Genomic DNA, 72,089 nt, shown 5'->3' with positions numbered 1-72,089 from the left:
GTGTAGGGTTGTGTACATGCCAAGATTGTTCTACATTCTCAGGAAAGATTAACAGCCTCTAAAACCTCAACTTTGGCTAACTTTGAGGCTCTGCCCAAGAAGATGTGAAGGCTAAGGTGTAGTTGAAACTACCTGGCTCAATGTGGGAGGCTTGATTCACATGAACACAGAGCCTCTTGGCAAAGACTAGGAGACTGATTAGTTCCAGGACAAAAAAAGGCCGTTAATAGACACTGCTTCTGAGGAAATCAGATGCTGGAATTACTAGGTAAAAATTTAAGTTAGTTATCTTAACTATGTTCAAAGGACCAAAGGAAGCCATGAAAAGGAAGTGAGGGAACAATGTCTCATCACATAAAGAATATCAATATATGTAGAAACTATGTATAACAACAACCAAATAGGGGCACCTGGGTGGCTCCACTGGTTAAGCAACCAACTCTTGATTTGGGCTCATATTGTGATCTCATGGTTCAGTTAGTGAGTTTGAGCCCCACATTGAGCTCTGCAGTGACAGTGTGGAGCCTGCTTAGAATTCTTTCTGTCTCTCACTCTCTCTCTCTTTCTACCCCTCCACTACTCATGCTCTCCCTCTCTCTCAAAATAAGTTAATAAAATATAGAACCAAGTAGAAATACTGGAGGTAAAAAATTTAATAATTTAAATGAAAATTAACTGGAGAGCCTGAACAACAGATTTGTGCTGGCAAAATAAAGAAATTCAGCAGACTTGAAGATAGGTAAATTGAGATGTTATGGTTCAAGGAAATGTTGGCAAAAAGAATGTATAACAAGTCAACAGTCTCAGGATCCATGGGACATTATAAAGCGTATCAAAAGCCACATAACTGAAGTTCCAGAATGAGAAGAAACAGAGAAAAGAGCAGAAAAAAATATTTGCAGAAATTAAAACCAAACACTTGACAAATTCAACAAAACACACTAATCTAAATAGCCAATAAGGAAAATAAACTCCAATTAGGGTAAATTCAAAAAGACTCACACTAGACACATCATAAGAAAACAGCTTAAAGTCAAAAACAAAGATAATGTCTTAAAAACAGCAAGGGAAAAGCTTTCATCTAGTAGAGGGAATACTCAAAATTGAGCTACTGTCTTCTCATCAGAACCATGGAGGCCAGAAAGCAGTGGGATGATATATTCAAAGTGATGAAAGAAAAAAAAAAAAAAGCAACAAAACAAACAAAAACAAAGTGGTGAAAGGAAAAGACTTTCAACGAAGAATTTTCTCTTTTTTGATGTTTATTTATTTACTTTTGAGAGAGAGAGTATATGCACATGTGCAAGCAGGAGCGGTGGAGGGGCAGAGAAAGAGGGACACGGAGAATCCCAAGCAGGATCTGTGATGTCAGCACAGAGCCCAAAGTGGGGCCTGAACTCACAAACCATGAGATCACGAACCTGAGCCAAAAATCAAGAGTCACTTAAATAGATGAGCCACCCAGATCCCCTCAACTATGAGTTTTCTACTCAGCAAAACTATGCTTCAAAAATGAAGGAGGAATCAAATATTCCCAGATAACCAAAAATTGAGAGTCATTGCCAGACATGCCTTACAAGAAATATAAAAAAACATCCTGTAGGCTGAAAGGGAATGACGTTAGAGAGGAACTTCTACAGGAAGAAATAAAGAGCACTGGTAATTACATAGATAAAAGTAAAATACAGTACAAAAGTAATTTTTGTTTGAAACTTTTTTGTCTCCTATCCTATTTAAAAGATGCCTGGATAAACAATGATTTGTGTTTATGAGCATAAAATGAATTAAGGGATAATTTGTGTGAGAAGATAATACAATGTATGAGTGAAAGATATAGCTATATAAGAGCAAAGTATTGTGTAGTATTTAGGGTGGTATTATTGCGGACTCATTTATTATAAGTTAAAACATTGCCATTCACAGATAGTCCCTAGGAAAATTACTAAGAAGTGATAAGGGAATTTGACAGTAACAGTAGAAAATATTTATTCAACACAAAATAAGATGGTATTGAAAGAATAAAGGAATAGATAGGGCATAAGACTTGTTGGGAAAAAAAATAACCAAAGGAGTGGAAATAAATGAAATCGAGATTAGAAAAACAACAGAAAAAAATCAACAAAAGCAAAAGTTGTTCCTTAATTTTTATTTATTTATTTATTTATTTATTTATTTATTTATTTATTAGCAAGAGCATGAGTGGGGGAGAGTGGCAAAGCGGGAGAGAGAGAAAATCGTAAGCAGGCTCCACACTCAGTGTGGAGCATGACATGGGGTTTGATCCCACAACCCTGGGAGCATGACCTGCACTGAAATCAAGAGTTCGATGCTCAACCAAATGAGCCATCCTGGTGCCCCAAGGGTTGTTTCTTTAAAAAGATCAACAAAATTGACAAATTATTATGTAGACTGAGCAAGGGAGGTTAAAAAAAAAAGATTCAATATACTGGAATTGGGAATGAAAGAGGAAATCACTACCAAACTTATAGAAATAAAAGCTATTTTAAGGGAATACTACAAACAGTTGTATGAAAACAAATTAGATAACAAAAATGAAATGGACACACTTCATAAACTACATACATACATAAACTAATGATACTCAAAGAAATAGAAAATCTGAATAGACTTGTAATAGGCCAAGAGAGTAAACTAGTAATCAAAACAACTTTCCACAAAGAAAACACCAAAACCAGATGACTGTACTGGTGAAATCTAACAAATATATAAGAATTGACTTCAGTACTTCCCAAATGCTGCCAAAAAATAGAAGAAACATTTGCAAACTTATTCTGTAAGTCCTTTTGTCACCTGGCCACAAAAACAGACAATGACATTGCAAAAAAAGAAAACTACAAACTAATTTTACTTATGAGTATAGAAGTAGAAGTTCTCAATAAAAACTAGTAGACTGAATCCAGCAAGATACAGAAAGGAGTATATACCAGAAACAAAGTGGATATATCCAAGGAATGGAAGTCTGTCTCAAAATACAGAAATCAATCACTAGTACACACTTATTAACAGAATAAAGAACAATAACCACATGATCAATAGCTTCCAGAAAAAGTATTTAACAAAAAACACCTTTCTTAATAAAAAGTACAACATAAACTAAAAATACAGAGGAACTTAATCTATAAATGGCATCTGCAAACAACCTACAACTAAATAGTGAAAAACGGAAAGCTTTTCTACTAAGATTAGGAACAAGATAAAGCTGTCCCCTCTTACCACTAATATTAAATATTTTACTGGAAATTCTAGCCAGGGAAATTTAGAAAAAGAAATAAAAGACATCCAGATTAGAAGGGAAGACTCAAACGTATCTCTGTTTACACAGTTCATGATCTTCAATATACAGAAAATCCCAAGGATTTTACAAAAACTATTAGAGCTAATAAAGGTTGCAGGATATGAGATCAATATACAAAAACTATTATAATTGTATACACTAGAAATCAACAAAAATGAAATTATGAAAACTCTTCTCATAATAGCATGAAGTGAAATAAAATGCTTAAGAATAAAGTCAACAAAACAAGTATAGGACATGTACACTGAAAACCACATCACTGAAATAAATTTAAGCCCTAAATGAATGGAAAGACATCCGTTGTGTATTGAAAAACATAGTTTTGTCAAGATAACATATTTCCCAAATTAATCTATAGATTCGACGCAATTATAATAAAAATCCCAGCTGTTTGACAACAGTCTTTTAAACAAATGGTTCTGGAACAACTGGATATCTACATGCAAAAAATGAAGGACCCCTACCTCACAGCATATAAAAAATAAACTCAAAATAGATCAAATATCTAAATGTCAGAGTTGAACTATAAAACTCTTAGAAGAAGCCATAGATTTTGCATTAAGCAATGGTTCATTAAATATGACAACTAAAGCACAACTAACCACGGCAAAAATACATAAATTGTTATAATTATAATATATATTCTTATAATTATATAACAATTTTATAACATAAATTGTATAACAATTATAAAATCGTTATAATAATAAATTATTATTATTATTATTAGTAGTAGTAGTAGTATCATCTTCAGAGAACACTATCAAGAGAGTGCAAAGACAACTCAGAATAGGAGGAAATATTTTCCAACCACATACGGGTGGTATGTGATGCTGAATATTACATGATTATGACTGAGCCAATGGTTCTTAAAATTAGCTTTCATATAGAAGTGCTTTGGATTACAAGCATGTTTCTGAAACGAAGTATGCTCACAAACCAAGATTTTACTGTAAACCAGTTAAAAATGGGCAAAATATTTGAATAGACGTTTCTCAAAAAAATGATATATAAGTGAATAATAAGTATGTGAAAAGATGCTCAACTAGTTTAGCAGATAGAGAAATACATATCAAAACCACAATAAGATAAAAATTCCATGCCCACTAGAGTAGCTATAATAAAAATGACAGACAACAGGTGTTAAGGAGGATGTGAAAAAATTGGAAAAGTCCTACATTGCTGGTGGGATGGTAAGTTAAGCAGTTGCTTTGGAAAACTGTTTAGCATTTTCTCAAAATTGAACACAGTTGCCAAATGACCAAGTATTCCATTCTTAGGTATATACTCAAGAGAATTCACAACGTTTGTCCACACAAGAACTTGTACACAAATGTTTACAGAAGCATTAATTCCTCAAAGCCAAAATGTAGTAACAATTCACGTATCCATCAGGAGGTGAATGGATAAACAATATATGCTACGTTCATACAATGGAATATTATTCAGCTTTAAAATAAAGATGAAATATTGAGTCATGGTACAAAATAGATGAAATTTGAACACACTGTATTAGGAAGCCAGATACAAAAGGCATCATATTACATGAATTTACTGATATGAAATATCCAGAATTGGCAAATCCACAGAAACCATAGTGGGTGCCAAGGGCAGGAGAACTGGAGAATGAGGAGTGTTGCTAACGAGTATGTTATGGAAATTTTCTGGAATTAGAAAGCGATACTGATTGTACAACTTTGTGAATATACTAAAAACCACTTATGTGTAAACTAAAAGGATGAATTTTGTGGTATGTGAAGTATATCTCAGTAAGAAGGGGCAAAAGTGAACTTTGCCTTCTATAATCCTATAATCAGTTACTTGTCTTATAACAACATTTTTGGGGAAAAATGCATATCATACAAGATATATAAATATTGTAATGATAAAATCAGTGATATATGGCCTGTCTGAAGCTGCCAACTACAATTGTGTCTACAACTTGAAAATATAATTATATCTACTATGTTCTTAGTGATATTTTCCATTCATTTTGATTATTCTTTTAAAAATATTTTGTACTCTCTTCAGTTAGATAGACCATTATAATTATTTAAATACTTTTAAAAGTAATTATATGTAGAAACTCCAAGGTGAGATTTAATGAGTTAAAAAATGGTTTAGTTTGGGGCGCCTGGGTGGCGCAGTCGGTTAAGCGTCCCACTTCAGCCAGGTCACGATCTCGTGGTCCGTGAGTTCGAGCCCCGCGTCAGGCTCTGGGCTGATGGCTCGGAGCCTGGAGCCTGTTTCCGATTCTGTGTCTCCCTCTCTCTCTGCCCCTCCCCCGTTCATGCTCTGTCTCTCTCTGTCCCAAAAATAAATAAACATTGAAAAAAAAAATGGTTTAGTTTTTTGATGGAAAGAAACAAGTTTTTTTTTAATAGCAAAAAAATAAGAATTTGAGGACACAAATTGGTTTACTTTATCCCCCTTATTTGTACTTTTCCTTAATTGAAACTTAGATACATAGAACTGAATTCATCACAATTCTTTATTCATAGCACATTATCATCATGTGTCTATCCATAGTCCATTTTCAACATTCAACATTCATAGTGAATGATTTTTCATTCATATACTTTGTAATATATTAAATCACCCTAAACATATCATCCAACTTCAGAACTAGCACACTCTCTTACTTATATCGAATTATGTAAACCTCTCTGTATCATCTCCAAGTCTTCTTGTCAGAAGTAATTACTATTTTTATGTTACCATTTTCTCATTTTTCTCACATATAATTAATGCCTAAATAATATATAGTTAATTTTTACTTGATTTTAATCTATATAAAATGATATAGCATATATATTCTACTAGGAGCTTCTCTTCCAATATTAATATGATGTTAATACGATTAATCATTGTTAAGCATACCTGCTATTTATTTACTTTTACTGCTGTATAATACATTATTGACTCAGTATACTTTATTTTTTATCCATTTTGGTCAATTAGTATTTCAGTTTTTTCCAGCTTTCCTGGTAATGGAATGATCATTTCTGTAAAAATTCTTACCCATGTTTCTTGTTATACATGACCTGAAATTGTTCCTTTATGATTTCCGATGTTATAAAATATTGCCAATTTGTTTTAAAAAGTGGTTGAAAACTCTCACTGGCAATGTTTTAGCAATACAGATTGTGTACAGACCCTCAAATCTTTGATATAGTCAGTTCTCTTGTATTGTGCCATTCAAATGTTTCTAAAGTGGTATCTCATTTATGTTTTAATTTGCTTTTCTTGGCTAATAGTAAGATTGAATATCTCTTAATAACCTCATAAGTCATAAATATTGTATAATACACCCATTCATGATTTATTACCTCTTTTTTCTTTTGGTTCATTGGTCTTTTTACTTAATTAATATGAAGTTTTTAGAATTACATATTTATTCTTGATACAAGTCCTTTGTGACTGTGTGTCACAAATATCTTTTATTTTAAAGCACATCTTTCACTTTTTCTAAATGTCTTTGATGAATTAATTTTAGTTTTAATGCTATATCTACTATTAGCTTCCTTTATGATTACTTTGTACTTATTAAAATGTCTTATCTGTCCCCAAATCACAAAGATATACACTGTATTTTTTTCAAAAAATTTAAAAACTTTCCTTCTCATATCTAAATTCTTAATTCAGTTAGAGTTTATTTTTGTGTATGAGATGAGTAAGGGTGTTTCTTCCAGCCCTATTTATTGAATTATTCTTTTTTTCTCTGATGATTTTTTTCATTTCACTTGTATCATATCTCAAGGTTTTAAGCTGATGTAAGTCTAGGCTCTCATTGGGCTCCACAGATCAGTTTATAGTCATCCCTTCACCAATACCAAGCCATTTTGATTGTAATATTTTATGGTAACTTATAAGGTTACCTTATTCTTTTTTGTTGTTTGTGGATCTTAAAAAAAATTTTAATGTTTATTTTTGAGAGAGAGACAGAATGTGAGTGTGGGAGGGGCAGAGAAAGGGAGACACAGAATCTGAAGCAGGCTCCCGGCTCTGAGCTGTCAGCACAGAGCCCAATGTGGGGCTTGAACCCACAAGCCATGAGATAATGACCTGAGCTGAAGTCAGATGCTTAACCGGCTGGGCCACCATTAGTGGATCTTCTTGACACTATGTTCCTCCATATACAGTTTAGGCTATCCTTTCCTAATTCAGGGAAATTATTATCATTTCTTCAAATAATTCCTCTTCATCTGTTTTTGCCAACTTATTTGATCTTAATTTTGTGTTTCTACTTTTATCTTCCATAGCTCTTAAATTTTACATTTTCTCTTTCTTTATCCTTCTTGTTTCCTCCTGAGAGGGTTTCTTAATATGATTGACTAAACAACTTGATCTTCAGCTGAATTCTATCTACCATTCCCATTTATCATGTCTTTTTTGTGTTTTTACAACTGATACTTCCACCTGGCTCTTTTAAGTCTTTCTCATTCTAACTGAATTTGCTAGTATAACTTACTTTTCTTATATTTTTGTTCTGACTGTTCTAGTATTTCTGTTTCCAATGATATATAATGTCCAGTCTTTCTTCCTTTGAAAGTAACAGTTCTCTTTAAATATTTAGCTTTCTTTATTGTATAAGTCCTTATTTTCCTGAGTCTATCACCTACTCTGTTTTACAGTATGTATTAAGGGGTTTAAGGCTAGCCCCTGGTTCAAGTGAGTTCAAGGAGGCCGTGGAGGATGATCCCTTGGGTGGAGAGCTCTAGGCCCCATGAAATCATTGTTAATTGCACGTATTTACTATAATTTCCACAAGGTTATTTTTAGGACTTCACCTTAAATCCTGAAAAGGAGCAGCATTGGGAAAAGGCAATGTTCTTAGAAAAATCATTTTAAAAAATTATAGAAAATCAATCACATCTCAATTCTGTCCTTCAGCAGTTCATCCAAAGGGGATTTTTGTGGAACTTTGATACCACCCTCTGACCTCAGCAGAAAGGAGCAATTAATGACTGTTCCAAGGTGGTAGTGGTGGGAGGAAAGGTGGAATATGGGTATGAATAACAAACTCCAATGAATTTTCATCTTCATCATTCTCTCACTACCATGGCTGCCCTAAGTCTGTCTAGACTACAACCACCCACAATCCACACAACTTTTTCAAAATCATCTTCTGTCTCATTGGGTCTTCCAGTTCTTGTCTTGCTATTTTACTTTTATTTTATTTTACAATTCTATTCTATCTTATTTTATTTTACTTTATTTACTATTTTATTTTATTTTAAATTAATTTATTTTATTTGTGATCCAGAGAGAGGGACAGAGAGAGAGAGAGAGAGAGAGAGAGAGAGAGAGAGAGAATCTTAAGCAGACTCCATGCTCAGTACAGAGCCCGATGCGGGGCTTGATCCCACACCCCTGGGATCAAGACCTGAGCTGGAATCAAGAGTCAGACACCCAACTGACTGAGCCAGCCAGATGTCCCATTTTTAAATTTAATTTAAATTAATTTTAATTTTGGGGGGATCTCTTAGCTTTTGATGTTGTTGCTATATTGTGGATGCCACTCTCTCCTCTCTCCTTTCAAAAGGCTAATTCCATTATGACATAAGATGCTAATTCCCAAGATATATAATGACAGCTGTCCTTTTTTCCTCTTCACTTCACTTCATGTATATTTGTGAGTTTTCCTTATTTCAGAAAATAATGACATGGGCTAGTATAAGTATTTTTAAGTGCACTGTTTTGACTTTCTCTATCTGCATTAGGGGAAGAAACTGCTTTAATAAAGAACAGTTTAACTTTCTCATCACAAAAACTAAAGAAATGTGACACTCTTTTACTATGACAGTGGTGGAAAATAAATTGACAGGATATGCATAGGGTTTCTATAAAATTCCTCTGTACACTGGAAAGCACTTAAATTTTTCAGCAGCTATCATATCTTAGTTATGAACCAACAATGACTTTTTTTCTCCTGAAGTCCACTAAAGCGAAGTTAACCCATCCATACTTTTACACTTTTCCCTTTGCTCCAGTAGTATTACTAATGGAATTGGGGGGAAAAAACTTTTAATCTGTCATGCTGCCATCACAGTTCAATCCTACTTTGCCTAGTCTAGGTTCAGGGAATTCTCTTGAGGTCTTTTTATCCTTGGTGAATTTTTTACCAAATTACATCCAATCCCAGAGGGGAGGTAGGTGGAAGGATGGGTGAAATAGGTGATGGAGATGGAGTGCACTTGTTGTGATGAGCACCGGGTGTTGTATGAAGTGTTGAATCACCATATTGTACACCTGAAACTAATATTATACTATGTTAACTAACTGGAACGTAAATAAAAACTTTTTAAAAACTAAGAAATAAGCAAAACCAAAAAAATAATAAAGGTATTCACTAAATATATAAAAAATGCAGTTTTAATTATTTTCTGGAAGACAGTGAGGTGCATTTGTAGTGATCCTCTGGGATAAGCTCTTCTGATAGTTTTCTGCCAAGGGCACACAGGTTAGAGATGACTGGCTAGCACATGGTAGATAGTTTGTTCTCATAAACTAAAGGAGCTAATTGGATAATTCTGGGTAGAAACTGACTTCGACTTTATTAGCAACAACGTTTGCAAAAGTGGTAGAGAATTGTTATATAACTGCTTAAACACCAAAAGAGGGAACATTTTCATCAATGATAAGTGAATGTTGTATACATGCTATTAAGTAGTGAAAACAGAAATAAACACCAAATGTTTTATTTTTAAGTCAATAGTCAAATTTGATCAAATTTATATATGTATATATAAATGTATACACACGCAAACACAATACATATATATATATAATACACATGAAAAATTAATCACTATTTGAAATGGTGACAGTAAAGGGGTTTTTGAGATACGATAATGCATGAATATCTGAGGAACATCAATTACCATTCAATACAACTAATACTCATAAATGCACTAATTGACAATAGAAGAATAATAGTTTCAGAACACTACATATTGACTTGACTAAATGTTATTTGACTAAAAATGTCTTTTTTTTTTAATTTTTTTTTCAACGTTTATTTATTTTTGGGACAGAGAGAGACAGAGCATGAATGGGGGAGGCGCAGAGAGAGGGAGACACAGAATCGGAAACAGGCTCCAGGCTCTGAGCCATCAGCCCAGAGCCCGGCGCGGGGCTCGAACTCACGGACCGCGAGATCGTGACCTGGCTGAAGTCGGACACTTAACCGACCGCGCCACCCAGGCGCCCCTAAAAATGTCTGTTTAACATGACACCCTAAACAATACTTTCCTCATATTTAATTATATGTGTATTTCAATACAAAAAATGGTTTTTAGCTCTTAAAAATTGGGGTGCAAAAGTATTTGATTGATAGTTTAAAGTTTAAATCTATTAATTTTTCCTTCCCTTTCCCCCATGCTAGATATCCAAAATCAATACATTAAAGTCTGCCAGCCGTAATAAATGCATGATAGCTAAAACAGATTTTCTGACCACAAGCTATAAATTTTGAAGTGATTCAACCATGTTTATGAGAAAATGTATCTATTTTTAAATCCAGTTCTTTTCTGAGTTATAGTCTCTTTCTGTTGAGTGATATTCCTCATACATTGAGTTCAATCAGTGTATCAGAATTTCACAATATATATCTTAAACTTAATGTTTAGAGACTTTTTTAAGGAAATGTTTTATGAATCTGTAAAATATTTTAATAAAATGTAGCACTTATAGAATAGCAATTATATTTCAGCTTTCATTTATGTTTTGTAGTAAACTACTGTTTATCATCTGCCGACATCTACCTGTTGTCCCTCACCCTTCTTACCATGCCTCTCCTCCCTTGCTTCTTTAGGAAGCAGCTATGAGTTCCTTGTGGAATTACCAATAATTCATACAGTTCAAGTGAGGTTGACCCCTTCTACATCTTTGGGTGTGGACATAGAGCTCAGCAAATTGAGCATTTTGTTTTCCTGGATACAGTGATTTATTCAGGGACAGGCATGTGATACATGCAATGCCAATAAGGATAGGGAAATGCAATCCTGGGACTTATGTTTAAACAGTTGGTCTAAAAAAAATTAACCTCAAGGCTTTTGGGTGGCACAGTCAGTTAAGCGTCCCACTTTGGCTCAGGTCATGATCTCCCGGTTGGTGAGTTCAAGCCAGGCATCAGGCTCTGCACTGATAGTGGGATTATCTTTCCCTCCTCCTCTTTCTCTGCCCCTCCCCAACTTGCATGCACCTGCGTGCTCTCTCTCTCTCAAAATAAACAAGTAAAGAAATAAAACAAAAACAAAATAATTTTTTTTTAATTTAGCCTCTGATAATGGCAGGCTAGATTACTTTACACCTATCAACCACCCAAAAACAACAAAAAATAGCTAGAAGGCTAATATAAAGCACCTCTTTAAAAGGACTGGGGGTGGGGCGCCTGGGTGGCGCAGTCGGTTAAGCGTCCGACTTCAGCCAGGTCACGATCTCGCGGTCCGTGAGTTCGAGCCCCGCGTCGGGCTCTGGGCTGATGGCTCAGAGCCTGGAGCCTGTTTCCGATTCTGTGTCTCCCTCTCTCTCTGCCCCTCCCCCGTTCATGCTCTGTCTCTCTCTGTCCCAAAAATAAATAAACGTTGAAAAAAAAAATAAATAAAAATAAAAGGACTGGGGCATTACCAGTGCAGCAAGTAAACTCCAGAAGGTGAGTCTGATATTTGGCATCACTTTCTTCTCAGGGATTGCCAAGAAGCAGAGAATGGGAATTCAGCTGAGAACCTGAGCCGGAAGATGTGGTTGAGAGGCTGAGATGTAGAATAAAGTTTTAATTAGTTTCCTAAAAGGTCGGGAGGGGGGAGCTCAAAGCAGTTGGGGTACTGATAAATACCCTGGGATTTCATTTGGGAAAATAAAGATCTAAAGCCTATGAGTAAGGTCATACCAGAATAGTTGTGACAGGCCTAAACAAATTTTACATTAACTCAGCTCCTAATGGGTTAAAGGCAGTGGTTCTTAAGCAGGGGTGACACCAGAGTCAGCCCCAGGGGACGTTTGACCATATATGGAAACAGTTTTGATTCTCAGAACTTGGGAAAATGCTACTGGCATCTTTACAAAACAAAGAATTATCCAGTCAAAAGTACAAATAGTTCTGAGGTTTAAAAACCCTGGTTTTAGATGATTTGCACTAGCCAGACAGGGAAAAGGAAACTCTGGATGAATATATCACGTATTCCTTAAAATTACCTCTGTAATTTGTATACTAAATTTCCCTACTCAATTAAAATTCAATCAAAATAATTCATAATAAAAAATAAATAAATAAAAACCAAGAGAAAAAATAGGTAATAAAAACATAAAATAGAGGTTTAAAATTGGAGTATTTAGCCTCTGATTCTAAAAGAATAGTGCATACTTAACAGTTATAATGACAATAAATGTTGACAGAAACCTATAGACTGTAGAAAATAGTCAAATGGAGTCTAAAACTGCAAATCAATACACCTCTTAAACTATGGATTGGCACATAGGAAAAAAAATATTATGAAGGATATAGGGATTCGAACACCATAATACCTAACCTTAGAGCATACTTGGCCTTTATGTATATAACACTGAAGACAACACATTTGTTTCAATTGTTCCTGGTGCATTTATAAAAAGTAACCATATATTCCCTCCACAAAGCAAATAAACTTCAAACAGCTTGTAGGGATAGATCATATACATAGTAGGTTCTCTGATCACGATGGCATTAAGTCAAAATCAATAAGAAAAAGATAACTAGAAAGCAGTAATACATTTGAAAATTAAGAAGTACTCTTGTAACTACCTAATATTACACAAGAAAATGCTTATTAAATGTTTTAGCAAATTCTAGGTATATACTGTTAGACTTTTACATTTGTTATTCTTATCTTCTGGCATACAATCCTGTACTTTGTATCTAAAAATAAAGTAATATATTCTGTAGGTCTATGTAAATGTTGCCTTCCTTAAACTTTTCAACTCTAGTTTCCATTATTTGGATCCATTCTCAGGAGGTGTTCCACTTTGTGTAACATTATGGTTGCCTGGAACCCCACTTTGCATTCTAACTTCAACCCAGGTTGAAGCATTTCTGTTTCTTAACAATTTAGGGGGTGCTGGGTGGCTCAGTTGGTTGACTATCGGACCTTGATTTCAGCTCAGGTCATGATCCCAAGGTTGTGGGATTGAGCCCCATTTGGGGGCTGCTTGAGATTCTCTCTCTCTCTCTCTCTCTCTCTCTCTCTCTCTCTCTCTCCCTCCCTCTGCCCCTCTTCCCTGCTTGCTCTCTGTCTCTCTCAAATAATAAGAAAAAAATTAGTTTGGTTTTCAAATGAACTTTTTTTTTTAATTGAAGGGTAACTCCGTACAGAAAAGTATGCAGCATAAATACATCTCTCTACATATAGATGAATTTCAAATGAGTACAGACCATATAACCACCACCCTGATCAAGAAATAAAACATAGTCAGCATCTAGAAATTCCTTTTGCTCCATTGGGTAAAAGGAGCAATCAAAGTGGAAATTAGAGAACACTGAAAGTACTACCAATTAAACTTGTAGGATGCAGTTAAATGACATGATTAAACGACAAAAAATTGTGGACATGCCCTGAACACTCCTCCAATGAGGGATTATCCGAAATTTTGAGCAGGCTAATTTTATGCTATTTTAGGAAGTTTAAATAGCCAGTTGTACAGAGTGACCTATAAAGAAAGTGAAGTCAATAAATACAAAAATGAGGTTACGGTAGTAACTCAAAAGTGAGGCTTTTATTTAGAGATAATCATAGTGAAAGTTGGAAATGGGGGTGAGGAGAGACAAAGATACAGAGGAATCATTGATTAGCTGATGAGAAGGAGAAGGAAGAGCAAAGGGTAGTATTATGACTTTGTTTCTGAATGCCAGTGACAAGAGAAATAAGGCAGAAAAATGATTTTAGATAGAGGGACATTAATTGTTTTGGTCAACTTCTTGATTATGACATTTTATTTTTGCCACTAAAAATAAAAACAAAATTATGAGCCAGATGTGTCTAGTAATAGATTAGCATTGTATGGCAATCTTAAAAAATGTGTTTTTAAAAAGTGGTTTGGTCTTTCCATAGAGAGAGGGAAATCTGTATGCATGCTGGCAGAGCATGTCTAGACCATCTATCCTCAGTCCAATAGAATGGAAAAAGTACATTTTACACAAATATCAGAAATGATTAACTAAAACTGGAACTGCTTATGACAACTGATGAAAGTAATTCTTAACCTGGATTCATATTCAGATTTACTACATGTATTTCCCTGTGTAATTGTAAAATGGAATACAAACCTGAGAAAAGGTGAGTGGAAATTTGCAGAGAGGCTTTAAAGATATGTGGGCCACAGGAATGTTCAAGAAGAAGGCTTCTAATTTGATCTCCTTTCAGCTTCTATTTGAGGCAAGTGAGTGATGCTGTCATTTCTCCAGATGTTAATATTCAGAAAACTCTGTTACTGTACTGGAAAACGCATCTGAAGATTACATGAGTAGACAGCTTGGGACAGTTCAGTTTTAGACCTGCTACACGAATGCTGTATCTGAGCAGAATCAAGGATCAAGTTTGTCATTTTATTTATTTATTTATTTATTTATTTATTTATTTATTTATTTATTTATTTATTTATTTATTTATTTAAATAGAGAGAATGCATGCACACATAAGCAGGGGAGGGAGAGAAAAAGGGAGAGAAAAATCCCAAGCAGGCTCTGTGGTGTCAATGCAGAGCCCAACACACGGCTTGATCTCAGGAACTGTGAGAAGAACCTGAAAAGAATCAGAGGCTTACCGGACTGAGCCACCCAGACGCTCCAGGTTTTTCCATTTTGGCAAATAACGGTTAATTGCTACATTGATTGAATGTGCTTTGCTTTCTAAGTGTTTATGATCACTTTCTTTTACTACACATGAGACCTTGTTTGACTTTAACATCGATTTCATTATTTGGATACCACCCCTCTTTTTTTCACCAGTTATAAAACATTTCTAATTGTATTTTTAAAATCCTGTAATCTCCTTTTTCAGCATTCATGGGTGTGCAAAGTTCTTATGTGTGTAAAAACGTGGCTTAGGTATATAGGACAGAAGAGTTGGCTGAAGTGTCCAGTCTTGTAACTCTGATACATGTTCCCCAAATAAGAAAATAAGCTTTATATCAATTAAGTTTAGCTAAGCTAGCCAAGAATTTAAACATATTAATAAAAGTTCTTTTAAGTTAGCTGTTAATTTATGATAATTATGTTAATTTATCTCTAAATTGCCTCCAGTACCTAGAAAGAGTAATTATTTCCACAAAATCGTATAAAACAAATCCAAAAATTTGTAATGTTAATGTAACATTTAATGTATACAAAATATTGTATCACATTTATTTAGAGATAATAGGAAAGAGTATTATTCTTGGCCTGAGATATCACAAAGTTCAAATTAGTAAAGTTTTAGATCATGAGTACTTAATACATAATTTTTTAAGATAAAATTTGAATTCTGGGGATTTTTTATTTTAAACAGATACCATCGGATGATTCTATATCCTGGTTTAAAGAGTAACTTAATATATACAGCCATGTAGAAAACACTCTTCAGATCAGTGAGGTCACCATGTATAAAGGTGTGTTGCTACTGCTGAATCAGTCAGAAGCAAGAACTCTATAAAGCAAGTCACTAGGGGATGTGTCATAGTTTTTCCCAGCTGTAAATTTCTCTATGCATGTGTTACAAACATGCCTGACACTAAGTATGACTGTTATAGCTTAGCATTCATTTCCCCTGATATATTGACACTGGAGTGAAACATGGCAGCCTGGGACAAAGAGATTTGGTGTTCTCACGGTGAATCACCCCACACCAGCTACTGATAAGCAGTACCACAAATCATGGAGAGCTGGCAAGGTCCTATGCCCTAATTTGTTTTTAAAATTTTCATTCAGGCAGTGTAACTTCATTACATCCCTGCAAGCAAGACCCCAGGCATTGTGTGAGGGAGATTTACAGCCAAGTAAGACAGCCATTTCAGACTGCAGAGAAATCCCTGCCCCTGCACAGTGTCTGCAACTTTTCCTTAGTTTGGTGAAGTACATTTCTTACGATATTTACTTTTTTTTATGATAGATTTTTTTTTCTTCATTTGACTGGATGAGGGAATTTACTGCTGGATGTAAAGAAACACTCATTATCTCTGGTCACAGTCTTATTGAAAATCGATGTGTAAAAACTCTCTAATATCCTTTATTGGTATTCCTTAATCATAGTTTTCCTTTTCCTGTGAAAAGGTAAAAAGAATTCAGCAGATTGACTCCAGGTGAGGATATACATTCTGACATAGAGCTTGAAGTATGATGGAGAAAGAATGTATCATGTCAAACACCTTCAGCCATACTGTTGACAAACCAAATCTTGTCAAGTACTGGACAGCTTGCTTTCCCACCAAACTGCCTCTCCTGCTTGAGCCACGCATTAAAACCTGGCAGATCAACTTTTAACACTGACAGAAATGTTGTTGCCTACTTACTACTGCTTGGAGAGTGAACAGTCCAACTGACCTATTAAAGAACTTTGACACCCATAAACAATTTATAAAAACTTCGATTTGGCACAATGAAAACAACTCAACTGAAAAGACTTTGAGCAAGAGCATATCAGAGAGATAACCCATTTCCTAGAAAAGGATATATTTCTCAAACAAAAGAGCCGTTTAAAAATAATATATGATTTATTGATTAGAAGTAATCAAAAAGTTCTACCCTTCCTTTTCTGTTGAATTTGTTTAACATAAAGAATATCTGAATTGCTTTTTAAAATATTTCTTTTTTTCTGCCCTACTGATGTAGTTAATGTAACTACACATGGTAGAAATTTTGTAGAATATTGAATCCTCCTTTGACTTCCAGAACAATAATTATATTTTGAACACATAATTAGATTTAATCCAAAGCTGAAAGGGTGGTTTAAAGAGATTAAGCTAAAAACAAGTCTTGCTTAGTTGTAAATCCAAAAATATGTATATAAAAGTTTCTTAATATTCAAATGTATGTTTGAAATCATTCAGAGTTGAATCTTGGATGATACATTTATTTTACTCTCATGTGTTTCTCATTTTCTGCACTGAAACTGGACTTCAGTTTCAGCCTAGAAACGGGCATGTAAATATAATGCAAAAGACTGTCATAACTTCAGTGGATGCGTCATCCATATACTTTTGAAAAGTTTGTCAGTAATGTGACCAAGAAATATTCAGTTCTCAACCTGTAGCTCAGTGATTCTGGGTGGCGTCAGGAGAAATGCTGATGGCAGATATGTAGGCAGCATCTGTCCTTCAGGCCCTTGGCCTACGAAGGACCCAGGAGTGTTGAACTTTGACTGTCTTTAGTATTATTTTTATATCCATGCAATAAATCCAAACTATGTCAGTTTGAGATGTTGTTGGCAACATATTTTTACATTCCCAGGAGTGAGGGGCATTATGTTTTCTCTCATATACAGGAAACCCAGAAATGTTAGACTAGAAACAAAAATAGAATAGAAATTAATATCTTTAACTCTATTTGAGCAAAGCCATTTTTTTACTTTTAATGAAGTAAGGATAATGAATATGCCAGTATTACTTTTGAGTTATTGCACATGTTCATTTTGAAAAGTATGCCTTTGAAGTTTATTCATTAGAAAGGTGAATATTATGTTAAATGCATTTAAATTTATTTATTTTTTGTCAAAATTCACAATAAAACATGTTAATAAATGATACAACCAAATTTCTAGGGACCGTGAATAAAAAGAGATCACATGAAGAAAAACAATACAAATTCCTTTATTTCATAGTAGAATATGTATATGCTCTCTCTCTTTTTGACTTTTTATTTTCAGTGCCCCAAAGACTAGTGCAGGAATCTAAAGTTGTACTGCTCTTCTCCCTCCCAAAAGTAAATCCATTTATTTCTTTATTCAGTAGCATAGAGTATAAGCAAATGCTTCAGAGAAAACACAATCCTTGCAATTGTCTGAATTTTAACTGGCTACTGTGTTTAGATTTTCAATTTTCCTTCCTTTTTCCCTGCCAGTTTTGAAGAGAGTGTTCATATGCCTCACAATATGCTGAGCTCAAGATGATCAGCCAAGTCTTGGCTTCTTTGAGAGCTTAAACCCTTTAAACTCAGTGCTCTTTCCAGCTGGCAGGTCAGCAGCACTGAGCAGACACTGCAGGTTTCTGCTTAGTTAAGTTTCCACAAATGCAGCTCTGCTTATTCTTAGCAAGAAAGGGGAAAGATTATCTGCCCCATGAACAATTCTATCCATCTTCCTTTTCTTAGCTCTCTGTGTCTAATCTGTTTGGCACTGCAGGCTTTTTTTTTCTTCTTTTATTCATAAGTTTTTGATTGACAGATATTATTAGAAACAAACAAACAAACAAACCGTAAGATGTTAATGTCTTTCACTCCTGAAAGCATATATTTACTTCTCATGAAACCTGCAAATGTTTCACTTGTTTTCCCACTTTATATTAATAGACATAGTTGGCAATATAATACTTAGTAGATTTATTCTTCAGATGTTAGTTTTTATGTAGAGATTAAGTTCACAAAAAACAATGTACACTTTCTTTAAATTCATTTCACTCTTCACATCGAAACTCCATTTCAGACATTTCCTCCTTAACGCTTCAACTCTTGTTCAAACACTGACAGCTTTTCTTAGGGTTATTCAAATTGGCCACACAAAGTTGGAATGTCTGTTTTTTCTGCACATTTTCTTCAGGTCATTATTAAAACCTCAAAATAAAAATAAATGGGATTTGGGGTAGCACTTAAATCACTCGTATAGCTTATGAATGAAAATTCAGTATTGGCTGACATCAGCTTAAGCAAGAATCAGGCTACGTTGCTACATGTTCTTGATTTTTGTATGCATCTGCAAATGAAATTACTGGTTTGCATTGGTTTGAGTTTGATTAGTTACTTGAATTTCCTATGGTAGAAATCTGTAAATGGTTGAATTCAAAAAACCATGCAATGATTTCATTTATTATATGATTATTAGACTTAGTTGTGGACAAATAATAATAATAACTATTGATTTTGGCCTTAGGTATAACAAGAAGCCCAAAGCAATATATTTTATTTTAAATTGACTATTGTGAATTCTAAATCCCCCTTCAGCTGTCATTTATTTATTTTTATTTTTAGCTGATATGTTTGGCATTTGTTTTCATGAACTTTATGAGAAAACCAAATCTTTTCCATGACTTCTTACTTATATATATTGTCCATCTATATATAGGTTGACCTACAATTTTTTGTCTTCTTAATTAATTAAGGATTTCTGGCCCAGAGATTTTTAAATGACTTTGGACAAGAAAATGATCCACATCTGTGAAGTCACTCTATAATTCAAGCTTCATTTAGTGTTACGGCAAAATATTAAAGGGGAAGGGGAAGAAACGTGGGAAATTTTTCACTGGAATGGAAAACTAGGTTCACAAGAACATGAGGGTCACAGTCCTTTAAAAACTTCTATGTAAGGCCACATTAAATAATGATAAGAATAGTAGCATTAAATGTTTTTATCTTTTAAATTATACAGAAATTATCAAAATGTATTTTTTTCTAACCTCATTTTTCAATCTTAAAATTGCTGTTTCATATCCATTGTTCCTCCTGTTTCTGCAGTAACCTGAAATCATGTAGAAAAGACTTCATTTTTGACACCTCCAATAGGAAGCCCACACCTGAGAATCTGAAATATAAAACTCAGGTGCTCTAAAATCAGTCTTCAAGTTTTTGTAAAAAGGGGACTTGGAGCAAAAGCTTTAGAGAGAAATATAATTAACCCAGTGTGGTTATCATTCAAGCTCCTGGTAGGAAACACATGGCACGTTCAAAAGGGGTGATTCAAGAGAGATTGATACTAAGATGTTTTGTTTTACTTTGTTTTGTTTTGTTTTGTTTTACAAAGGTATTGGCAGGGTTAAGAAAAACCAACAAGGGATGGTTTTAGCAGAAAGCCGTTACCCCCCTCCCCCATGTTGGTGAGGTTCAAGTGGAAAGCTGATACCAGAACTCTGTCACACCTACAACTATAGGAGAGGTCTGCTGAGCCTTTGAATTAAGGTCTCCACCATGATCAGCTTACAACCAGGCAGTGAAGGATGTAGCTTTATAAACGTCTTGTTTTTCTAATCAACCACTAATAGTTCCATTGACTATTAGTAGTTCACTAGTAGTTCCATTGGCCAAACCAATTAGAGGTCAGAGAGCAAGGAAATTCATTTGATGCAATTCATAAAGATCAGCTTTCAGGGAACAAAGCAAAGTGGAAGCGTATAAAGGAGGTCTCTAGGATAAACCAAAAATATCTGTACCATTAATAAACTAAAATGCACAAAGTATTGGAGTGACTGGCTAAATGGTGCATTTCCAGGTAAAGGGATAGTATACATAATAGTATAAAATACTGTAAGAAATCATCCATATCCACTGAGAATGCAAAGTGGCTCATTTCCACTTTACTAAATCACCAGAAAAGGTTATTTTTCATTATGTAGTAATGATTGGGTTTTAAATAAGTTTATAGAAAAGAGGTGGTACTTTTTTAAATAGAGAACTCTAATAAATAGAAAACGCTAATAATTGTGTGTAGCAGCCAAATGTTTACCATAATGTAGGACAGTATCTTGTATTATGACAGTCTGTCAAAATTATTCACTCAAATAGTAATTGATTAAAGAGTATCTGTCTATTATTCTGTGAGCATAGAATCTATGTTGTGTAGATGCATAAAGAATTGCCAAGTTGAGGGGCGCCTGGGTGGCGCAGTCGGTTAAGCGTCCGACTTCAGCCAGGTCACGATCTCGCGGTCCGTGAGTTCGAGCCCCGCGTCGGGCTCTGGGCTGATGGCTCAGAGCCTGGAGCCTGTTTCCGATTCTGTGTCTCCCTCTCTCTCTGCCCCTCCCCCGTTCATGCTCTGTCTCTCTCTGTCCCAAAAATAAATAAACGTTGAAAAAAAATTAAAAAAAAAAAAGAAGAGAAATATAAATATTTAATTTATTGTCGTGTAATGTGATCCTTTAAGTCACCATGTACTTTTTAAGTTCTTTCATGTGTTTAGAGAAACCAGAAGGCAAGAGATTCAGAAGGCCTTTCTGAGAAACGCCCAATGCTCAAATCTTTTGGTTGCATTTTTTTTCCCTGAAAAGAGATCACCTAAAAAGGTGACAGTCTGCCACCTAAAAGAATTCTGATAGAACTAGCACAATTTTTGTGCCCAGTGATAACTCATGAAAATTGTCTAAACAGTTTGATAATCACTCAGGTTTTACTATAGGAATTTGTATATTAATATAGATTTTCTATAATTTGTTTATCCTCATGGCTTCATCCAATCCTCTAAACAATCTATAATGGAGACTGAGAAGGGCAAAAGAGCCAAAGTTTCATTTTAAAGGATTATCAGCTAATCTGTAATTGTCTATAAGCTTTTATTTTTGAAATGTCAAAGGGTACAATGGACTTGGTAATTAGAATGCTTGCACTCGCATTGGTGTCAAGTATAAAATACATTTTGCCATATGAAAATACATTGGGTCAATTTTTGCGTCTTCTTTTCAGATCGGTATTCAGAAGTTTTTCCTGGTCATTTACTTTTTTCATGAGAGGAATTGAACTATTGTCAGGAATATTTTTAACAGAGCAATGACAACAGTAATACAATAAGCATTTTTAAATGCCTACCAGTTGTCAGACATAGAGCTAAGTGTCTTAAATGGAATTTCTCATTAATTCTTACAGCATCTTTTTCAGACAAGAAGTTGTACCACTTACATATGAGGAAACTAAAGAAAAGATCAATTAAGTGTACTTTGCTCCCTAGGACAGTAAATGGACAATCAGATCTCACTGTTTTAACTCAGCCCTGCTGTGATGCTTCCTTAAACATAACTCTAACAGGGCTTTTTCCTTTCTTCCTTTTTTTTTTTTTTAATAGGATAGACCATCAAAGGCCTTTGGAAATTAGAATTCATTAACAATCACAGGGCCAAAAAGTATGAGAAATTATTTTTGTCTCAATCTCACGTAACAACATTGAAAATACTCTGGCCCATGGACTCAGGTACTGTTGGAAGGGAAAACGAAATTGTTCTAGATTAAAAAAACAAACTAAAACAAAAATTACTAAATAATCTTGTACAGGAGCCCAAAAAGTAAGAGAAAGCCAAATTGGCAAGCTTGAATGTTTGCAAAGTCAGTTTATCAATAGACATTACAAACCCCCTATAAACAAACTCAAGAAAGATATATTAACTTATTCTTCAATATCAAATTACACTAGAGAAAATTTATTCCAAAATTTAGAATTTTAATATTCCCTTCCTGTAAAGCTAAAAGTGAGGATCCTTCTGTATGGCTAGCAACATGTGTGTAATGTTTATTCTCTTTTACAGTGATACTCTTTAAGAAAAGTAAATAATTATATTTTATTCAAACCTAGATAAATACACTCACAGTATTAGCATACCATAAGTGATATAAAAATAAAGCCATCTTAAATTTATTCATAGAATAATGATGGCCCTTTTCTGTTTCTTATTAATGTATTTATACTTGCTCTTTATTAGAAAGTATTAAATTTCTGTAGTTTTTTTAAAGGTAATTAGTAAACATACAAATCATTTGATTGATTTGTTACATTGTGCACTATTTTATAAGAAATGAGACCTTTATTTTTTTAATGTTTATTTATTTTTGAGAGAGAGAGAGAGAGACACATAGCATGAGTGGGGGAAGGGGAGAAAGAAAGGGAGACACAGAATCTGAAGCAGGCTCCAGGCTCTGAGCTGTCAGCACAGAGCCTGATGCAGGGCTCTAATCCACAAACTGTGGGGCCATGACCTAAGCTGAAGTGGACGCTTAACTGAGTAAGCCACCCAGGTGCCCTAAAATGAGACCTTTATTAATGTTCCAAAAGCCAAATATAACTTCATATATATATGAAATTTCTTCCTTTAGCCTTTTCTAGGGACTTATTACAATATCACATATACTGTAAAGGTACACTTCGAAGAGAATTAGCATAGGGTTTGATGTTTCTGTGCTATACCTAACTGTAATAACCAAAGAGCAAAACACAGAGGATATTGTAGCCCTCACCTTGTTGGTTAACAGTCCAATATAGAACTGCAAAAGACTCTTTTTTATTTAGCTAGTAACTCTGTGTGATTGCTGTAGGCCCCATCTCTCTTTCTAAAATGTGAATTTAGGAACCATCAATAGTTTATGCCTCTGACTGATCTTCAAATAAGTAAAGATAGTCCCAAAGAATACCTTAAAAACAGATTTTGGAAAAGTTTTATTTGTAAAGGGGGTGCATTACTAGTTCAGGCTACTTAACTGTCCTGGAAAAATCTGTAAACCCTAAAAAATATACAGTTGATAATAAAGTATATTATTTTATAAACCACATCTATTCTAAATTCATATTATGTTTTGAAATATCTAATTAAATTTTTATTTTCTACCCATCAATAATAAAACTATTCTCTCTTCCAAGTTACAGATGACGTGTTTGAGGTATAAGGTGAGAAAAATGTTCCATATTAGCCTACTCCACATTGCTTAAGGGAAACACGTTATAGCTTATGACTGAGGAACATACTTTTTTAACATTTATTGAACATCTATTACACACTGCTTATGTATATCCACCAAATTGCATTCTGGTCTTCTTTCTTCAATTAATTTACTGTGTAACCTTAATTCCTGTATCTCATTTATGTAAGATAATTAAACGAGGTGAACTATATTTCCAAATGGATATTTTTTAACTTAGAAGAAATAGTTGTATATGACAATAATTTCATTTTAATTCTATTAGTATCAGAATTGTTTGGACCTAGTTCAGCAATTGAACTTTTGATGTTTCAAAAAAATCTTACTATTTGAAGGGTCGACCTATAAAATAACAGGATAGTTCTCTAGTGAGGTTCAGAGAAATATAAGCTAATTTTAGGCAACATGCTTTGTGTGTTCTGTTCTTTCCTAGAGGAGGACGAGGATAAGAGACCAAATAGATCTACAATGAAATCTAGTTAAATATAAAGGTTTATATATTTTCAGTGTTTGAAGGGAAATATCAGTGTCCACATGGAGGGCTAAGTGAACACTGACCTTAAAACTAGGTGTGTATGTTGGAACTTTTCAAAGACAGAGCCCCTGCGTAATTATCTCCTATATCTTCAGAAAGACTTATCACAACAAGTAATTCGTGAACCTGCTAGACACTATCAAACATTTAGTATATGGATATTCTTATTGAAGTCTATTTGTTTGGCTTTCTTATTGGTCTAATCCCATAACTACAGATCAGAGGTGCAAAGAATTTGACTTCATTAAGTTTTTTTTAATTAATTAATTCATTCATTAATTTAGAGAGCAATTGGGGGAGGGACAGAGAGAGAGAGAGAGAGAGAGAGAATCCCAGGCAGACTCAGCATTGTCAATGTAGAGCCCAATGCGAGGCTCAGACTCATGAAATGTGAGATCATGACCTGAGCCTAAGTAGGATGCTTAGCCAACTGAGCCACCCAAGCGCACATTGAAGTTTTTTTTTAACTTCTATAAAATGTCCTAATTAACAATTCCAACAACTTACCTCATAAATAGAGTTATATAACTTTAACCATGTCCCCCACTCCAGTCATTATGAGCTCAACCAGAATGCAGTAGAATATACTAGGTTTTCAGAAGTGTAACACTTTTCTCATGCTTTTCTTTTTTCTCTATCTCATTCATGATGAAATTTCAATTTTTCTTGTTTTATTCTTTTTTTTAAGTTTATTTATTTATTTTTAAGTAATCTCTACACCCAACATGGGACTCCAACTCATGACTTGCGATCAAGAGTCACATGCCCCTTTGACTGAGCCAGCCAGGTGCCCCTCAGTTATCCTATTTCTGTCACTCACTCCATTTGATCACCATTGTCTATCCAATTGGTAACCACAATGCTTGTTGGTTTGCCAAATAAGGCCTTTATGACATTTTAGTGGATGCTGTCTGTGATTTGCTGTTCAGAACTTCCTTCAGGACTGAAAGATAAAGTCCTTGCTGGTGTAAGTGCTTCCAGCTATTAGCCATCTTAGAAAATTGTGCTCAGCCGGAGAGGATCATTTCACTCCTGGTCTTGCTCATCAATGCATATCACTGGTGGATACATGATTATGTAGGCCCAGCCCCCTCACCATCAAGTAGAATGCTTCTGAGGAGATCTCCCAGACTCTGTTATTTATTTGGCTTCAGCAGATCCCTTTAAGACTGTATTTCAGTCTAACTTTTCCTCTTGCCTATTCTTTCTTTCTTTCCTCGGATGCTTATCCTACACATTTGTTTCCGTTTTAGAGTATGCTTTCTGAAAAGGTATCAGAATTATTTATCATCTTTGAACATTTTCTTTTTGGTTTTGTTCATAGAGTCTTAGTCATCCATGTCTCTGTAAACAAGAAATAAAATGAATTTATTTGTTAGAAATAATTAGATACAAAATATAGCATATAACATGTAATAGGTTGTACAGAACAGAAATCAGACATATAGTTTTTTCTAATAAACTGTAGTTAACATTCATTGTTTAGCATTCATTCTTTTATAATTTAGTTTCCTATACATTCACTTTTTTTTAATTTAAATCCAAGTTAGTTAATATATAGTGCAATAATGGTTTCAGGAGCAGAATTTAGTGATTCATCACTTACATATAACACCCAGTGCTCATCCCAAAAAGTGCCTTCCTTAATGTCCATCACCTGTTTAGTGCATTCCCTACCCAACACCCCTCCAGCAACCCTAAGTTTGTTCTCTGTATTTAAGTCTCTTATGGTCCCTCTGTTTTTATCTTATTGTTCCTTCCCTTCCACTATGTTCATCTGTTTTGTTTCTTAAATTCCACATATGAGTGAAACCATAATATTTGTCTTTCTCTGACTGATCTATTTCACTCAGAATAATCCTTTCTGGTTCCATCCATGTTGTTGTAAATGGCAAGATTTCATTCTTTTCAATCTCTGAGTAATATTCCATTGTATATACATACACCATATTTTCTTTATCCATTCATCTATCGATGGACATTTGGGCTCTTTCCATACTTTGGCTATTGTCAATAGTGCTGCTATGAACATTGGAGTGCAAGTGCCCCTTCCAATCAGCATTTTTGTATCCTATGGATAAATACCTAGTAGTACAATCGCTGGGTCATAGGGTAGCTTTATTTTGAATTTTTTGAGGAACCTCCATACTGTTTTCCAGACTGGCTGCACCAGTTTGCATTCACACCAACAGTTCAAAAGTGTTCCCCTTTCTCTTCATCCTCACCAACATCTGTTGTTTCCTGAGTTGTTAATGTTAGCTATTCTGACAGGTGTGAGGTGGTATCTCATTGTGGTTTTGATTTGTATTTCCCTGATGATGAGTGATGTTGATCATTTTTTCATGTGTCGGTTTGCCATCTGGATGTCTTCTTTGGAGAAGACTGTCTGTTCATGTCTTTTGCCCATTTCATCACAGGATTATTTGTTTTCTGGGTATTGAATTTGATAAGTTATTTATAGATTTTAAATACTAACCCTTTATGCAATGTGTCATTTGAAAATATCTTCTTCCATTCTGCTTGTTGCCTTTTAGTTTTGGTGATTATTTCTTTCATTGTGCAGAAGCTTTTTATCTTGATGAGGTCCCAATAGTTCATTTTTGTTTTTGTTTCCTTTGCCTCTCAGGACATGTCTAGTAAGAAGTTGCTGTGGCAGAGGTCAAAGAGGTTGCTGCATGTTTTTTTCTCTAGGATTTTGACAGTTTCCTGTCTCAACATTTAGGTCTTTCATCCATTTTGAATTTATTTTTGTGTATGGTGTAAGAAAGTGGTCCAGCTTCATTCTTCCACACTTGCTGTCCAGTTTTCCCAATACCATTTGTGGAAGAGAATGTCATTTTTCCACTGGATATTCTTTCCTGCTTTGTCAAAGATTAGTTGGCCATACGTTTGTGGGTCCAATTCTGGGTTCTCTATTCTGTTTCACTGATCTATGTGTGTGTTTTTGTGCCAGTACCATACTGTCTTGATGATTACAGCTTTGTATAATACAGCTTGAAGTCTGGAATTGTGATGCCTCCACCTTTTTTTTTTTATTTTTTCTTTTTCAACATTGCTTCAGCTATCTGGGGTCTTTTGTGGTTCCATACACATTTTTGTATTGTTTGTTCTAGCTCTGTGAAGAATGCTAGTGTTATTTTGACTGGGTTGCATTGAATGTGTAAGTTGCTTTGTATCAACATTTTAACAATATTTGTTCTTCCAATGCTTGAGCATGGAATGTTTTTTCCATTTATTTGTGTCTTCTTTAATTTCTTTCATAATCTTTCATAATAGTTTTCAGCATGCAGATTTTTCACCTCTTTGGTTAGGTTTATTCCTAGGTATTTTATGGTTTGGTTGCAATTATAAATGGGATCAATTCCTTGATTTCTCTTTCTGTTGCTTCATTATTGGTGTATAGAAATGCAACTGATTTTTGTACATTGATTTTATACGTTCACTAATTTAAGTTGGACAATAACTCCCTTTGAACATGAGTATAAATAGGACAGTGGATGAATTATTCTCTTAGATTTTTCTATAAGTAATGAAAAAAAGAATTAAAAAAACCAGACTCTTATTTTTCTTTATTCATTTAAAGTTATTTTTAATGGACTTGATCTCATATTTACAAAGATGTTTCCCATCTTTCCTTCTCTGTATCAAAATAAACTGTTCCTATAACTTTAACTTGTACTACCAAAGTATCCTGACTATTCATATATCTTGCCACATGTAGAAAACACATATAAAGATATTATAAAAATGTATGGGGCGCCTGGGTGGCGCAGTCGGTTAAGCGTCCGACTTCAGCCAGGTCACGATCTCGCGGTCCGTGAGTTCGAGCCCCGCGTCAGGCTCTGGGCTGATGGCTCAGAGCCTGGAGCCTGTTTCCGATTCTGTGTCTCCCTCTCTCTCTGCCCCTCCCCCGTTCATGCTCTGTCTCTCTCTGTCCCAAAAATAAAAAATAATAAATGGAAAAAAAAAATTAAAAAAGATATTATAAAAATGTAATGATATGTAACCTTGTTTTAGCAGAATCAGGTATTTAGTTTAAGCTGACTCCAAGGAAGTTTAATCCATGGAGTAAGGAAAGGATTTAACTAAATGTTGGCATATCATGAATGAAATCTTTTGAAATCCAGAGTAATAGGGAAGACAATCAAAATGGGAACTGAGATAGAAAATACTAATTGTCTAATTAAATCTGCTTCCTGATTCTGAGTAGATGTGCCATTATATCTGTTAGGTCTTGCACATGAAGTCAAAAAATTCCTTTCATGACTAAATTCAAGGTCCCACATTAATCACAAGCTGTGTGTTTATCTTTCATTTGTTTCTCTTAATTAAAAAGAAAAATGGAAATTTAAGTAGTTACCTTCAACAGCATTACAGGAAAAGGTAGCAGGCATATGTGACCTACTTTATTTAGAGATCAGTAAGTTAAATGTTTTAATATTTTCACATAGGAATTATCCAATAAACAGATGCACACATTTAGCTCAATTGAATGGAAGAAAAATAAACTATAAATCTTCAAATAAAAAATTACTCAAGACAAACCCACATGGATTATTTTAAGAAAACTGTCAGTTAACATTAATGACTTCATATGATGAATGCCAACACAGTATGGCTCCCTAAACCCAAAGTGTGCTGTTTTGCAGCAGCATCTTCACTTGTTCCTAGTCTAAGGCAATGAGTGCTGGCAGTAGAACTGGATAGGGATAACGATGCTTCAGGTGGATACATCCCTCAAGGTGAGAAACCTCCTACAGAAGACCAGCAACAGCACATCTCTCTCAGTGGCATATTCCAAACCATAATGTACCATAACCAAAGGAGCAGGTTGGTAGAGAATATAATCATAGTGCTGTCAGATTTAAGAAATAAATATTTAGGACATTCAGTTCAATTTACATTTCAGATAGGCAATGACTAATTTCTCACTATAAGTATATACTAAATATTGTATCTTCTATTTTATCTGGCAACTCTATATAATAAGTTTCCAAAGACAAATAAGAAGAACATATTCAAAGGCCAATAAGGAAAACAGAAACCATTTAAGGTATTTCACAGAAAATTTAATGCAGAGAATTGGTTACATGGGTATTGGAAGGCCTATGAGAGCAAAAGGAAAATAGTGAGGTAACTCGGATGTTAGTAACTACAGGAAAGAGCTATGATCTGCAGGTCTGAGGCACAAAAGGGAGGGGCTTATTTCCTGGAACCCACAATGAAAAGAGAAGTAGCAGAGCTGTACCTAGACCTTGATAAACGGCCCCACCATTGATAGGCAACATGGGGAAGGAACCACCCAAGGTAAAGTATGAACCCCGCAAAAAGTTCCAGGTGGGATTAACAAGACCACCAAGGAAGACAAGGAGCCGACTCTGACTACTGTGGAAAAGAGGCTTGCTCTTGAATTGGTGTTAGCTACTGCTGTATTAATGCTGATATCAACCGCCTTCTCCTCCTCCAACCATTGGTAGAGCCCAGCCTGAAACAAGCTGGCCAGGAACTCTAAGAAATACCATTCCCCTTTCCTTAAAATACACAGAGAAACACAGAAAGTGTGAATAGGGGCGGAAGGCAATTCCTCAAAGACCATCTTTCTGAAAATCTGGAGAAAAGAATAAGGTTCAGAAAAAAATTAGAACATTAATTTAAGTTCCAAAATTAACAAACTAAAGAATTAACAGCTGAAGTGACAGAATTAATAAGAAAGACAAAGACTTTATGTAAGTATAAATAATTTCATCAGAGTGGTTAGGATAATATTTCTCTTATAAAAAAGAATTTGATTTCCTATAAGCTGCAAATAAATTTGGCAAGGTAAAATTAAAATTATTTTAACTAACAGGCAGAAGAGAAAAATGGCCAGTACCAGAGATCAAATCAATCAAATGGAGGAAGGTCCCAGAGAATTTTCTTAGTGTTAAAAACACATAAAAAAAAAAAAATGAAATAAAGAGCTAGACTATTCCAGGAGCCTCATCCAGTCTGGTGGTCAATCTTGCCACACTGACAAGAGTACATGATGCTAAAAATGCAGCAGATAACTGGCCAGGTGGGCATGTTCAATCCCATGGCCATCCCATTCGGGGCTCCCAGCACCCACACACCAGCACTGATATAGCAGCAAGAGGCACTGATGGCGTCATTTGTGCCGGATGGCCACCTGAACCCCATGGCTGCCTTCACTGCTGCTCAGATGCAACAGATGGTGGCCCTCAAGATGAACGTCCTGGCGGCCTCACCGTAACCCCAGCTTCAGGCGGCAGCACCTCTCCGGGCATCACTTCACCAGCTGTGCATGCCTAGCGCCCCATCCCCTACTGGGGTGACCGGCTTCACGGGCCTCCCCAACAGGCCAGTGGGCAAGCTACGGTGGAAACAGTTTCCCACTGGTATCCCTACCCCCCTACCCAACACAGAGGCCCACCACCACAGGCTCCCTGCAACAGGCTACTGGAATCAAAAGTTCGGGTCCCACTGCCTATTGTGCCAACTATGGTCAGATAAGACAGGCCTTTCCTCAGTAACTTCCATTGATCCCCCAGCAACAGAGAGAAGGCTCTGTGAGCTCCAACCTCCCAGCCAGCGTGCAAACCGTCAGCCAGGCCGTGAACGTCTTCCAGGGGGGCATGAGAGGCTCAAAGTGCAGCAGAAGCGGCCCAGAGACGCCAATCGCCCTTCCGGTGCATCTACAGGTCTCTCCCGTCACCCCGGGGGGAAGACCAGGACACGTGCAGGGCAGGATGCTTAATGGGCTACATTAAAAAACAAACCTCTCTCTCTCTATTTGAAAATGAGAACTTTTGACGTATCAGCCAATATCAATCAAGCTGAGGACAACAGACACTCAGTGAACTAATATTTCGTTAAGGAAAGTATAGTAACTGTGAGATTCAGAGGGCACGTGCTTGGGGGAAAATCTATATGACGTAAAGAAGAAGACAATGAAGAAAAATGGGGGGGGGGAGCACAAAAAATGGCATCTTCCCAACAAAATAACTTGAGACCAGACGGGGATGCTGAAGGGCTGAGAATCAGGAAGAAACGCAGCTTACTGATCCCCAGAGCTTTTCTAGCCTGAGGGCTCTAGGGCAAGCTGGGGCAGGCTGGGGCAGGCTAGGGCAAGTTGTGTGGCCGGGGTGGTTCCCAGGGGACAGCTAGGAAGACGCCAATGAGCATCTCTATTATTCCTTTAGCTATTTGGGGACCAAAGGACCAAACTTTTTATTGCAGATGTGTAGCTCGATGTCAACCAGAGGGGTCATGGAGGAGAACCTCCTTCCCGAAGCGTGGGTGTTCTTGAGACAGCTTAGCATGATTGTCTGAAAAATATAATGAAAAATGAAGTTTAAAAACCAAAAAAAAAAAAAAAAAACCAAAAAGGGGAAAATGCTTCAGTGCTTTTAAAAGAGTAAAATAATAGTTCTTTTATACTTTGAGAGGTGCCTTCATTATCCTTGTTCAAGTCTATGACGCTTTCCTACAGTTTTATGTATCATATGTCTGGATGGAGCCATTAAGATGAACAAATGGGTGGGTGTTTGGAGATAGTAACAAAAATATTAAAACACTTTAACCATGAAGTGTGAGAAAACAAGGAGGTGAAAAAAGGGACTGACAGAAGCAAGATAATTGTGAAAAGTTTGTAAATGCTTCTCTTTCCCCTCTTAAAATCCTAATAAGTATACAGAATTTTTTAAAAAGCATTTGAAATACCTATAAAATAGAGGAAAAATTAGGAGAATGCAGATTTTAAAAAATTAAAGGAAAAAAAAAACCCTATAGATGTTAGCATTACTGCTAAAATCCCAGAAGTTGTAGTGCTGTACTTTTGCAGAGTTGAGTCTCAGGGCGAATCCCTTCTCCCTGCATGCTCTCGGAAGCCATTGACCCCCAGAGCCAGGCCAGCCTCACCCAGACTTGCAGGCTCCTGGGTGCCCACCACTGGTGGAGGCTGTGCCCCAGGCAGTAAAGGCCCTCCACCAGCTCTTGCCTGCCTTGCACTGAGATCTGGATGCACTATCAGATCATCCTCTCTCTGCAAACCCTCAACCCTTTCCGCTTCATCACCTTCCAGAGATTTTCCAGGCAAGGGAGACCTGGGAACTTTCATCCTAAAACAACTAAACAACACAAACACACACATACAAAAGCCTTGAAGAAGAGAGAAAAAAATAAACAATCTTTGAAGATTTCTGAAAACTGTTTAGAAGGAATTTTGAAAAACAAGGATGTTTAAATTATGCTGGTTCAGTTTTTTTGTAAATAAATTTGCATATTTTATAAGGCTTTTAATTGTACGGATAGAGAAAATAACGAGGAAAATTACGTAATAAAAGCACAAAATTTATCTTTGGTAAATTATTTATTGCAGTTAAAAAAGACTATTAAAAAACTCAAAATCAGAAAAAAGCACTGAATTATTGAAGAAGACATATTTTAAAGTATAACATATTTAATATAATTTATTTGCTCCTTTGGGAGGACTTATTTTGGCATTCTCCTTGATAGCCCTTCTCCCATTGTTGCCCAGTTCATCTGGAAGCCAGGACATCTCAAATCTACCATTTCTTTCTTTCGTCTCTCTTTCTTTCTTTCTTTCTTTCTTTCTTTCTTTCTTTCTTTCTTTCTTTCTTTCTTTCCTCTTTCTTTCTTCCTTTCTTCCTTTCTTTCTTCCTTTCTTTCCTCTTTCTTTCTTCCTTTCTTCCTTTCTTTCTTCCTTTCTTTCCTCTTTCTCTCTCTCTCTCTCTCTCTTTTTTTTTTTTTTTTAGAAAAACAACTATCTGGTTACTCTCCTGCTTTATCTTTCCATTTTGTTGGTTAATTATTCTTTTTAAAATTTTTTTTCTTTCTCTTGGCTCCTCCTTTTGGGATGTCCAGAAGAAAACAAAAACAAAAACAAAAACAAAAAAAAACAGCTGAAATTCAATACAACTTATCTTTTCACACTCAACTCCGAAAAATTCCTTGTAACCTTCTGTAACTATTAGTTGGTGCTTTCTCTAGCTTAGCCCAAATTAAAGCACACTTTAAAAGAAAAAGAAAGAAAAGAAATGGAAAGAATTAGAGAAGCATTGAGACATGGAGATACAGAATAAGATACAGGCATTCTAAAATCAATCAAATGTAGTTATAGAAGTAAGAAAAACAGGAAGAAATCAGATACACAATAAAAAACTACTTCTTAAAATTGAATATTTCAGAACAAAATGGCGTATCTAGTACTAAGCAAGTGAGTATCATAGCCAGGACATTTTGGTGAAGTTTCAGAGTCCCAAGAATAACATTAAATTCCTAAACGATTCCATAGACAGAATTCTAGTTCCTTACAAAAGAACAAATACCAGACATTTCATCAACAACTCTGCCAGGAAACAATAGAACAATATGTTTAAAGTCATCAAGGAAAACTTTACAAATTAGTAACTAAATGTCCAACAAAAGTGTCATTCAAAACTAAGGAGAAATAAAGCCAAATAAGATTTTGGTTTGTTTCCAAAAAATTTTTTGAAGGAAATATATAGAGATTACTTTCTCAAAATGATACAGCATAAGGAAGAAAGAGAAAGATATAATTGAAAACTGAAAAAAAAGGGGGGATGAACAAAGAAACCAATAAAACATAATAAAAGAAAATTAAACAGAAACCAGCTAGTATTCACAGAAAACACTTTTCAAGCGTAAATTTATTGAACAGTGAAAGTAATTTTAGAAAAAAAGGTTTTGATTGGTTGAATAAATATATTGGTAGAAAATGTAGGTAAATGTAAGGAGGTAGGGTTCTGAATGGGACAAAACAATGATGCTTTGTTTGCTTTATAAACCCTAACATAGAAACAGAAATAGCAACTGGAACACCAAAGAGAACACAGAAGCAGCAATTTCAGCAAAACCAAGTTACAAGTTATCCCCATCACCCTACCCAAATGCCCTGAACATGAATGAAACAGCAAATCCTTCATAGACCCCCTCATGGGTTTAATAGTAGTACAAGTAGCTGGGAGAAGAAAAAAGGAGTACTAATAGTTCTAAAGTCTCAGAGTCCAGAAAACTCCAGCAGATATTCCCATGCATATTGAGAAAATCGGGAAACAAGAAAAAGTATCTATAGGCTATAATTTGTGGGTGGGAGGTTAAAAATATTTACCAAGCCTCACTACACTGGCAGCATGAATATCAGAGTGTCCTGGGGTAGCTTAATCTCTGAAGAGCTAAGGTGTCAAATATGGTGGCTACTACCCATATATAGCTATTAAGCTAGTCTGGATTCCAATTTACTGATAATATGAAATACGCACCAGGTTTTGGAGACTTAGCGGCCCCTCCACAAAAAAAAAAAAAAAAAAAAAAAGAGCATAAATTATCCCAGGCTTTTATTTTGATTTAAAATTAAAATGTTAATTATTTATGATAAATAGGATTGTGTAAAATGTATTGTCAAAATTAATTTCATCTGTTTCTTTTCATTTTTTTCTAATGTGGCTAGTAGAAAAGTTAAAACTGCTTATGTGATTCATACCCATATATCAGATAGTGCTATTCTAGAGGTTCAGACATATCTCAGAAATCTTTAGAAACTGACAGAGACTTCCAAATAGTGGGGGTAGAATTAAAACTGAGTAGAAAAGAAACACTAGAATAAATGAACAATTTCAGATACTGGGATGAGAGGGTTCTTTAAGAGGTAGTTAAATCCAAAATGTGGGACTTTATATAGGAAAAATGACTGTTTCTCTGGAAAATCCATTGTATGAAAAAGGGAGAGGAAATTTAGAAGTATAAAAGAGACTTACAAAACATGACCAAATTAGATAGTTTATACTGCTTTCAACTTCATTATTTCTGTATCTCTAGTATCATATCAATAATAAAGCCCATCTCTTGAATTTTTCATTTCAGATATTAAGTTTCTAAGTTCTAAAATTTCTGTTTGATTATTTGATTTTGCAGTTTCAGCTTCTCTGCCTTGAGTTACCATTCAATAACCTGTGGTATTGATACTTTCTTTATACCCTTGAATATACCTGTAGTGGGTGTTTTAAGCTCTTGATTTGCTAATAACAAGATTTTTGTTACCTCTAAGGCTGTTGCTATTGATTTTTTTGTTTTTCCTGGCTATGAGTCACATTTTCATTCTTCCTAAATGTTTATAATATATATTATATATATATATATATATATATATATATATATATATATGAACATTGTGATACTATGCTGCTGAGTGTTGTGATTATGGTGTCTTCCTTTAAAGAGTGTTGATTTTTATTTGAGAAGAAGTTTAATTACTATCATTTAGCCAGGGCTCATTCAGTTTTAGTTTACATTGAAGATAGATCCACTATAATCCTTGGGTAAGACTAGATTAGCCTTTGCCTCAGTGTGTGGCTTTTCTTTTTTCTCATTTGTATTCCTGTTATGGTCAACAAGGTGTCTCCACTCTGGCTAATGGATGTGTTAGTATCTCTTAGAACTTCATGACCTATGAAATCTCCATCCAGTTTTTAGTTTCTCAATGACAGTTCTTTCTCAGGCCTCACATAACCTGCATATGTGTTTAGTATTTGGTCAAAACTCAAAAGGAAACCTATGCAGATTTCTGAGAAATCAGAATCCCTGGAATCTGATTTCTGACACTTCCACCTTGCTGACCTGATGATCTTTAAAATTTGTATTCCATTTCCCAGTACCATAGTTTGCAAAGTACATTATAAGAGAGGGTAAACATGGAACTCAAATCAAGTGTTTTCCTTCTTCAGGACCATAGCCATGCACTATCTGCTTTCCAATGCCCCCCCCCCAAAAAATGCCTCATATTGTCTGTCAAGTTTTACAGTTGTTTATAGTTGGGAAGAGCCAGGTCAACTATAAATTATTCTATCACGGAAGAGACTAGAATTCTACAGGGAGAAATTGATTAATCTAAAGTCATAGTGTGAGAACATCCTCTCAGAAAATTATAGATTAAACAGATATGTAAGTTTCACAAAATTTGGCCACTTGTTAGTTTACAGAGGAAAGTTCAAATCTCCAAAAATAAAAACTTATGGACACTGGCACTGGTGAATTTGTAATTGAATAAAAAAAAAGGTATACAACTGTCTGAGTCATAAAATAATTCATAATAACTTAAAAGAATTTAGAATACAAAGTATGTTCTTTTGCAACAATAAAATAAAATTAGAAATCAATAATGGAAAAATATCTAGAATATCTGAAGATGTTCAGAAATTAAATAACATATTTTAATAACATGGGTCAGTGAAATCAAAATGTAACATAGAGAGCATTCTGAATAGGATGAAAATTAAAATACAACATATTATAATTTGTGAGATGAAGCTAAAATAGCACATAAGGGAAATTTATATCATTGAAGAGTTCTGTTATTTTTTTGTTTGCCTTAATAAACAAGAACAAAAAGAGTAAGTTCTACCCAAAGTAAGTAGTAAAAAGAAAATAGTAAAGATCACAGCAGAAACTGATAAAGTGAGAAACAGAAAAATAATAGAGAACATTAATGATATCAACTATTTTTTTGTAAACATAATGAAAAAATAACACAACTTATCAACATAAAAAGAGAAAAAAGTTATCAACATCAAGAGATGTCTATTTTAGCTTCAGAAATTAAAATAATAAATTAATATTAAGTATGCCAATAAATTTGACAACTAAGATAAAATGAAAATAAATTTTAAAAAACATGAATTTTCAAAGTTGACTCAAAAAGAAATAGATAACTAGACTTCTGGGGAAAATGGCAGAATATGAGGATCCTAAGTCACATCATCCCACAATATAGCTACATAACACACACATCAGTGTAAATTGCCCAAAAATTGACCCAAGGCTGGCAGAACAGACTCTTCACAACTAAATGCAGAGAAGAGGCCACATCCTAGAAGAAAGGGTAGAGATGTAGTGGGAGCCAAAGGGACTCAAGGGACTGTCTGCAGGAGGAAGGAACATTGTGGGCTTGGAGAGGAGAGAAGACTAAATCCCACAGCGGCATTCCAGGTATGGGGGGCCCACACAGAGAAGACAAATCTCCATAAACTTTGGCTTTGAAAAGCAGAAGAGCCTAATTATAAGTGAGGTTTAACACCTGGAACTTTAACAGTCAGCATGCTGGGCTCTGAGAGAGCCAGCAGGGGGCATTCCCATCCTTAAAGAGACAGCCACAACAAACAGCCCTGCCAAGATACAACATAGAAGCAGCAGTTTGATAAATACCTGGGGTATTCGCAGCAAACCAGCATGGAACATGCTGGCAGCTGCCTCTGAGTTCTCCTGTATACCTGCCCTCTCCAATCAGCCTTTGGCTGGAGCCAGTTGAAAGTGGTGCCACAAGTCTGGCAGTGTGCAAACAGCCTCAACAGGAGTCACTGCCACTCTAAAATGACTCCTGCCCTAAGGAGGAAGAAAGATAACCATGCACACCAGTCTTACTGTGGGCTCAGTAGTGGCAACAGGAGCAGAGGTATGGTCTGACTACAGGCCCCACCCACCAATGAAAGCTTCTCAGGGGATAATACAGGGAAAATGCCTTGCAGTTCAATGCTACTGCATCTCTGGCATATGTCTGGTCTGACTCACCTCAAGAAGGAGGGCCCAAGGAGGCCCCAGACTAGCCTATTAACAACACAAAGACCAAACCCTGTCCACAACAGGCAAAAAGAGCCATTGCAGATGACTGACTGAAGACAAATCTGCCACAGAGGGGCACATGCAGCACACACAGGAGGCACCCCTAAAGAACCAGGTGAACAGGGGACACAGCACTTTAAGGCACAACAGGAACTCTTCTTCATAAGGCCACTATTTACAAGAGCAGGAGGTGTAAATGACTTTCCTAATACATAGAAACAGACAGACTTAGACAAAATGAGAAGACAGAAGAATATTCCTCAAATTAAAAAACCAGGACAAATATCACAGCAAGAGAGCTAAATGAAACAGAAATAAGTAATATGCCTGATAGAGAATATAAACTAATGTCGTAAAGACAGTCACTGGGTTTGACAAAAGAGTGGATGATCTCAAAAAACATAAAACATAAAAAAGAACCAGCCAAGGATGAAGAAGTCAATAAATGAAATTAAAAATACACTATAGGGAATAAATAGTAGACTAGGGGAAGCAGAAGAATGGAACAGTGACCTGGAGGACAGAGTAATGGAAAGCAATCAAGCTGAACAAGAGAGGGAAGAATGACTAATAAATAATGAAAATAGATTAAGGGGAAGGTGGCAGCATAGGAGGATGCTGGGCTCACCTTGTCCTGCTGATCGCTTAGATTCCACCCACATCTGCCTAAATAACCCAGAAAACTTCCAGAAGACTAGCAGAACAGACTCTCCGGAGCCAAGTGTAGACAAGAGGCCCATGGAAGAGGGTAGGAAGGGCAGAGAGGTAGTGTGTGCTACAGGGACTGGCGGGAGCGAGCCGGGGTGGCTGAGGGGCAGCTCGCCCAGCAAGGCAGAGCCCACAGTCTGGCTTCCAAAAGCAGAGGGGCCAGACTGCGAGAGTTCTGACAGCTAGTGCGACTTAACATCTGCAATGTTAAAAGTCAACAGCTGTGCTCTTGGAGACGGGGAGGGCAAGAGGGCACTGGGAGGGAGAGTTGCTGAGCCCCGGAAGACAGAGCTCAGCTCCGTGGGGAACAAAGGTGCTGGCAAGTGCCATCTCCCTCTCCCATTCCCCAGCTGAAATTCCAAAGGAACCAGTTCCCATCACCGAACTTCCTTCCACCATGTAAACACCCAACGCTGTGTTTCTGTGGATCCATCCCTCTGATGGGTCTGCCTCCCTCCTGGTGCTGCAGGTCCTCTCCCTCAGGGGAGCACCTACGGCAAAGTGAGCTGAGCCTGCCCCTCCCACCCCTGTGCACCTTTCGGATCCACCCTGACTAATACACCAGATCCCATCCAAGCAGCACCACAAACCTGGCAGTGTGCAAGTAGCCCAGACAGGGGCCACACCACTCCACAGTGAGTCCTGCCCCTGGGAGACGGGAAGATAAGGTACACACCAATCTGACTGAATTTGACATAATTCAGCATCCTTTCTTAATAAAAATCCTCAAGAAAGTCAGGATAGAAGGAAAACACTTAAACATCATAAAAGCCATTTATGAAAAGCCCACAACTAATATCATCCTCAATGGGGAAAAACTGAGAGCTTTCCCCCTGAGATCAGGAACAGGACAGGGATGTCCACTCTCACCACTTTGTTTAACATATTGTTGAAAGTTCTAGCATCAGCAATCAGACAACAAAAGGAAATCAAAGGCATCAAAATTGGCAAAGATGAAGTCAAGCTTTCACTTTTTGCAGATGACATGATATTATACATGGAAAACCCAATAAACCACCAAAAGTCTGTTAGAACTTATACATGAATTCAGCAAAGTTGCAGGATACAAAATTTATGTACAGAAATCAGTTGCATTCTTATACACTAATAACGAAGCAAGAGAAAGACAAAAAGAAACTCATCCCATTCACATTTGCACCAAGAATCATAAAATACCTAGGAGTAAACCTAACCAAAGATATAAAAGATCTGTATGCTGAAAACTATAGAAAGCTTATGAAGGAAACTGAAGAAGATACAAAGAAATGGAAAAATATTCTGTGCTCATGGATTGGAAGAATAAATATTGTTAAAATGGCAATACTACCCAAAGCTATGTATACATTCAATGCAATCCCAATCAACATTGCACCATCATTCTTCTCAAAACTAGAACAACCAATCCTAAAATTTGTTTGGAACTGCAAAAGACCCCGAATAGCCAAAATAATAGTGAAGAAGAAGACCAAAATGGGAGACATCACAATCCCAGACTTTAGCCTCTCCCACAAAGCTGTAATCATCAAGACAGCATGGTATTGGCACAAAAAACAGACACATAGACCAATGGAATTGAATAGAGACTCCAGAATTGGACCCACAAACGTATGGCCAACTGATCTTTGACAAAGCAGGAAAGAATATCCAATGGAAAAAAGACAGCCTCTTTAACAAATGGTGCTGGGAGAACTGGACAGCAACATGCAGAAGAATGAAACTAGACCACTTTCTTACACCATTCACAAAGATAAACTCAAAATGGATAAAGGACATGAATGTGAGACAGGAAACCATCAAAACCCTAGAGAAGAAAGCAGGAAAAAAACCTCTCTGACTTCAGCCACAGTAATTTCTCACTTGACACGTCTCCAAAGTCAAGGGAATTAAAAGGAAAAACGAACTATTGGGACCTATGAAGATGAAAAGCTTCTGCACTGCACAGGAAACAATCAACAAAACTAAAAGGCAACCAACAGAATGGGAAAAGATATTTGCAAATGACATACCAGACAAAGGGCTAGTATCCAAAATCTATAAAGAATTCACCAAATTCCACACCCGAAAAACAAATAATCCAGTGAAGAAATGGGCAGAAAACATGAATAAACACTTCTCTAAAGAAGACATCCAGATGGCCAACAGGCACATGAAAAAATGCTCAACGTCTCTCCTTATCAGGGAAATACAAATCAAAACCACACTCAGATACTACCTCACGCCAGTCAGAGTGGCTAAAATGAACAAATCAGGAGACTATAGATGCCGGAGAGGATGTGGAGAAATGGGAACCCTCTTGCACTGTTGGTGGGAATGCAAATTGGTGCAGCCGCTCTGGAAAGCAGTGTGGAGGTTCCTCAGAAAATTAAAAATAGACCTACCCTATGACCCAGCAATAGCACTGCTAGGAATTTACCCAAGGGATACAGGAGTACTGATGCATAGGGGCTCTTGTACCCCAATGTTTATAGCAGCAGTTTCAACAATAGCCAAATGATGGAAAGAGCCTAAATGTCCATCAACTGATGAATGGATAAAGAAATTGTGGTTTATATACACATGGAATACTACGTGGCAGTGAGAAAGAATGAAATATGGCCTTTTGTAGTAACGTGGATGGAACTGGAGAGCGTTATGCTAAGTGAAATAAGTCTTTCAGAGAAAGATAGATACCATATGTTTTCACTCTTATGTGGATCCGGAGAAACTTAACAGAAGACCATGGGGGAGGGGGAGGGGTAGGAGAGCAAGTGAACTTATAAGCCAGTATTTCTGATGAAAATATTACCAATCTGAATACAATACATTAAATGGATTATTCACTGTGATTAATTGAGATAAAAGGGTGGTTCGATATTTGCAAATCAATCAACATGATACAGCACATCATACAAGAAAAAAGATAAAAACCATATGATCATTTCAAGATGCAGGAAAAGCATTTGACAAACTACAACATCCATTCATGATAAAAAACCTCAACAAAGAGGCTTAGAGGGAACATACCTCTACAGAATGAAGGCCATTTTGAAAAACTCACAACTAACATCATACACAATTGTAAAAAACAGAGCTTTTGTCCTAAGATTGGGAAAAAGACAAGGATGTCCACTGTCACCACTTTTATTCAACATAGTACTGGAAGTCTAGCCACAGCAATGAGACAAGAAAAAGAAATAAAAAGTCATCAAAATTGGTAAGGAAGAAGAAAACTTTCATTATTTGGAATGACTTGATACTGTATATAGTATACCCTAAAGACTCTACCAAAAATTACTAGAACTGATAAATGAATTCAGTAAGGTCACAGGTTACAAAATCAATGTGCAGAAATATGTTGCATTTCTATACACTAAAAATGAAGTAGCAGAAAGAGAAATTAAGAAAACAATCCCATTTACAATTACACCAGAAATAATAAAATACCTAGAAGTAAACATAAGCAAGGAGGTGAAAGATTTGTACTCTGAAAACTATAAAATATTGATAAAAGAATTTCAAGATGACACCAAAAAATGGAAATGTGTTTCCTGCTTATGGGTTGGAAAAACAAATATTGTTAAAATACCCATACTACCCAAAACAATCTACAGATTGAAATGCAATCCCTATCAAAATGCCAGCAGCATTTTTCACTTAACTATAAGAAATAACTCTAAAATTTGCATGAAACTGCAAAAGGTCCTAAAGAGCCAAGGCAATCTTGAAAAAGACGAAATCCCAGATTTCAAGATATACTCCAAAGCTGTAATAATGAAAACAGTGTGGTACCAGCAAAAAATAGACACTTAGATCAATAGAACAAAATAGCGACCTCAGAAATAAACCCACAATTAATCTTTAATACAGGAGGCAAGAACATGCAATGAGAAAAAGTCTGTTCAACGATGGTGTTGGGGAAATGGATAGCTACATACAAAAGAATAAAACTGGACCACATTCCCATATCATATACAAAAATAAACTCAAAGTGGATTAAAGACCTAAATATGAGACCAGAAACCATAAAAATCCTAGAAGAGAGCACAGACAATAATTTCTGTGACATTGGCTGTAGCATTATTTTTCTAGATATGTCTTCCAAGGCAAAGAAAACAAAAGCAAAATCAGACTGTTGGAATTACATCAAAATAAAAAACTTCTGCACAGCTAAGGAAAAAGTAAAAATAAATAAATAAATAAAATACAAACTACTGAATGGGAGAAAATATTTGCAATGGTATATATAACAAAGGTTTAGCATCAAAAACATCTAGAACTTATACCACTCAACATCAAAAAATAATTCAATTAAAAATGGGCAGAAGACATGACCAGACATTTCTCCAAAGAAGACATACAGATGGCCAATAAACACATGAAAGGATGCTCAACATCATTCATTATTAGGGAAATGCAAATCAAAAGTACAATGAGATATTACCTCATACCTGTCAAAATACCTAAAATAAAAATTACAGGAAACAGCAAGTGTTACCAAGGATGCGGAGAAAAAAGGAACCCTTGTGCACTGTTGGTAGGAATGCAAAGTGGCACAGCCACTGTGGAAAACAGTTTGGAACTTCCTCAAAGAATTAAAAATAGAATTACCATACAATCCAGTAATTCCACTACTGGATGTTTACACAAAGAATACAAAAACACTAATTCAAAAAGATATATATACCCCTATGTTTATTGCAGCATTATTTACAACAACAAAATTATGAAAAGAGCCCATGTCCATCATAGATGAATAAATAAATTATTACATATATAAGAATAGATAAATCATTACAAATACAAACAAAACATAAGTATATAATGGAATATTATCCAGCTATTAAAAGAATAAAATCTTGCTATTTGCAATAACATGGATGGACCTAGAGGATATAATGAGTGAAATCAGTCAGAGAAAGACAAATGCCCTATGATATTACTTACATGTGGAATTTAAGAAACAAAACAACCAAAGAAAAACAGAGACACACCAAAAAACAGACTCAACTTTAGAGAACAAACTGATCACCAGCGGGAAGGTTTGTGGGGGGATGGGTGAAATAGATGAGAGAGATTAAGAGTACACTTATTATAATGAACACTGAGTAATGTATAGAATGTTGAAGCAGCATATTGCTGCTTTATGAAACCAATATAACACTGTTTATACTGGCATTAAAATTTAATAAAAAAATTGATAACTTATTTATTTTATTTTATTTTTTATTTTTTAAAATTTACACCCAAATTAGTTAGCATATAGTGAAACAATGATTACAGGAATAGATTCCTTAATGCCCCTTACCCATTTAGCCCATCCCCCCTCCCACAACCCTTCCAGCAACCCTCAGTTTGTTCTCCATATTTATGAGTCTCTTCTGTTTTGTCCCCCTCCCTGTTTCTATATTATTTTTGTTTCCCTTTCCTTATGTTCATCTGTTTTGTCTCTTAAAGTCCTCATGTGAGTAAAGTCATATGATTTTTGTCTTTCTCTGACTGACTAATTTCACTTAGCATAATACCCTCCAGTTCCGTCCACGTAGATGCAAATGGAAAGATTTCATGCTTTTTGATTGCTGAGTAATACTCCATTGTATATAATATACCACATCTTCTTTATCCATTCATCCATCGATGGACATTTGGGCTCTTTCCATACTTTGGCTATTGTTGATAGTGCTGCTATAAACATGGGGGTGCATGTGTTCCTTTGAAACAGAACACCTGTATCCCTTGGATAAATGCCTAGTAGTGCAATTGCTGGGTCGTAGGGTAGTTCTATTTTTACTTTTTGAGGAACCTCTATTCTGTTTTCCAGAGTGGCTGCACCAGCTTGCATTGCCACCAACAATGCAAAAGAGATCCTCTTTCCCCGCATCCTCACCAACATCTGTTGTTGCCTGAGTTGTTAATGTTTGCCATTCTGACAGGTGTAAGGTGGTATCTCATTGTGGTTTTGATTTGTATTTCCCTTATGATGAGTGATGTTGAGCATTTTTTCATGTGTCTGTTGGCCATCTGGATATCTTCCTTGGAGAGATGTCTATTCATGTCCTTTGCCCATTTCTTCACTGGATTATTTGTTTTTTGGGTGTTGAGTTTGATAAGTACTTTATAGATTTTGGATACTAACTCTTTATCTGATATGTCATTTACAAATGTCTTCTCCCATTCTGTCGGTTGCCTTTTAGTTTTGCTGATTGTTTCCTTTGCTGTGCAGAAGCTTTTTATTTTGATGAGGCCCCAGTAGTTCATTTTTGCTTTTGTATCCCTTGCCTCCAGAGACGTGTTGAATAAGAAGTTGCTGCGGCCAAGGTCAAAGAGGTTTTTGCCTGCTTTCTCCTCAGGCAAAAACCTCCTCAAGGATTTTGATGGCTTCCTATCTTACACTGAGGTCTTTCATCCATTTTGAGTTTATTTTTGTGTATGGTGTAAGAAAGTGGTCCACGTTCATTCTTCTGCATATCACTGTCCAATTTTCCCAGTACCACTTCCTGAAGAGACTGTCTTTATTCCATTGGATATTGTTCCCTGCTTTGTCAAAGATTAGTTGGCCATATGTTTGTGGGTCCATTTCTGGGTTCTCTATTCTGTTCCATTGATCTGAGTGTCTGTTCTTGTGCCAGTACCATACTGTCTTGATGATTACAGCTTTGTAGTATAGCTTGAAGTCTGGGATTGTGATGCCTCCTGCTTTGGTTTTCTTTTTCAAGAGTGCTTTGGCTATTTGGGGTCTTTTCAGGTTCCATACAAATTTTAGGATTATTTGTTCTAGCTCTGTGAAGAATGCTGGTATTATTTTGATAGGGATTGCATTGAATATGTAGATTGCTTTAGGTAGTATCAACATTTTAACAATATTTGTTCTTCCTATCCAGGAGCGTGTAATCTTTTTCCATTTCTTTGTGTCTTCTTCAATTTCTTTCATGAGCTTTCTATAGTTTTCAGTGTATAGATTTTTCACCTCTTTGGTTAGATTTACTCCTAGGTATTTTATGGTTTTTCGTGCAACGATAAATGGGATTGATTCCTTGATTTCTCTTTCTGTTGCTTCATGGTTGATGTATAGAAATGCAGCTGATTTCTGTGCATTGATTTTATATACTGCGACTTTGCTGAATTCATAGGTCTGTTCTAGCAGTTTTTTGCTGGAATCTTTCCATATAGAGTATCATGTCATCTGCGAAGTGTGAAAGTTTGACCTCCTCCTGGCCGATTTGGATGCCTTTTATTTCTTTATGCTATCTGATTGCAGAGGCGAAGACTTCCAATACTATGTTGAATAACAGTGGAGAGAGTGGACAACCATGTCTTGTTCCGGACCTTAGGGGAAAAGCTCTCAGTTTTTCCCCATATAGGATGATATTAGCGTTGGGTCGTTCATATATAGCTTTTATGATCTCTAGATATGATCCTTCCGTCCCTACTTACTTGAGGGCTTTTATCAAGAAAGGATGCTGTATTTTGTCAAATGCTTTCTCTGCATCTATTGAGAGGATCATATGGCTCTTGTCCTTTCTTTTACTGATGTGATGAATCAGATTGATTGTTTTGTGGATATTGAACCAGCCCTGCATCCCAGGCATAAATCCCACTTGAATGTGGTAAATAACTTATTAAATGTATTGTTGGAGTCAGTTGGCTAATATCTTGAGGATTTTTGCATCCATGTTCTTCAGGGAAATTGGTCTGTAGTTCTCTTTTTTAGTGGGGTCTCTGTCTGGTTTTTGAATCAAGGTAATGCTGGCTTCATAGAAAGAGTTTGGAAGGTTTCCTTCCATTTCTATTTTTTGGAACAGCTTCAAGAGAATAGGTGTTAACTCTTTCTTACATGTTTAGTAGAATTCCCCTGGAAAGCCATCTGGCCCTGGACTCTTGTTTTTTGGCAGATTTTTTATTACTAATTCAATTCCCTTACTGGTTATGGGTCTGTTCAAATTTTCTATTTCTTCCTGTTACAGTTTTGGTAGTGTATATGTGTCTAGGAATTTGTCCATTTCTTCCAGATTACCCATTTTATTGGCATATAATTGCTCATAATATTCTCTTATTATTGGTTTTATTTCTGTTGTGTTGGTTGTGATCTCTCCTTTTCATTCTTGATTTTATTTATTTGGGTCCTTTCCTTTTTCTTTTTGATCAAACTGGCTAGTTGTTTAATCAATTTTGTTAATTCTTTCAAAGAACCAGCTTCTGGTTTCATTGATCTGTTCTACTGTTTTTTTGGGTTTCTATAGCATTAATTTCTTTCTAATCTTTATTATTTCCTGTCTTCTGCTGGTTTTGGGTTTTATTTGCTGTTCTTTTTCCAGCTTCTTAAGGCATAAGGTTAGGATGTGTGTCTGAGATCTTTCTTCCTTCTTCAGGAAGGCCTGGATTGCTATATACTTTCCTCTTATGACTACCTTTGCTCTGTTCCAGAGGTTTGGGTTATGGTGTTATCATTTTCATTGACTTCCATATACTTTTTAATTTCCTCTTTAACTGCTTGGTTAGCCCATTCATTCTTTAGTAGGATGTTCTTCAGTCTCCAAGTATTTGTTACTTTTTCAAATTTTTTCTTGTGGTTGATTTCAAGTTTCATAGCGTTGTGGTCTGAAAGTGTGCACGGTATGATCTTGATCTTTTTGTACTTACTTAGGGCTGATTTGTGTCCCAGTAGATGGTCTATTCTGGAGAAAGTTCCATGTGCACTGGAGAAGAATGTATATTCCGCTGCTTTAGGATGAAATGTTTTGAATATATCTGTTAAGTCCATCTGGTCCAGTGTGTGATTCAAAGCCTTATTGATTTCCTTATGGATTTTTTGATTAGATGATCTGTCCATTGTTGTGCGTGGGGTGTTGAAGTCTCTTACTATTATATATTACTATCGATGAGTTTCTCTATGTTTGTAATTAACTGATTTCTATATTTGGGTGCTTTCACATTTGGCACATAAATGTTTACAATTGTTAGGTCTTCTTGGTATATAGACCCCTTGATTATGATATAATGCCCTTCTGCATCTCTTGATACAGTCTTTATTTTAAAGTCTAGATTGTCTGATATAAGTCTGGCTATTCTGGCTTTCTTTTGTGACCGTTAGTATGATAGATGGTTCTACATCCCCTTATTTTCAATCTGAAGGTGTCTTTGGATCTACAGTGGTGTCTTGTAAAAAATAGATAACTTATTTTGAAAATTGTACTTATATTTAAAGAAGCTTCCCACAAAGAAAACTTTAGGCACAAATTACTTTCATGTGAATTCTGTAATTCTGCCAAACATTTAAGAGGAAAAATATCCATTCTACACAAATCTTACAGGAAGGAAGTCAAACAAACAGGAAAACTTTCAATTCATTCTGCGAGATGATCTTTACCCTGAAACCAAAATCAAAGATAGTATAGAAAAATAAAAGCTATCAGTGAATATTACACATGAGCCTACATGCCAAATTCTAAACAAAATGTAGCGAATATAATACCAAAATATATAAAAAGACTATAAATAATGACCAGGTGGGGTTTATTCCGGGACTGAAAGTTTGTCTTAATATTTGAAAAACAATCAAAGTAATTTATCATAACAGAAAACTATAAAGGAGAAAATGTGATGATTTCATGTAGAAAAAGCATTTGAAAAATCTAACATCCATCCTGAAATAAAAATTCTCAGGAAACTAGTAACATAAAGACCTATTCCACCTGGAAAGGGACATCTATGAAAACTAACAGTTAACTTTATGCTTAATGGTGAAGGACTAAGTGCACCCACCTTTAACATAAGGGCAAGACTAGGATTTCTGCTTTTATCACTTTTTCCCAGCATCGTGTTAAAATTTCTAACCAGTACAATAAAGCAAAAATAAGACATGAACCTCATACAGATTGGAAAGCAAAAGTAAAATTGTATTTATTTAGAGATAATAATATCATCTATGTAGAACATTCTGTTAAATCTAAAAAAGCTCTTAAAACTAATTAATAGTATAACTTGAATGACAGAAACAAAACCCAGTTTAAAAAAAGGGCAAAATATTCAAAGATATGTTGCCACAGGAGACATGGGGATGGAAAATAAATACATGAAAAGATGCAACACAATATTTCATTTTGAAATGTTCATTAAAACCAGAACGTGTCACTACATTCTTATTAGAATGGCTAAATTTACAAAGACTGTCATACAATCGTTGGTAAGCATGTGGAGGTACTGGAACTCTCTTACAGTGTTAGTGGGAATATGAAATGGTATAAACACTTTGGAAAACATTTTATCATTTTCTTAAGAATTCAAATATACAACTACCACATGAGTGGTATTCCATTCTTAGCTTTTGCCTAAGAGAAATGAAAGCATCTGTCCATACAAAGACCTATACGTGAATGTTTATAGCAGCTTAAGTTGTAATAGAAAAGAAGCAAATCAAAACCCAAACCTAAATGTCCACACTTAAAATGGAATGCTACAACACAAACAACATCACAGTTAAACCCCAACATAAGTATGATAAATGAAAGAAGCAACACAAAAATGAGTGCTTTATATATATAATTCCAGTTGTATAAAACTCTGGAAAATGCAGACTAACCTGTATTGACATAAAGCATATCAGTAATTAACAGGGAATGGGTTGGGGGCAATGAGGAAGGGCATGTGGAATTATAAATAAGCCTGAGTGACTATTTGAAGGTAATGGGTATGTTCATTATCTTCATTGTGGTGATAGTTTTATAAGTTCACATGTCAAAATTTGTCAAATTGTACACTTTTAATATACAGAATACATTTTATGTTGATGATAACTTAATCGAGTTGTTAAAACAAAAAAGAAATATTAAGAGAAAAATTCAGAAGAAACAAGTAAGAAACAAGCAACATATAAATACAAAGTGAAGTTTGCAGACTGAAGGAATTAACAAAGATAGGAGTAGGAACTAGTACCTATCAATATCACTCTTTATTCCTATTCATTTTTATTCTCAGAACTTGGTCATGGCATTCATTCATTAAAAATATTGGTTAATAGGGGCACCTGGGTGACTCAGTTGGTTAAGCGTCCAACTTCAGCTCAGGTCATGATCTCATGGTCTGTGAGTTCTAGCTCCATGCCATGCTGTTGCTGACCGCTCAGAGCCTGGAACCAATTTGGGATTCTGTGTCTCTCTCTCTCTCTCTCTCTGCCCCTACCTGCTCATACTCTTTCTCTCTCTTTCTCAAAAAGTAAACATTAAAAAACTGTAAAAAAAAAAAAAGACAATTACCTATGATTTCACTCAGATGTAGAATCTAAGAAACAAAACAAATGAGCAAAGAGAGAAGAAAGAGAGGAAGAGAGGCAAACCAAGAAATAGACTCTTAACTATAGAGAACAAACTGATGGTTACCAGAAGGGAGGTAGGTGGGGGCATGGGTTAAATAGGTGATGGTGTGATAGGGAATAAGGAGGACACTCATGATAAGCACCGGGTGTTGTATGAAAGTGATGGAATCAATAAATTGTTCACCTGAACAATTATGTTAACAGCTGGAATTTAAATAAAAACTAGGAAAAAATAAAATAAGATTAATTTAAGTAAAAAAAAAAAAAAAAGAACTGAATGGACAACCTTCTAGACTCCATTCTGAAAAATTAGAGCTCAGAGGCATAGGCTGATAGTACAAACAAGATTCCAGCTGTGGACCATTTAAATGAGAAACACCTCTTGCCTCTCAGCTACTATAGGCCTGGCAGAGATGTAACCAGAGCTCCATCTGGCATTACAGGGAAGGCTCACAGCAGCAGTATTGCTGTTCCCCAATCCAGCAGTCTATATATGTGACTCATGTAGAAGTCATAACTGGTCTTCAGATCACAATTATAGTATCTGTACCTGGATGTGTATACGTATATGCTCACACACATATACATACTCTCTCACTGCAGCCAAAAAAGACTACATTATTAAACATTTATTCATTTACATATGTAAAAGTTGTATGAAACCATTTTTGTTGTATTTCTTATTCCCCTCCCCTCAATTGAAACATATTTTTAGATAGTAGAAAAAACCCTATAAAAATAGATTGCATTATTATTCCCTTAAGGAAATATTTGGGGTATGACGAAAAGTATTCTGTGAAACACAGATGTAAAAATGACTAAGATGAAGCCCTTTATCTTAAATAGTTCACACTCCAGTGGAAAAAATGAAAAAGTAATTTTAATATGGAAGATCTGAATGTTGGTTGGTAAGAGTGGTTGTGGGCTAATCAGGAGGATTTTTAAGAGGAAGGAGCAGGTAATTATAATAGGCACTGAATTGGAAATCTTGGCTTTTTCGTGGAAAAGTAATCTACAATAACACTATTGAAAAAATGTCTTGTTTTTTTATATTTTTTTCTTGTAGCTCCATATGCTTTCTGGGTTTTCTTACAATTTTATTTAATTCTTAACATGATGTAGTTTACCATTCACTTAATTTTAAAACTAAGTTATCTTGGGAATAAGGTGACTAACTTACCTATTAAGGTCCTATTGCAACTCTGCCATGGAATCTAGCCAGTCCATATGCCCTTAGACATATAGTTTTCTCTCCTAGGGTGGGCTTTAGTTTTAGAAACATAGAAATAAACTACACTACTGGACACCAACTTTTTTAAAGAGCATTTTCTTTATTTGTAACTGAAAAATGTCTACTTTTGTTTTATAAGAAAATATTTTTCTAACAACAATGTAAATGTGAAATGCACACATAAAAATGTGAGGTATACCTGCATTCACACACTTATACACACATAAGCTTACACTTTTCACAGATGTGACTACAGAAGTGTAGCCAAAGAATAGGTAGTAAATTTTACAGGATTGCCACTTATTTCTAAAGTCTTGTTTACAATAGGATATCCATTTGGTTACTTTTTGCAGATAGCTTGGCTCCTTTCATTATCCAGGACTTTTATGAAAAGACATACACCATTGCTCTTCACTACATTCCAACATGTATAGTCGATGGTTCAGAACAATGAAATCTCAAATAAAATATGACACGGCATTTCCTTTCAAGATAAATAAGCATAATAGCAGAGATAATTTAATAAAGTGGAGTAAAACATTATAATTTTAAAATAATTAGTAATGACAATTTCAGTAATCTCTCACAAGTATATGTATGTGTGTATATGTATATATATATATATATATATATATATATATATGTATAGATAGTCTGTGTTTATGTGTGTATATATATGCACATATACACATGTATATATGTGTTTATATTATATACAGATGTCTATATATGTCAGAGAAAGAGGCAAGTCTATATTCTGATCACACATAGTTTAACAGGCTGAAAAATATATTTGTGATACACATACACATGATTTAAGAGGTATAAACATATTAGTTATCTGTTAAACCACATGTGATCAGAATAAAATTTGCCTTCCTTCCTTGATGAGTTCCTGATGTTTCACACCACACAAGTTGTTAAAATATACAGAGGACCAATAATGATATTTTGTTGCTTAGTTTCATTTTTTTAAAGTCTCTCCATAATTAAAGTGTTTTTCCCTTTATTAAGTTTCCTAATAAAATAGTGAATATAACCCTACTATTTATTGCTTGAGAGAACACTGGACTCTACCAGCCGTCAGGCAGTCCTTTAAATTTCTTTTTTATTTTCAGTAAGTATAGTGTATATGTTGAAAAATCATGTATATTAGAAAACACATGCATAAAATTTTATTTTCTCTGTAGTTGCATTTTCTTTCCTAGTAGTCTCATTTACAAAAGGAATAGTAGGCTCATGCCAGATTATTGAAAGTCTTCTGATGGTTGATTTTGGCCTGAGGGTCTCATGGCTGCCTTGCCAAACTTTCCTTAGACTACATGAATGCACAGTGGTCTAGAATGTTTCCACATAGCCATCTTTCCCTCTTTCTTCACTCAAAATCAAATATAATGTATGTAAAATACACATTATACAAATACTATGTATAGATGCTACTTGTTTTGGTATTGTTCTCTGTGTGTCTGTGTGTGTGTACACATATTGTCATAGAAAATAGGCAGTAAGTTGGAGGTTTGTTTTGTAGGCTGGGGCATAGATAATTATTGGAAAAAAATGCACCTCAGTATCAAAGATTTCATGGGAAATAACCTAGGAAAATATCCTGGTTAAGGGAAGTGCTTTTTGTAATAGGTACAATGATATAGGAATTTGGAAAATAGGAAGAGAATTATGCCTACAACAGAGTTGGGTAGTTACTGTTGTACTGATATCCTGCAGAAGGATGCCTAGCTGTGGGATGATAACATGCAGTTAATGACTAAGTGTGAGAACCAGAGAGCACTTTCATAGCCTATAAAGTGGCCTTTATCTTCTGAAATGTATTGCTGAAGTCCTAATTGTTAGAGACACAAAGTTTCAGAGACATTTGAATGCTAATCCAAGGCCAAGTTACTTAAAGTCAGGCCCTGGTGGAAAAAAACTGGGATCATGAAACATGGGGCTGGTAATATATAAGGATGCCCCTGAAGATGTTGACTTTCCAACTTCCCCTAGACTCTCTAAACTTGTCCAAGGGCCCACCTTGTATAATAATAGCTTTTTCTTTTGCTTTTTTTACTTTTATTTTTACTGTGGTGGAAGAAGTTGCAGAAACACCCCCATTCAAGGCAACAAATACCCTCTCAGGAGTTTCCTTCCCTTGGCTCTCCTGGCTGCCAGGTAAAAACTAAGGTAAAATTCTGGCATATCCTATCTGGGAACTTGCTTGAATGCTAGAGGAAAGAGACCATACTTCTTTTTTTTTTTTTTTTTTTTGCATCCAGAATATATTTTATTTTATTTTATTTTTTTTATTTTTTTATTTTTTTTATTATATGAAATTTATTGTCAAATTGGTTTCCATACAACACCCAGTGCTCATCCCAAAAGGTGCCCTCCTCAATACCCATCACCCACCCTTTCCTCCCTCCCACCCCCCATCAACCCTCAGTTTGTTCTCAGTTTTTAACAGTCTCTTATGCTTTGGCTCTCTCCCACTCTAACCTCTTTTTTTTTTTTTCTTTTTTCCTCCCCCTCCCCCATGGGTTCCTGTTAAGTTTCTCAGGATCCACATAAGAGTGAAACCATATGGTATCTGTCTTTCTCTGTATGGCTTATTTCACTTAGCATCACACTCTCCAGTTCCATCCACGTTGCTACAAAAGGCCATATTTCATTTTTTCTCATTGCCACGTAGTATTCCATTGTGTATATAAACCACAATTTCTTTATCCATTCATCAATTGATGGACATTTAGGCTCTTTCCATAATTTGGCTATTGTTGAGAGTGCTGCTATGAACATTGGGGTACAAGTGCCCCTATGCATCAGTACTCCTGTATCCCTTGGATAAATTCCTAGCAGTGCTATTGCTGGGTCATAGGGTAGGTCTATTTTTAATTTTCTGAGGAACCTCCACACTGCTTTCCAGAGCGGCTGCACCAATTTGCATTCCCACCAACAGTGCAAGAGGGTTCCCGTTTCTCCACATCCTCTCCAGCATCTATAGTCTCCTGAGTTGTTCATTTTGGCCACTCTGACTGGCGTGAGGTGATACCTGAGTGTGGTTTTGATTTATATTTCCCTGATAAGGAGCGACGCTGAACATCTTTTCATGTGCCTGTTGGCCATCCGGATGTTTTCTTTAGAGAAGTGTCTATTCATGTTTTCTGCCCATTTCTTCACTGGGTTATTTGTTTTTCGGGTGTGGAGTTTGGTGAGCTCTTTATAGATTCTGGATACTAGCCCTTTGTCCGATATGTCATTTGCAAATATCTTTTCCCATTCCGTTGGTTGCCTTTTAGTTTTGTTGGTTGTTTCCTTTCCTGTGCAGAAGCTTTTTATCTTCATAAGGTCCCAGCAATTCACTTTTGCTTTTAATTCCCTTGCCTTTGGAGATGTGTCGAGTAAGAGGTTGCTACGGCTGAGGTCAGAGAGGTCTTTTCCTGCTTTCTCCTCTAAGGTTTTGATGGTTTCCTGTCTCACATTCAGGTCCTTTATCCATTTTGAGTTTATTTTTGTGAATGGTGTGAGAAAGTGGTCTAGTTTCAAACTTCTGCATGTTGCTGTCCAGTTCTCCCAGCACCATTTGTTAAAGAGGCTGTCTTTTTTCCATTGGATGTTCTTTCCTGCTTTGTCAAAGATGAGTTGGCCATACGTTTGTGGGTCTAGTTCTGGGGTTTCTATTCTATTCCATTGGTCTATGTGTCTGTTTTTGTGCCAATACCATGCTGTCTTGATGATGACAGCTTTGTAGTAGAGGCTAAAGTCTGGGATTGTGATGCCTCCTGCTTTGGTCTTCTTCTTCAAAATTCCTTTGGCTATTCGGGGCCTTTTGTGGTTCCATATGAATTTTAGGATTGCTTGTTCTAGTTTCAAGAAGAATGCTGGTGCAATTTTGATTGGGATTGCATTGAATGTGTAGATAGCTTTGGGTAGTATTGACATTTTGACAATATTTATTTTTCCAATCCATGAGCAGGGAATGTCTTTCCATTTCTTTAAATCTTCTTCAATTACCTTCATAAGCTTTCTATAGTTTTCAGCATACAGATCCTTTACATCTTTGGTTAGATTTATTCCTAGGTATTTTATGCTTCTTGGTGCAATTGTGAATGGGATCAGTTTCTTTATTTGTCTTTCTGTTGCTTCATTGTTAGTGTATAAGAATGCAACTGATTTCTGTACATTGATTTTGTATCCTGCAACTTTGCTGAATTCATGGATCAATTCTAGCAGACTTTTGGTGGAGTCTATCGGATTTTCCATGTATAATATCATGTCATCTGCAAAAAGCGAAAGCTTGATTTCATCTTTGCCAATTTTGATGCCTTTGATTTCCTTTTGTTGTCTGATTGCTGATGCTAGAACTTCCAGCACTATGTTAAACAACAGCGGTGAGAGTGGGCATCCCTGTCGTGTTCCTGATCTCAGGGAAAAAGCTCTCAGTTTTTCCCCATTCAGGATGATGTTAGCTGTGGGCTTTTCATAAATGGCTTTTATGATCTTTAAGTATGTTCCTTCTATCCCGACTTTCTCGAGGGTTTTTATTAAGAAAGGGTGCTGAATTTTGTCAAAGGCCTTTTCTGCATCGATTGACAGGATCATATGGTTCTTCTCTTTTTTTTTGTTAATGTGATGTATCACGTTGATTGATTTGCGAATGTTGAACCAGCCCTGCATCCCAGGAATGAATCCCACTTGATCATGGTGAATAATTCTTTTTATATGCCGTTGAATTCGATTTGCTAGTATCTTATTGAGAATTTTTGCATCCATATTCATCAGGGATATTGGCCGGTAGTTCTCTTTTTTTACTGGGTCTCTGTCTGGTTTAGGAATCAAAGTAATACTGGCTTCATAGAATGAGTCTGGAAGTTTTCCTTCCCTTTCTATTTCTTGGAATAGCTTGAGAAGGATAGGTATTATCTCTGCTTTAAACGTCTGGTAGAACTCCCCTGGGAAGCCATCTGGTCCTGGACTCTTATTTGTTGGGAGATTTTTGATAACCGATTCAATTTCTTCGCTGGTTATGGGTCTGTTCAAGCTTTCTGTTTCCTCCTGATTGAGTTTTGGAAGAGTGTGGGTGTTCAGGAATTTGTCCATTTCTTCCAGGTTGTCCAATTTGTTGGCATATAATTTTTCATAGTATTCCCTGATAATTGTTTGTATCTCTGAGGGATTGGTTGTAATAATTCCATTTTCATTCATGATTTTATCTATTTGGGTCATCTCCCTTTTCTTTTTGAGAAGCCTGGCTAGAGGTTTGTCGATTTTGTTTATTTTTTCAAAAAACCAACTCTTGGTTTCGTTGATCTGCTCTACAGTTTTTTTAGACTCTATATTGTTTATTTCTGCTCTGATCTTTATTATTTCTCTTCTTCTGCTGGGTTTGGGGTGTCTTTGCTGTTCTGCTTCTATTTCCTTTAGGTGTGCTGTTAGATTTTGTATTTGGGATTTTTCTTGTTTCTTGAGATAGGCCTGGATTGCAATGTATTTTCCTCTCAGGACTGCCTTCGCTGCGTCCCAAAGCGTTTGGATTGTTGTATTTTCATATTTGTTTGTTTCCATATATTTTTTAATTTCTTCTCTAATTGCCTGGTTGACCCACTCATTCGTTAGTAGGGTGTTCTTTAACCTCCATGCTTTTGGAGGTTTTCCAGACTTTTTCCTGTGGTTGATTTCAAGCTTCATAGCATTGTGGTCTGAAAGTATGCATGGTATAATTTCAATTCTGGTAAACTTATGAAGGGCTGTTTTGTGACCCAGTATATGATCTATCTTGGAGAATGTTCCATGTGCACTCGAGAAGAAAGTATATTCTGTTGCTTTGGGATGCAGAGTTCTAAATATATCTGTCAAGTCCATCTGATCCAATGTCTCATTCAGGGCCCTTGTTTCTTTACTGACCGTGTGTCTAGATGATCTATCCATTTCTGTAAGTGGGGTGTTAAAGTCCCCTGCAATTACCACATTCTTATCAATAAGGTTGCTTATGTTTATGAGTAGTTGTTTTATATATTTGGGGGCTCCGGTATTCGGCGCATAGACATTTATAATTGTTAGCTCTTCCTGATGAATAGACCCTGTAACTATTATATAATGTCCTTCTTCATCTCTTGTTACAGCCTTTAATTTAAAGTCTAGTTTGTCTGATATAAGTATGGCTACTCCAGCTTTCTTTTGGCTTCCAGTAGCATGATAAATAGTTCTCCATCCCCTCACTCTCAATCTAAAGGTGTCCTCAGGTCTAAAATGAGTCTCTTATAGACAGCAAATAGATGGGTCTTGTTTTTTTATCCATTCTGATACCCTATGTCTTTTGGTTGGCGCATTTAATCCATTTACATTCAGTGTTATTATAGAAAGATACGGGTTTAGAGTCATTGTGATGTCTGTATGTTTTATGCTTGTAGTGTTGTCTCTGGTACTTTGTCTCACAGGGTCCCCCTTAGGATCTCTTGTAGGGCTGGTTTAGTGGTGACAAATTCCTTCAGTTTTTGTTTGTTTGGGAAGACCTTTATCTCTCCTTCTATTCTAAATGACAGACTTGCTGGATAAAGGATTCTCGGCTGCATATGTTTTCTGTCTAGCACACTGAAAATCTCGTGCCAATTCTTTCTGGCCTGCCAAGTTTCGAAAGAGAGATCAGTCACGAGTCTTATAGGTCTCCCTTTATATGTGAGGGCACGTTTACCCCTTGCTGCTTTCAGAATTTTCTCTTTATCCTTGTATTTTGCCAGTTTCACTATGATATGTCGTGCAGAAGATCGATTCAAGTTACGTCTGAAGGGAGTTCTCTGTGCCTCTTGGATTTCAATGCCTTTTTCCTTCCCCAGTTCAGGGAAGTTCTCAGCTATTATTTCTTCAAGTACCCCTTCAGCACCTTTCCCTCTCTCTTCCTCCTCTGGGATACCAATTATGCGTATATTATTTCTTTTTAGTGTATCACTTAGTTCTCTAATTTTCCCCTCATACTCCTGGATTTTTTTATCTCTCTTTTTCTCAGCTTCCTCTTTTTCCATAACTTTATCTTCTAGTTCACCTATTCTCTCCTCTGCCTCTTCAATCCGAGCCGTGGTGGTTTCCATTTTGTTTTGCATTTCATTTAAAGCGTTTTTCAGCTCCTCGTGACTGTTCCTTAGTCCCTTGATCTCTGTAGCAAGAGATTCTCTGCTGTCCTCTATACTGTTTTCAAGCCCAGCGATTAATTTTATGACTATTATTCTAAATTCACTTTCTGTTATATTATTTAAATCCTTTTTGATCAGCTCATTAGCTGTTGTTATTTCCTGGAGATTCTTCTGAGGGGAATTCTTCCGCTTGGTCATTTTGGATAGTCCCTGGCGTGGTGAGGACCTGCAGGGCACTTCCCCTGTGCTGTGGTGTATAACTGGAGTTGGTGGGCGGGGCCGCAGTCCGACCTGATGTCTGCCCCCAGCCCACCGCTGGGGCCACAGTCAGACTGGTGTGTGCCTTCTCTTCCCCTCTCCTAGGGGCGGGATTCACTGTGGGGTGGCGTGGCCCGTCTGGGCTACTTGCACACTGCCAGGCTTGTGATGCTGGGGATCTGGCGTATTAGCTGGGCTGGGTAGGCAAGGTGCAAAGGAGCAGGAGGGGCAGGCTTAGCTCGCTTCTCCTTAGGTGATCCACTTCAGGAGGGGCCCTGTGGCAGCGGGAGGGAGTCAGATCCGCTGCCGGAGGTTTGCCTCCTCCGCAGAAGCACAGAGTTGGGTGTTTGCGCGGAGCGAGGAAGTTCCCTGGCAGGAACTGGTTCTCTTTGGGATTTTGGCTGGGGGATGGGCGGGGGAGATGGCGCTGGCGAGCGCCTTTGTTCCCCACCAAACTGAGCTCTGTCGTCCGGGGGCTCAGCAGCTCTCCCTCCCTTTGTCCTCCAGCCTTCCTGCTTTCCGAGCAGAGCTGTTAACTTATGATCTCCCAGACGCTAAGTCGCGCTTGCTGTCGGAACACAGTCCGTCAGGCCCCTCCGCTTTTGCCCGCCAGACTCGGGGGCTCTGCTTGGCCAGCGAGCCGCCCCTCCACCCCGGCTCCCTCCCGCCAGTCCGTGGAGCGCGCACCGCCTTGCCGCCCTTCCTACCCTCTTCCGTGGGCCTCTCGTCTGTGCTTGGCTCCGGCGACTCCGTTCTGCTAATCCTCTGGCGGTTTTCTGGGTTATTTAGGCAGGTGTAGGTGGAATCTAAGTGATCAGCAGGACGCACGGTGAGCCCAGCGTCCTCCTAGGCCGCCATCTTCCCTCCTCCCTCCAGAATATATTTTAGTGTTCAAAGAGACCATACTTCTAAATAATTGCAAGAACTTGGCTACTGACATGAGTGAGGGTATTATTCATGTATTTGATTTCAATCATGCTAGATCAAATAAGCCATAGATTTTATTTAATGAGATGATTATATTGCAGGTGTCCATCTTTTCAGCAACATAATAAAGCACTATTTCTTTAGATGACCAATAGTCACTTTTTGGCAAGTTGTCAATGCTTATTCCCTTTTATCCTAGAGGTTCCAGCCATTTGTTCTGACAGGATTAGATACCTATTATAGATATGAATTTTCTTTTCTTGCTTGCAAGTCTTTGGCGCTTGTTACAGAATGCCTGATCCACAGGTATAGATAGAGGATACACTTTATGGTGAAGGAGGTATAGGAGTGAGCCATGAATATGGAATGTGTTGGTTGTATCACATACCACACCATGTTCCTAGAACACTAGAATGACCCTGTAAAAGTGAAGTCAAAACTATAACATCTGAAAATATGAGGTACAATCCTTCAGGACATGGTGTGTTTATTATATCAGAGAATCTTTTTGTGTTACATTCCCAGTAGGAGAGATACATGATCCAAGGAACTAAAAAATGGACACTGGAGTGGCTTCTTTTACCATCACTCCTAATGACCCACCTGGGATTCTGTGCCTTCTGTCAGCTTTGGGCTCTGTAGAGTGGTCTTTGTAGAGTGTTGAATCCCCAAAGCACAAGTTTACCAGGGGACACAACAAGGATCCCATTGAACTACAAATTAAAGCTGTTATCAGGGCACTTTGGCGTCCTTGTGCCCAGTGACAAGCAGCCAAGAGAAAAAAAAAAAAACACTCTCCTGGCAGAAGTAGTTAACTCTGAATAGTGTAAGGTTTTTTGGTTTGTTTTGTTCTGTTCTGTTTTTTTAATATTTGGAGTTTATTGTTTTTTGTTTTGGTTGTAGTTGTGTAGGGATGCTTTTACACAAAGGGAACAGGGAAGAGTATTTGTTCAACATAGAGGATCTACTTTGGCACCTCCTGGTATTCCTTTACCCCATTGTATCTGTCAATGGATGTGTGCAGGACTGAGAAGAAGCATATAGGAATACCAAGTATAGGAATACATTAGTAACGAAGGTTACCACCTGGTAATTATGCAGAACTTACTAAGTGTGAGGGGGACTTAGTATGGGGATAGTGGAGAAAAAAAAATAAGTACCAGTTATAAGACAGAGATCAACTGCACAAATGAGAGATGTTTATCACAAGAAGCTTTTTTTCAGGAACAGAGGCGCAAGAGAACCATGAAGGAATTGATCCCTGAATCTTTGTGGAGAAGCAGAGGTCTAGCAAAGCTTCTGAAGTTGAAATCCTTTGCCACATTTGTACCAAAGCCATGTTTCCCATGGGTTGTTCAAAGCCAATGTCTGAACACAGCAAGGTAGTAGTATTAAGGTAATGCACTCCTGGAAGAAAAAGGGTTTTTGGATGGCTGAGTCTGTCTTGTAGTCTCCTTGAGAGGTTAACCAGCTTTTCTTTAGAGTGCATGGCAGTCTAGGACACTTCTACCAACCATCCTTCCCTCTCTCCTTCTCTTGGATCAGACTTCTATTGTCTGATAGCACTTCCAGCCTTCCACAGATCCATCCCAACTTTTTTTCACAAGCAAATTCTTAATATAGTCCTTGCAATATATTCCTTGCACAGTAAATTCCTTCATAGTGTTTGCTTCTTGGAAGAACCAGATTAACACAAATTGCAAATTATAACTCCAGATGTGACTTTGGTCTCACTCATAATATCAGTTCTATCTGATATCATAATTACTTCTTTCCAATGTTATTAGCTTGTTATTACTTTCAGAATTCATATTAAAGTGATAAATTTTTAATTGAAGCTACTGAAATGCAGAGAGTTTAAGTGATTTGACTGAGACCACAGTTAAGAATTTACTCATCTTCTGAATCCTATTGATTTTCTCCTAATTGCTTCAAATCTAAAAACTTATTTTTTTCATGTATTTGTCACTGTTTCTCAAACATCATCAGGAAGTTGGGACAAAAATGAGTTTATCAAGCATCAAAAGAGAATAGAACACTTCTCATAAACATTTTCCCTTTTGTGTTCTTTAACTCCTTTAATAATCCTTATTTCCAGCATTTTGCTGTCTGTCAACCCACAAGGAAATATAATAGTGATATCAGAGCTGTAATCCTATGGGTCTACATTTGAGACACAAAGTTGCTCCACAATTGAAATCTTGAAAGTCCTGAAGCCACTGACCTGGACTAAAATACTGATGTTGATGTTACCATGTCATATTAGAACTCTCAACAGGTGAAAGTGGTCTTTCTTTGCCTCCCAACTTCAGAAACAGAGTAAAAGAAAAGTCAGAGCCATAGGAAATATGTATATGCATTCTATTTTGGGAGAGAGAATCTTAATTATGTCTGTTGATTTGATGTAAATATTAGGTGCACCCATTTTACTGTCAGAAGTGCCTTAGTTTTGATGACAAAGTACATGATCACCAAAATATTACATTAGTGTAATTTGTATACCAATATTTCAGTCATATTGCTGTCAGAAATAATACTCTCATCTGAAACTGCGTGTCTCAAGGTGTCTTGCTTAGGAAAATCAAAGAAATGTACCATGTGCAAAGATAGCCATTCCTGGGACCAGTTTGAGCATCTGATCCATAGGTAGATCATAGCGACTGATCAGTGATCTTGAAAAAGAGCTCTACCCACTAGGCATTTAACCAGTAAACTAAGCCAATCAATCTGGACAAGAGATTATGAAGGGAATTGTTGAGAAGAGAGCAGATGTAAGAAAACAGGATATAAAGATACCTTGCAGGATTTGAGATAATATCATATAAAGGTGTCTCAGATTTCAAATGACTCTGCTTCCAGCCTATGTGAATCCTTGTAGTAAAATCTCCCATTTCTTAATATCATTTGAGTGAGTCTGCAGATGCTGAACCCAAAAGTTCTTACCAGCACAGCAAACCACGATTAGATTTCATTCCTTTACATCCTCATCTTCCCATTGTCCTTAAACATCTCATATTCTTCTCCCCACCCTTAGATGATTTATTTTCCAGGAGACTTTGCACTTTTAATACAAATGAACCCTTCTATGTGTCCAAGAGGGCACCTCTACCTCCCAGTCTAGACCACTGCTATATTTAACCCAAAGGATTATGTTGCTCATACCTTATTTCACTAGGTGAATTTTTTAGGCAATTTGGTTCTCTACACTATACCCTATGTTCCTAAGCATTAAGACTACACATTTCCCCCATGTCCAACAAAGAAAAATTGGAAAATTCTCCAGCTTTTCAAAAAGGAAAAGCCTATATAGGCAGACAACACAGCATTTTGTGGAACGAGGATGTGATTTTGACTTTTAGCTGTCCCATTTGCCACTGTGCTTGACCTTTAGAAGTTTTAACCATTCTTTGCCTGGTATTCTCTACCTGTACAATGGTCATTACAGAACTACCTGCCTCCCTGGAATATTTGCAAAAATTAAATGTGATTTCATATAATGCACAGTATTCCCTTCTTTCTGCAAAATGAGAAAACATTGCAGTCTAAAACTCAGTTATTTATAATACTTAATACTTGGTAAATCTTTTTTTCAGCAAGAACACTTAAAATTTTTTATTGAAGTCAGTCCACACTATATTCTTCCCTTGCCTGAATCCTCAAACATAGAATACGGACCATGATTTAACCTATTTTTGATGGCTTATTTGCCAATATAGGTGTTTATTGTACTAGTTTGAATTCAGTGGGGACTCAATGCTTGGCTTTCAGCTCTGTCAGCAGGAGGTAAGAGTCTCTTTAAAGGCTGCCAAGGAGAAACTCTTGAGTATCACACTTTGTTTTAAATTAATGATTGATTTCCCTGAGCCTGTCATTTTCCCTCCTTAAGCATTAGTGATGTTTAGCAGCAGCCACCAAAATCCCTACTGCTTGTAATTACTATTTCTTCACTTTTTCTACAAGACCAGAGACAATGCACAAACAAGTACCTCTTGTATGTACTGTATATCTGAATCCTATCCATTTTCACCACAGATTAAAATCTTAGCAGTCACTCTTCTAAGGACTATCAATGCTCCACTGACCACCACTGTTGGGATTTTCATTGCCTGTTGACCGATAGATGATTGAGCTCCAGAATCACATCCTTTGTGCCTGCTTCCTAGAATTAATCCTTTTAGGAAAATTTTTAGGTCAGACTTTCTAGAAGCAGAGGCTGAGACAGGAATTTGGGCCTACACAATGCATTGAGGGGCATTCTACAGTAAAACCTGTAAGGGAGTGCATGAAGTAGAATAGAGAATAGGAATAAACTGGTCAAGGATGTGGCTTCAAGTAAGTCTATTCTTGGCCTAATGTATGGGGCAAGCTGAAATCTCTAGAGCACAAATCTCTACCAGAGTTGTATCCCCTGGAGAGAACTGGTCAGCCTTCCATACTCACAAATGTGTCATTGCTTATTGGATGCTCCCAGGACAAGGGTAAGGATGTGGAGTGGTCAACCTCATGGATAAGGGGCTGCCACAAGCAGAGAGGCATTATCTAGAGAAAAAGGGCAGTTGTGGGGATGCATGTGACCATAGAAAGGGAATCTGAGTGGGGTGCAAACAGCGTCTACTACAGGTACATCATTGCCTTCCCATAATTTACACATGGGAAAGCTCAGAGGTAGGCAATGGAAGCCTTCACTAACCTGTTCCAAATCTCACATCCTGGAACTCAAAATTTGGAACCAGGCTTCTCTCACCAGAATGCGTGTTCTTAACCAACCTGGCATATCACCACACACAGGGAAACAAAGAGTTTTACCTGGATTGAGAAGAAAAATGTGAGTAGAAAAAGTAGGGACTAATCCAGAGTACCAGTATGACTAGACTTTATCTTAAGAAGAGGCATTTGAAATAAACATACAGGAAAATATATCCTGATTCCAACTATGGGCAAAATATGTCTATCATATACACATTTTTAAAAGAGACTAAACATAGCTATTTTAAAAGGGGGTGAGATAGGAGCATGGGCCTACAAGTGTAGTACATGGATTATGTTATTTCTGGTTCTCTGCATCAGTAGAAACTACAAATTTCAAAGTCTTTTAATTCTTTTGGTAGCTATTTTTAATGTTAATACAAGACACTACAATATGCTTATGCGTATTTATAAAATTGCTTAAATCGTGCCTAAAGAGTTACTTAGAACTAACTTTGCATTTTCTTTCTGAAAAAAGAAAGTGTGAAAAAATATTTAATATTATTAATTTCCAAGTATGGATACTTAAAAAAAAGTTTTGAAGATATTGCCTTTTGTCCCATATACTTGGTCATCATACTCTTTTTATAATCCCTTAGCATTCTTAATCAGACCTTCAGAAGATTAAATTATTATTGAGCAATTTATTTAGGATTATGGCTTAATTCATGATTCGAAAATGAACATACTATCAACTTTTAGGAGTAAAATCACAAGAAACAGCATAATCATCTAGACCAAAAAGGCTTGAGCAATTTAAAATACCCAGGATTTGAAGGAATTAATAGATAAGAGGATAGATTCATTATGTGGTCAAGAGGTCATTTCATAAAAATATTTTAAATTAAAAAAATTAAAAACCTTTTCGTTTTAAGACTGAGGATAAAATGGATTGGCAAGAATTAAAGAAAATGTTGAGAAAGACTATAAATTATGCACCTGATTGAAGGGCTAATTAAAATTATCTTGAAGACACTGGAAGTTTTTATCTTTGAGTTTTTCTGTCTGTGGGTGAAATATTCTTCTATTGTTTTTCAAAGGAAAATATGCATAAAAACCTAAATACTCCCTCTCTTTCTGAGAAATTTCAAATAAGATATAGTATAAAGTATAGTATAAAGTAGTTTTGTGCCCCCATGCATGTCCTTCTTATACTCTTTCAGTAGTCTGTCCAACCCAAAGTTCTGTGAGTGTTGATGGCCAAAGGCTATGGCAGCACCATTCTGAGAATTTCCTTGGGCCTCCTAGAGCCATCTTATGCAAAAATGTCTAGAAGCTACACCTTTACACTAGGCGCACTATAATGTTTTAGGAGTAACAAATTTTATTCATTTGCCTCAAGTTAGGATTCATTGACATTGCAGATTTCCCCAGAGGATTAGATTGTGGCTAGATTTGAGTTGAATTCACATTTTTGCTGAGATGCTCTCATTTACTTCTCTGCAGTTTTCACTTCACAACACTCCCTCAGGAAAGCACCTGCAAAAATCCTGGTATCAATCTATCTTATGATTCTCAATCTATATTCTAGTGATTCTCAAGGTTTAATTGCTATCAGAGTCACCAGGAGGGTTTGTGCAAACACAAATTGCTGATGCTATAGGTCTGTAGTGGAGCCTAAGCTTCTGCATTTCCAATAGTTCCCACGTGCTGCTGCTACTCTGTGGATACCATGTTGACAGTCATTATTCTATGATAATCAGCCTAAGACGGTGAGGTCATATTTATAAGTTATGTGCTACTAACGTTTATTCCTTGAGCAAACTGAAAACAATTATAATTTATTAATGTAATTTAGCATTTTAATGTATAAAAGAATGTTATAGATTACAAAGTAAAAGGTGCTTATAAAAGGTAGGAAAAAGAAAATGTGAGCTAAAATTGTTATACAATTTTATCCAATAAATATTGAATGAGTATAGGGGCTCCAGGGTGGCTCAGTTGGTTAGGCGTCCAACTCTTGATTTTAGCTCAGGTCATGATTTCACAGTCATGAGATCCAGCCCCAGGTCTGGCTCCTCACTGGGTATGGGATCTGCTTAAGATTCTCTCTCTCCCTCTCCTTCTGTCCCTCCCCTGCTTGCATGCACGTGCTTTCCCTCTCTCTCTCTGAAAAAAAAATATATATATATATATATGTAATGAACATATATTCTATGTTTTAGGCAGTGCAGCCCATTAATAGAAAAGATATGGAAGAAAACCACTCCCATCCAAGAGGGCTTCTGGGAAAGCAGCATCATGTGAAATCCAGATTTCAACTAGAACACAGATTTCAACTAGACACAGAGACTCAGGGTGGAGGGGATTTGTTGATTATTGACCATGAGGTCTAGATGGTAAAGTGATATGGTTTCAAAAGATTGGAAAGTATGAGAGAGGGTAAAGTGCAGGTAAAGTGCTAACTTTGTAAGGATTTAGGTCCAAAGTATAAAGAGTTGACTCAGGCTTCTGTTAGTGTCTACATGAGTAGAGTCAAAGTCCTTCATAAGATTCATGCTCCATGACCTCAATGTAAGGGGGTGGTGGAGAGATTGTGAAGAGGAAGGAAACAAAAGAGTACTTGCAGGAATACAGAATTTGGGGAATACAGGAATACAGATGGAAGTCTCTAGAGATACAAATTAGCACCTAGTACTGAAACTCTTTTTTTTACTTCCACCAAAGAAAGCCTCAACCCAGAGGTAATAAGTCTTGACTAGGGAGACATTCTGAATCTTGATGACAATTGATGGAGATCTACAAATGGATAGTCTACTCTAAATGTGTAATTTAATCCTTTTCATATGTAGTCATTACAAGTATCTCCTTTTAGTCTACCAGCTAACTTAGAATTTAATGCAACTTTTTTTTATAAAGAAATATTTAATACTGATGCAGGTAAATGCATCAGGTTTTTTCTTTCTTTAACAACATATGCCTAAGGTTATAAATATATCCCAATACCTTTGTTTTCTTCAGGTTAACTCACACATTTAGGTCTTTAATCAATCTGGAGATTATTTAAACATGGTCAGAGGTAGAAAATAACTTTATTTGGATCTGCTGTGAGCTGACTTTCCCATACTATTTGCTCATTAGTCTCTTTTCCTACTGACTTGTGATGACAGTTACATCATTTCCAAGTACTGAAAAATGTATATCTTTTTCTGGGAAATCTATAATTATAAGAATATCTCTGCATCAATGCCATCCTATTGAATTACTGTACTTTGTAAAATATGACTTAATAAATGGTACAGACAATTCCTAATTCTCATTTGTCCATTTTTCAAAATATAATTGCAACTATTTAGGAACTCTTTATTTTTTCTTGCATGTATGTGCTTGTTGATTGACTAATAAATTATTCTTACCCACAAGGGCCTTTTATTCTTTTACAAATCAGAGTCCTTTTTGTAGAAATGAAGAGAGAAAAGATTTAGACTCTAGGCTTAGGCAAAGGATTGGGAGCATAAATGGTATAGAGCCAATATATGTTAGGATCTTGGCAGCAGCCAAAATAAACTACTTTGCATTCAACAGAACACTCTTTAGGGACCTTTTATTCCGGATATATACTATGTTGGAATGGGAGTATCAGCTGATCTGTAGAAACTGGAGAGACAAGATGGGCACCATTAGTGCATCTCAATGGTGTGCCTATTTTTTTTTGAAATGATTTATTTGACTTTTCCATCAAGTAATTTGCTGTTGTTGGCTTCCTGCTGCTTTTTCTGAACTACTTGGATTTTGCTTTCTTTTTGCTCTCAAGTTCTTGAACCACCTCTGCAGTACTATACACTAACACTATTAAATATATTATTGGAAGTTCCTGTTTGTACAGCAAGATACAAAAAAAAAATAAGATGTATGGATGAAAGACAAAATCAATATCTAAATTATTATAGAGAGAACTTTTAAATCTTCTAAAAGATATAAAACCACAACTAAATAACTTGAGAGCTATGCCATGCTTCAAGATGGGAGAACACAATAATGCAAATATATCAGTTACTGACCAAATTAATCTAAAAATGTAGAAACCACAACATAATATTAGAAATTCTAACAAAGTGCTTCAAAAATAAATATGGAACTTTTTCTCAGTGAATCTGAACACATGCACAGAGTGAGATTGTAAGATGCCAGACTCAGAGGAACTCACTAAGATAAGACTCCATGCTCCACAGACATAATTTAATGGAAGCATCAGTACTTCAGTGAGGGACTTGAATGATCATCAGTTACCACCCAGACTTCTGGAACTTACCACTGGGACATTACACTGAGACCTAAGGAAGCAAACTCACTTTGAAGAGCTATTAGTGGGGACTCTGGAAACCCAAGAGACCTCCTGTAATTGGTTATTCCTCTGATGACTTCTTGAGCTTGAAAGAGTCCAAAAAAATTCTTGATGCTACATGAACCAGCCCATCCATCTAAGCACCAGAGGCAACCGCAAAGAAAACAATGTTCACTAAGAAGCAGTTAGAAGATCTGAACATTGTATTTAATTACGGCGCATACTCCAGTAATTGGAAAGAAATGGCCTCAAAAACAATGCATATTTTCACAACCAACTACAGACCAATGAATGCCACCAGCCACCAGAAGCAGGAAAAGTAAAGGAACAGATTCTCCCTTAGAGCCTCTAGAGGGAGCAAGACCTTGGCAACACTTTGATTTTGGCCTGGTGATACCATCTTTGGACTTTTGGGCTCCAGAACTATAAAGGACTAAATTTCTGTTGTTTTAAGCCACCAATTTTGTGGTAATTTGTTACAGCAGTCACAGGAAATCAATACAAGATTCACCTGATTAATCTGATAATCTCCCATCTTAAAATCCTTAATCACATATTTTTCCATACAAAATAACATTTACCACCATCCCCCATTTTTAAAAATATAGGTTAATGTTCACAGCTTCCAGGGATTAGGATGTAGTTCTCTTTGGGGAGATAATTATCCAGGCTACCACACCTGTCAATGATTTATTCTGGAATTTTCCCAAAATATTTTTTTTGCTATTGTCCTATTATAGTTATGATGTTAAGGTTTTATAAGCCTCCTGAAATTTTGAAATTTACTAATAATAACCATGTCTGTGAAAAGTTACATAAAATTACTAGTAATCAGGAAAAAAACTTGCAAACTGAATAATGAAATTTCACTTTGGCTGTATTGTACTGAAAATACTAGGCAATCGATAATATCAAGGCAGTCAAGGATTTGGGGAAATGGAAGCATTCATGCACTATTGAGGGGGTAATAAATTATTGCAATTTTATTTCTTTCTTTCTCTTTCTTTCTTTCTTTCTTTCAAGAGAGTGAGCATGCAACCAGGAGAGGGGCAGAGAGAGAGGGAGAGAGAGAATCACAAGCAGGCACCATGCTGTCAGCATCCGACATGGGGCTCCAATTCATGGACTGTAAGATCATGACCTGAGCTGAAATCAAGAGTTGCATGCTTAACCGACTGAGCCACCCAGGTACCCCTGCTGTTATTTTTTAAACAATCTGGCAACTGTTATACACATGAAATGTGTAAATAAGTTTGACACATCACTTTTATTGTTGGGATACTACTCTAGAGATGCTCATGTTTAAGGACTCAGATTTAAAGGTATTAATCACAGTATCATTTTTTGTAGCAAAGACTTGGGAGCAACATATTTGCTGATATATGGTGAACACATTTTCTATTTTTACAGTAAAACTGTAGTTGCTCTTTCTTCATCTCACTCAACATCAGCTTGTGTATTTGAAGGACAAAAAAGCAGTACTATCTATGAATTTATTAAAATGTGTATACACACACACACATATGTATACTCTGATAAGGTATCTTTCCTTCCGAGATCACTGTAGGATAAAAAAAAATCCAGCATAACTTTGTTCTCTTTAGCGCCCTCCTAGGAAAGATGTTATATTTTGTGATTTTACAGGTCCTAGTGTGGTGTTTTCTTGGCCTGGTAATTTGAATTAATGGATATTCAAGAAACCAATTTATACAGCTCACTGATGTAAGTTATAACAAAGTCTGGAGACATATGAGGACACATTTTCAGTAGGCTTTTGAAAATGTGCTGACACATTTTAGGAGTGCATCTGTTTTTGCTTGCAAAAACTCACATTTATGTGTGCAACATGAGAAATTGAATGCACAAACAGGTGGTTTTAAATGGTTTTAAATACTCAAGCAGAATTTAAATGGAGACACTCACAACCTTATTGGAATCTATTGAAATTTCTTCCAAATCTCACATTTAAACTAGTGGCAACTGTCTTGGTATTCCTGATATTTGTTACTTTATTCTTCCATTTGAAACAGCACTAGATAAGAAGTCTTTTAGATAGCTTTCTGACTTTACTAATGATGTACTGTGTGAAATTGAATAAGTTGTAAATGTTCTTTACACTTTAGTGTGTCATACATTAACTAAAAATAACATATCGATCTCAGAGAGTAAATATATATATATATATATATATATATATATATATATATAAATCTTCTGTTTCAAAACCTAACCTCTTTTAAAGAAATGTAGAAAAATATAAATAACGTATAAAATGATGCATTATAAAAGCAACATTATGTCTTTAGTCACATCCATGTGAATTTAAGTGCATACATGCACGCATGCACACATACACATATCAAACATCTGTTTAAGGCTCTACAGTAGGTTGGATATTCTCCTACTCAATAGAATCAAAAAAGTTAATAATGGTTCCTGCATCAAGGCACATTCAGCCTATTATAAAGATATTCAAATAGATATTTTTAGAATTTCAGGGAAAGTGATAGAAATACGTACAGAACAATGAGAGTCAGAGCCACAAACAAGAATATTATTTAAGGGAAAGGAGGCCAGTGTATAATGTATAAAAGGCAGGAGAGATATAATTAGAAGTTGAGTTTGAACTGAGTTCTGAAATATATAAATGGCATTCATATAAAGGGAAAATTGTAAACAAATATGACATTGGGAATGGAGAAGAAAGACTACATATGAGGTTGATTAAAATGAAGAATCAACTATATTTCCAAGTTTCTGACTTGGGTTATTATATAGATGATAATGCTAATGACAGAGTTAAGGAATATAAAAGATCCAGCAGTTTTGTATTAGAAGGGAAGACCATCTTTGTTTTAGTCTAAGACAAGTTGGGCTATCTCTGGATCTTTACAGTGAATATGCCTAGCAGGGAATTAGATCTATAGATTTGGAGCTTAGAGACCTAATACCATGTTCATCAGGGCTTCTCAAACAGAGGTATATATCAGAATCACTCAAGGTTTTGTTTTTGTTTGTTCGTTTGTTTCTTTTCCCCTCATTTACTGAGACCATGGCCCCAATCCAAATCTACTGACCTAGATTTATGGTAGAGGGACACAAGATCATATTTTGCAAATGTCTCCTTGTGTTCTAGTATGCACTTTAGATTTCATATTCCTCATATGGGGTGATAGAAGTCACTTGAGTGGAGGGTACTGCCACGAGGAAGATCAAGGACTGCATCTGGGAGATATCAGATTAAGAAATGAGCAAATAAATGGAATCAGTGAAAAAAAGGAAGGAAGATTTAGAGGTCAGGAGATATCAACATACCTAAGTAAAGACTCAGATATGCTGATTTCAAGAAATGATCAACATATTTAAATGTCACAGCAGTCAAATTAAAAAATTAAAAGGAGTATACTGAATTGAGCAATT

At 36.1% G+C, this 72,089-nt stretch overlaps 1 pseudogene; it reads left to right on the top strand.

Moving 5' to 3' along the window:
* The first annotated feature begins 29,174 nt into the window (after nucleotides 1-29,174).
* Nucleotides 29,175-31,213, top strand: LOC123609930 (annotated as a pseudogene).
* The last annotated feature ends 40,876 nt before the right edge of the window (nucleotides 31,214-72,089 follow it).

The sequence above is a fragment of the Leopardus geoffroyi genome, chromosome B2 (assembly GCF_018350155.1).
Source record: "Leopardus geoffroyi isolate Oge1 chromosome B2, O.geoffroyi_Oge1_pat1.0, whole genome shotgun sequence".
In the NCBI taxonomy this organism is placed as follows: Eukaryota; Metazoa; Chordata; class Mammalia; order Carnivora; family Felidae; genus Leopardus; species Leopardus geoffroyi.
This window is presented reverse-complemented; position numbering and strand designations above follow the sequence as displayed.